Source organism: Oryctolagus cuniculus, chromosome 2, assembly GCF_964237555.1.
Source record: "Oryctolagus cuniculus chromosome 2, mOryCun1.1, whole genome shotgun sequence".
NCBI classification, from domain to species: domain Eukaryota; kingdom Metazoa; phylum Chordata; class Mammalia; order Lagomorpha; family Leporidae; genus Oryctolagus; species Oryctolagus cuniculus.
The window spans coordinates 24,800,284-24,872,372 of NC_091433.1; the positions used below are offsets into that span (position 1 = coordinate 24,800,284).

The following is a 72,089-nucleotide window of genomic DNA, read 5'->3' on the forward strand; positions in this document are numbered from 1 at the left end:
AGGCTCTCCCAACAAAGAAAAGCCCATGACCAGATGGATTCACTGCTGAATTCTACCAGACATTTAAAGAAGAACTGACTCCAATTCTTCTCAAACTATTCAGAACAATCGAAAAAGAGGGAATCCTCCCAAATTCTTTCTATGAAGCAGCATCACCTTAATTCCTAAGCCAGAAAAAGATGCAGCATTAAAAGTAAATTACAGACCAATATCCCTGATGAACATAGATGGAAAAATCCTCAATAAAATTCTGGTAAATGAATGCAACAACACATCAGAAAGATCATCCACCCAGACCAAGTGGGATTTATCCCTGGTATGCAGGGATGGTTTAATGTGCGTAAAACAATCAATGTGATACACCACATTAACAGACTGCAGAAGAAAAACCATATGATTATCTCAGTAGATGCAAAGAAAGCATTTGATAACATACAACACCCTTTCATGATGAAAGCTCTAAGCAAACTGGGTATGGAAGAAACATTCCTCAATACAATCAAAGCAATCTATGAAAAACCCACAGCCAACATCCTATTGAATGGGGAAAAGTTGGAAGCATTTCCACTGAGATCTGGTACCAGACAGGGATTCCCACTCTCACTACCACTATTCAATATAGTTCTGGAAGTTTTAGGCAGAGTTATTAGGCAAGAAAAAGAAATTAAAGGGATACAAATTGGGAAGGAAGAACTCAAATTATCCACTTTGCAGATGATCTGATTCTTTATTTAGGGGATCCAAAGAACTCTACTAAAAGATTATTGGAACTCATAGAAGAGTTTGGCAAAGTAGTAGGATATAAAATCAATGCACAAAAATCAACAGCCTCTGTATACACAGGCAATACCACAGCTGAGAAAGAACTGCTAAGATCAATCCCATTCACAATAGCCACAAAAACAATCAAATACCTTGGAATAAACTTAACCAAGAATGTTAAAGATCTCTACAATGAGAATTACAAACTATTAAAGAAAGAAATAGAAAAGGATACAAAAAAATGGAAAAATCTTCCATGCTCATGGATTGGAAGAATCAATATCATCAAAATGTCCATTCTCCCAAAAGCAATTTACAGATTCAATGTGATACCAATCGAAACACCAAAGACATTCTTCTTATATCTGGAAAAAATGATGCTGAAATTCATATGGAGAAACAAGAGAGCTTGAATAGCTAAAGCAATCTTGTACAACTAAAACAAAGCCAGAGGCATCCCAATACCAGATTTCAGGGCATACTACAGGGTAGTTGTAATCAAAACAGCATGGTACTGGTACAGAAACAGATGGATAAACCAATGGAACAGAATTGAAACACCAGAAATCAATTCAAACATCTACAGCCAACTCATATTTGATCAAGGATCCAAAACCAATCCCTGGAATAAGGACAGTCTATTCAATAAATGGTGCTGGGAAAATTGGATTTCCACGTGCAGAATCATGAAGCAAGACCCCTACCTTTCACCTTACACAAAAATCCACTCAACATGGATTTAAGACTTAATTCTATGACCTGACACCATCAAATTATTAGAGAACATTGGAGAAACCCTGCAAGATATAGGCACAAGCAAAGATTTCTTGGAAAAGACCCCGGAAGCACAGGCAGTCAAAGCCAAAATTAACATTTGGGATTGCATCAAATTGAGAATTTCTGTACTGCAAAAGAAACAGTCAGGAAAGTGAAGAGGCACCTGACAGAATGGGAAAAAATATTTGCAAACTAGCCGGCGCCGTGGCTCAATAGGCTAATCCTCCACCTTGCGGCGCCGGCACACCGGGTTCTAGTCCCGGTCGGGGCGCCGGATTCTGTCCCGGTTGCCCCTCTTCCAGGCCAGCTCTGTGCTGTGGCCAGGGAAGGCAGTGGAGGATGGCCCAAGTGCTTGGGCCCTGCACCCTATGGGAGGCCAGGAAAAGCACCTGGATCCTGGCTCCTGCCATCGGATCAGCGCGGTGCGCCGGCTGCAGCGGTGGCCATTGGAGGGTGAACCAACGGCAAAGGAAGACCTTTCTGTCTCTGTCTCTCTCTCTCACTGTCCACTCTGCCTATCAAAAATAAAAAAAAAAAATTTGCAAACTATGCAACAGATAAAGGGTTAGTAACCAGAATCTACAAAGTGATCAAGAAACACCACAAGATCAAAACAAACAACCCACTTAAGAGATGGGCCAAGGACCTCAATAAACATTTTTCAAAAGAGGAAATCCAAAGGGCCAACAGACACATGAAAAAATGTTCAGGATCATTAGCAATCAGGGAAATGCAAATTAAAACCACAATGAAGTTTCACATCACCTCAGTTAGAATGGCTCACATCCAGAAATCTACTAACAACAGATGCTGGAGGAAATGGGACATGTGGGGAAAAAGGGACACTAATCCACCGTTGGTGGGAATGCAAACTGGTCAAGCCACTATGGAAGTCAGTCTGGAGATTCCTCAGAAACCTGAATATAACCCTACCATACAATCCAGCCATCCTACTCCTTGGAATTTACCCAAAGGAATTTAAATTGGGAAACAAAAGAGCTGTCTGCACATTAATGTTTATTGCAGCTCAATTCACAATAGCTAAGACCTGGAACCAACCCAAATGCCCATCAACAGTAGACTGGATAAAGAAATTATGGGACATGTACTCTATAGAATACTATACAGCAATCAAAAACAAAGAAATCCTGTCATTTGCAACAAAATGGAGGAATCTAGAAAACATCATGTTGAGTGAATTAAGCCAGTCTCAAAGGGACAAATATCATATGTTCTCCCTGATCGGTGACAACTAACCAACCACAAAAAAAGGAAACCTATTGAAGTGAAATAGGACACTATGAGAAACAGTCACTTGATCAGCCCTTGTCCTGATTGTTGATGTACAATTTAATACTTTATCCCTTTTAGTATTTTTTTTGTTCTAGTTAATACTATTGGTTGAACTCTGTAATTAACACACAATTATTCTTAGGTGTTTAAATTTAACTGAAAAGTGATCCCTGTTAAATATAAGAGTAGGAATAAGAGAGGGAGGAGATGTACAATTTGGGACATGCTCAATCGGACTTGCCCCAAATGGTGGAGTTAAAAATGTGCCAGGGGATTCCAATACAATCCCATCAAGGTGGCATGTACCAATGCCATCTCCCTAGTCCAAGTGATCAATTTCAGTTCACAATTGACCACACTGATAGGTTTAAAAGTCAAAGGGATCACACAAACAAGACTAATGTCTGCTTATACTAACTGATAGAATAAAAAAGTGAGAGAACGATCCAACATGGGAAGAGGGATACACAGCAGACTCATAGAACGGCGGATGTCCTAAACAGCACTCTGGCCTCAGACTCAACCCTTAAGGCATTTGGATCTGGCTGAAGAGCCCATGAGAGTATTTTAGCCATGGAAAGCCAAGACACTCTGGCAAAAAAAAAAAAAAAAAAAAAAAAAAAAAAAAAAAAAAAAAAAAAAAAAAAAAAAAAACACCTAAATGAAAGATCTCTGTGAGTGAGATCCCAGTAGAAAGAATGCGCCATCTAGGAAGGAGGTACCTTTCTCTGAAGGGAGGAGAGAACTTCCACTTTGACTATGACCTTGTCTAAATAAGATCGAAGTCAGCGAACTCAAGAGGCTTCCATAGCCTTGGCAACTCTTGACTAGAGCCTAGGGAGATTTCTGAAGCCATAAACAGGAGTGTCAAATTGTTAAGTCAACAACAGGAATCACTGTGTACTTACTTCTCACATGAGATCTCTATCCTTAATTTGTTGTCCATTGTGAATTAATGCTATAACTAGTACTGAAATAGTATTTTACACTTTATGTTCTGTGTGGGTGCAAACTGATAAATCTTTACTTAATATATACTAAATCGATCTTCTGTATATAAAGAAAATTGAAAATGAATCTTGATGTGAATGGAATGGGAGAGGGAGCAGGAGAAGGGAGGGGTACAGGTGGGAGGGAAGTTATGGGGGGAAGTCATTGTAATCCATAAACTGTACTTTGGAAATTGTATTTATTAAATAAAAGTTTAAAAAATATTTTTTACTGTTCTTATATCAATATGGTTTCAGGAGAGAACTGACAAATAGGAATGGAAAAGAAAATTGGAATGTACTTTAGGACTTTACTATAAAGCATTAAGACTCACAAAATATTTTGAAAAGTTGGAACACATAAGCTTATGAAAACTAATGGAGCAAACAAAAAATACCACCAAACACAAATAATGGGAAAGTGTCCTGACCATTAGCCCAGCTACAATGTATAATTTTATTGAAAGAGGTGTGCCAATAGAAAGACAGGCACTTAAAAAGGAAGTTATGGCAGGTGTTTAGGCATAATATAACTATCAGTTTTGCTCAAGATTTACACAGAAAAGGTATATTTAGCCCAATTGGAGGACAGTAATAAAGGTTTACTAATAGATGATTGGATATGATCCAAGAGAGCAATAATTAACAGTGCATCCCTAACAGCCAGTCACAATGCAAACAATGTTGTTTACCACATCTAGGTGTGAAGGAACCTAAATTGAGTAGTTATATGAGGTGCAATGGCTTCCAATGGAAACAGTGAACCCCAGCAAACTAACGCTGTCTTCCCACCCTGTGATCTCCTGAATGGAACTCTCATCTGCTGAACCCAGCAGATGCTAACATGAAATGGAGCCTGCCAACAAAGTGCACAGTACATGTTCTGGAAGTAGGGCAGGATAGAAATTAGACAGTAGATCAAAATAGGAATAGAAAAGTTCTAATAGACATTCTTAAGCAAGGTGTATTTGAGATACAGGGACTAGGAAATATCCAGGAAGGAAGGGGACACCTGCTAATGTTGATCTTCTCTCCTCAGAATGAGAATAACTCAACATTGTGAGTTTCTCTTGGGAAAATCAGGTGCCTTAAAAACAAAATATCCAAATATTTCTGAGTAAAAACTTCTGTCATGCCATTTTGCCTAACATCAGATAGTAGAACCACTGATTGACGCTGTAGGAGCTTGAGTGTGATTGGGAGTGTGATATGATAGCTTTGACACTTCCTGTGACTTGCTTCTCCACATCTCTGAAAGCAGAGTCTAAACTTACTAAACTGGATCTTATCCTATTATTTAAAAGATTGTATCAGAGGTTTATAACTGACTTGGAAAATAATTTGGCATTAAAAAAGGAAAGCAAAACACTTGATAGAGACAGCAAGGAGAAAAATTCCCTTCACTTTGTAAACAGTTTAAGACAAGGTCTCTACTTGCATTATTAGCACACACCCATTTACATAAAGAGTGAATAACTTGAAAGTAAATGGTGTTTTAATTAAGAGTCTATGGTTCTATGGATTAAGGAAAGTGAAAGTCTAGAGATACCAGCAGTCTTTCAGGGACAGACAGAAATGTCATTCTGTTTAAAGTTTATTGCTATTGAACTGGAAGCACATTTCTTTTATTACAACTAAATAAATCCAACACTTGAACTTCTATTAATTAAGTTCATATTTAAAAAGAGATAATCAGGGCTGTCTCTGTGGCATTGAAGGTGAAGACACCCCCTGTGGTGCCTGTGTCCTATTTGAGCACTGGTTAGAATCCTGGCTGCTCCACTTCTGAACAAGCTCCCTGCTAATGCACCTGAGAAAGCCAGGAGAGGATGGCTCAAGTGCTTGGGCCCCTGTAACCACATGGGAGACCCAGAAGAAGTTCCTGGTTCCTAGCTTCAGTCTGGCCCAGCTCTGTCCGTTGTGGCTATTTGGGGAGTGAATCAGTGGATGAAAGAGCTCGATTTCTCTCTCTCTCTCTCTCTCTCTCTCTCTCTCAACTTGGTCTTTCAAACAAAATAAGCAAATCTTTTAAAAATTCTACTTTCATTTTATTTGAAAGATAGAGAGAGAGAGAGAGAGAGAGAGAGAGAGAGAGAGAGAGAGATGGAGAGAACTTCTAGTCACTTATTTGCTCTCCCTAAAACATCCAGGGGTGGACTAGACTGAAGCCAGGAATGCAGAACTCAGTCCAGATCTGTCACTTTTTTGCAGGAACACACCCTCCTTCTTTTTTTTCTTTAATTTTTGAAAAGACATACTTTCTTTTTTTAAGATTTATTTTATTTATTTGACAGGCAGAGTTACAAGTACTTGAGCCATCATATGTGGTCTTCCAGGATGTGCACCAGGAGGAAGCTGCATCAGAAGCAGAGTAGCCAAGTATCTAACCAGGAATTCTGTTATGGGATTCATGCATCTCAAACAGTGACTTAACCGGTCGAAAAATTAGCTGCCCTAAGTGTTTCATTTGGTTAAGGAACTAATCTCTCAAGGTATCAAAAGATAGTTCATATAGTGGTTAGGGGAAGGAACCTGGAGCCTAATGGAGCAGGAAACAAACCCATGTGTTTCATTTACCAGTGGGTTAACTCAAACAGATCATCTAGTCTCCCTCAGTCTTCCATATCCAAAAATAAAGGAAATAATAAGGATTGAATTAAATAATACATAGCTACTGCTTATTAGAGGGCTTAAAATGGATAACTCAAGAAGCATTTGCTAAATGTTGCTGAAAATTGTGATATTAAATACATGTTAGTGTATTTTTACTGCATTTTCATTGTGTGAAATCTCTAGCTTCTTATTAGAAAATGTTGATGTTAATGTTTGCATGAGTAAATTATGCCTTTTCTTCCTTCCTGTCTATGAAATACAAATGCATTATACCTAACCACCTGTTTCTCTTGTTTGTTTGTGAGCTCTAAATTTGCATTTGAATTAGTTCGTCTTCAAAAAATTATATAAAGATATATCTTACATACCATACCATCCATTCAATTTATACATAGTCTGATGATATTTTGTAAAGTTTTATTTATCCATTTGTTTGAAAGGCAAACAGAGAGAGAGGGATGAAAGGATGCAGGGGGAAGAGAGAGAGAGAGAGAGAGAGAGAGAGAGAGAGAGAGAATGAAAGACAGGCAGAGGGAGAGGGAGAGAGATTGATTTCCATTCTGTTGTTCATTCTCCAAATGCCTACAACAGTGGAGGCTAGACCAGGCCAAATTCAAGAGCTAGAAATTCCATCTGGATCTCCCAGTGAGTGAGAGAAACCTAAGTGCTTGGAGTACCATCTCTACCTTCTAGGACCATTAGTATGAAACTGGGTCAGAAGCAGAGACAGGATTTGGTCCCTGACACTATGATGTGAAATGTGAGAATTTTAAGCAACTCCCACCCTTACCCTTGATAACTCAGACTTTGCAATCACGCAGCTAGGATCATCCAATGTAATAGAGCCATCATTCCAATAAGTGCCCTTGCACCCATTTGCAGTCAATCCCCTCCAATCCCTAGCCCCTGTAAAGAATTAATCTGGTTTTCATAGTTTTTCAATAAAGTTCATATACATGGAATTATACAAAATATCATATCATGTTTCTGATTTCTTTTACTTGACATGATTTTTCTGAAACTCTTTTATGCTTTTGTGTGTACAATGTTTATTTATTTATATAATTGAGTAATATTTATTTTCTTAAATGTTATTATCATGGATTTTATGTATTTTGTAGATACATTTCTAAGAAGATAACCATACTTCCTTCCTTCGCTCGCTCCTTATCTTAATAACCCTCCTTCCTTTTTTTCCTTTAATTTTTGAAAAGACATATTTTCTTTTTTTAAAGATTTATTTTATTTAATTGACAGGCAGAGTTACAGAGAAAGGTAGAAAGAGAGAGAACAGTCTTCCATCCGCTGGTTCACTCCCCAAATGGCAGCAACAGCCGGAGCTGCACCGATCTGAAGCCAGGAACAGGGAGCTTCTTCTGGGTCTCCCACTTGGGTGCAGGTGCCTAAGGACTTAGGCCATCTTCCATTGCTTTCCCAGGCCACAGCAGAGAGCTGGATTGGAAGAGGAGCAGCCAGGACTAGAACCGGTGCCCACATGGGATGCCAGCACTTCAGGTCAGGGCTTTAACCTGCTGCACCACATTACACTCATATTTGCAAATGTTGTTTTTATATGTACATGGATACTATTTGTATATAAGGATACCATTGTGCTTTATAGTGTATCATATACAATCTTACTAAACTAATTTATTTTTTCTAGGAGATTTTCTTGAAAATTTCTAGCTAGGCAAGTAGGTCATTTACAAACCAGAATATTTGCTTCTTATTTTCTGATCTTATATTAATTTTATTTCCATTCTTTGCCTCATGGCACTAGTTAAAACTTTTAGCAACATATTTTTTTTATTACTATCTTGAATAGAAGTGGTGAGAGTGGACATTCTTGTTTCCAAATTTAGGAATAAGAGTTGGTCTTTATCATCTAATATTAATCTATCTGTAGGTATTCCATTGATTTTAATCAATTTGAGGAAATATCCATCAAATTATGTATTTCAGTGCGTTTTGATAATAAGTAGATATTGGCTTTTGTAAAACTTTTCATATGGAATGATTGATGCAATTTTGTGGAAATGGTGGATTATACACTTTTATTGATTTTATCAACTGTATTTCTGTCTTCTGTTTCTTTTATTTCTGCTGTTTCTTTACTATTTCTTTCCCTCTGTTTAGCAATAAGTTTGTTCAAATTTCTTGAGGTATAATGTTATTTACTTAAAATCTTTATTTTTAATGGAAAAATGTAATCATAAATTTAAAGTTTATTACTGCAAATTTCCTTCTTAAAACTGCTTTCATTTCATCGCATAAATTTTGGTATTTGTGGTTTCATTTCTATTGATTTTGACAGATTTTCTAATTTTCCTTTTATTTTTCTTTGACTTATGATAAGATATTTTACTTTACGTGTTTATGCATTTTTTAAAAATTTTTGAACATATTTATTGTATTATTTAATTATCAAAAATATTCACCATAAATATTCATTTGAGTCATGGTCTATCATTTTTCTTTAGGGTGGACTTTCTATTTTTTCATGCGTTGCACTCTTGAAAATTGGGAAGTTTAGTGACTTTATTTTAAGAATATTGAATTGAATTCTAATATATTTTGCTACAGTTATTGATTAGTTTCCTTTTATTGTTTCAATAACTTCCCTGGAGTCAAAATCCATGTTCTCTGAGGATTGAAGTCGTTTTTTTCTCCTATTTTTATTTTTTTGTATTATGTGATGGGGTTTTGGTCTTGTGTGTGCATCATTTTGTGGTCAACTAATGCTTTGGATAGTGATTGAATGCAGACTTGTTAACGCTGTAGGTTTCCAATCTCTGTTCAGCAAACTGAGAGTCTATGGGACACATTTCTAATTGCAGCCTGTAGTCATTTTCCACATTTTTCAGTTTTTCACAGTGTATTCTCATATTCTCCTATTGCACATTTGTATTAATATTTATAACATTATATGTGGAGCCTATTTTCTGGTTTTTTTAACTGTGAAATATACCTGTTATATTTCTAGTTGTTTTCCTGCTCTTCATGATCTGGTCTACTCATAAAGTGCTTATTTTCTCTGCTCTTCCTGAATTAAGATTGCCACATTTTGTGTGCCATATTCCATCCAAATTAAATCCATCTATAGAGCTGGCAAAGCTGCTGATTTTGTGACTGGCCTGAACTCAGAAGAATTGTTTTTGGCTGACCACGCCAAGAGGTGTATGAGGAGAAGGCAAACTCGTAACAATTTTACTCAGTGCTATTGCTGTGTTTCAACAGTAAATGCTTCTCACTTCATCTGACTTTGATTAATTCACCAATCAATACACCAAAATTAATAAATCTGGCAATTTCACCCACTTTGATAATTGTTTCAGAGAGGAATTGTTTTTACTAACCCTGGTTATGATTTCCATAGTAAAGTATCTTTTACGTTATTATTGTTGCTGTTTTTTTTTATCTTTAGATGGCTTTCATATGCTGTGAAGAATCTTCAATATCCATTATTTACTAATTAGCCTTTCTGATATTTCTCTGATCTAGCAATGCCTAATCATTTGTTTTTAACACATGGATTTTGCTGTTCACCATAGCAATAAAGATATATGTCTAAAGCAAGGCAGTAGTTTAGTGCAGGAATTAAGTTGCTGCTTAAGATATCAAAGTGCCTATGGTTCAGTCTCCACTCTGCTTCTGATGCCAGCTTCCTGCTAATGTGCACACTGTGAGGCAGCAAATGATGACTCAAGTACTCGCATCCCTGATATGCACATAGAACTAGATAGAGATCCTGGCTCCTGGCTCCAACCTGGTCCAGCAACAGCTGTTGTAGACATGTGGGGACTCATCCAGCTGATGGAAGATCTCTCTTTGTCTATTTCTCTTTCTGTCTGCCTCTGTCTCTCTGTATTTCTCTGTAATTTTCAAAAAAAATTAAATAATAATAAAATGCATAAAGCAATGGAAATTTAGTGTTTTATTATTTTTAAAAATTTTTATGTTTAATTTTTAAAAATAATTGTACCTATTTATGGAATATAATGTGATATTTCCATATACACAGGCAGAAATGGCAGGAGATGGGCTGATCCAAAGACAGGAGCCAGGAGCTTCTTCCAGGTCTCCCACATGGGTACAAGGGCCCAAGTGCTTTGGCCATCTTCTGCTTTCCCAGGCCATAGCAGAGAGCTGGATTGGAAGAGGAGCAGCTGAAACTAGAACCAGTGCACATATGGGATACGGGCACCACAGGTGAAGGAGTAACCTACTGTGCCACAGAGCTGGCCCTCTTCTTTGTGTTTACATGTAAGTTTCTTCTTTTTTTCTTTTGTAAAAAATATTTATTTATTTATTTGAATGGCAAACTTACCAAAAGGCAGAGACAGAGGCAGAGGGGTAGAGAGAAAGAGAAAGAGAGTGAGAGCAAGAGAGAGAGAGACGTCTTCCATCTGCTGACTCACTCCCCAACTGGCCACAATGGATGGAGCAGTGCTGATCTGGAGCCAGGAGCCAGAAGCTTTCTCCGGCTTTCCCACGCAGGTGCAGGGGCCTAAGGACTTTTGCCATCCTCCACTACTTCCCCAGGCCATAGCAGAGAGCTGGATCAGATGTGGAGCAGCTGGGTCTCGAACCAGTGTCCACATGGGATACCAGCACTGCAGGTAGCAGCTCTGCCCCCTATGCCACAGTGCTAGCCCCTACATGTAAATTTCTATACCCTGCTGTAGATTAGATATATTCACTTGCACTTTGCCAAATATAACATATAAGAAAAATTTTTTGAGAAAGCAAAAGAAAGAATAAAGGAAGAAATCAGATGAGAGAAATAGAGAAGTGGCATCAAGAATGTTAAAGAGATAGATGTGAATCAGTCAATGCTATGGCAGTCAACAGCCTGTATGATGGCACTAGACGCAAAGAGGAAAGAGGGCATAAAAGGAAGATTCAATGTTTGTAACACATGTGGAACATATTATTCAGGTTACTGAAAGCTGCTGTTGGCAACATTGTTTTGGTCACAAATTTATTCTATCTTGAACTTACTATGATCAAAATTTACATTAAGTAATTTGAATTTTCCACACTTCATGACTTTAAACCTAAAAACCAAAAAATAAATTATGATGAGTGTTATTACATAACCTTTTCCTTCATTTTTTATTTGATTCTGCTATTTTCTAGGGATAAAGTGATAAAATAATATTGATCTTTATTATGGAAGCATCTCTTTCTAAAAAAGTTTAAGAACACATAAAAGTACGGAGAATAATGCAAAAATAATAATAAAAAAACCTCAATGAAGCCATTACATGATTTTAACCACCTTAGCTCTGAGTAAATCTTATTTGAAACTGTACTTCAATCCACTTCTTCCCCTTTCCAACATTAGATTAAGGTAGAGCCAAGAAATACTGCTTTTCTTTCATGACTATTTAAGTGGCTGTCTTAATGACTTGTAAAAATCACTGCTTTATTAAATCTAAAGAAAAATCATTTTCTTGACCTCATCCAATTTAGTGTTCTATTTTTGTGAAAACTTTATCAAGTCTTCTTTGAAAGTAATTCACAAAACCACCCTTATCTTACAGCTCTGAAGGTGAAGTGGATGCTTTCCAGGAACATATGATCATCTCTATCTGTTGGTTCCACAGGTGCAAATTCAACCAACCCCGGCAGAAAATATTTGATGGGAAAACTGTATCTAGACATGTATAGACTTTTCCCCCTCACTATTCCCTAAACAGCGCAATATAGCTATTTACCAAGTTACATTGTGTTAGCTGTTATGCATAAAATGCTTTTCAGAAGGTTGTGCATAAGTTACATGTATGCATAAACATTTTTATATTTTTAAAAACATTAACATTTTACAGAGGTAACTTGAGTATGCTGGATTTTGAAAACAGGGTGTATAGGGTTGGTACAAATTTCCAGTGGATACTGAGTGAGAATTGTATGTGTTTTATCAGTTTTTTTAAAGATGTGTTTATTTACTTGAAAGTTGGAGTTAGAGAGGAAGAGGGAGGCGAATTGGGAGAGACAGAGAGAGAGAAAGAGAGAGAGAGAGAGAGAGAGAGAGATCTTTCATCTGTTGGTTCACTCCCCAGAGGGCCCCACCAGCCAGGGCTGGGTAAAGCTGAAGCCAGGAGCCAGGAGTTTCTTCTAGGTCTTCCATGTCAGTAGGAAGGGACCAAGCATTTGGACCATCTCTCAATGCTTTCCCCAGGCCATTAACAGGGAGTTGGATCACAAGTGAAGCAGCCAGGAACATGAACTGGGGCCCACATGAGATGCCAGCTTTGCAGGAGGTGACTCCATCTGCTACATCACAGTACCTGACCTTGGACTGTATTCTTGTTGATGCTAAATTCAAATGTCCATTAAAGTTTCTACTATCACTTGTTCAACTTACATTCTAGAGTCATATGTTCTTCATTCAACAACAAAAAAATCAAATTTCATAAATGTTTAACAAAGTATTTTGCTTTAATATCCATACTCTACCAAACTCTGTAAGTGGTGATCTGACCTGGTATGTTTACTAACTTATTTTATTTTGTATATTAAGCAATGATTTTTATGCTTGTCATGCACTGTGAATTGCTTACACTCCTTTGGTTGCCTTGTGCTTTGCCAAATACTCCATTTAACCAATGAGCCAAAGTGCATTGTAACTGATGAACTGCAAGTGTGTTCAATATATTTCTGATAAAAGCTGAGTCAGCAGGAACAATATACTGGAGTGCAAAAATTAAAATGACATAATGCTGAGTACAATTCCTTCCAAGTTAACACGCTGGATAGCAAAGTTACTCCATGAAACTATATTTATTTACTAGAATTAATAAATTAGACATTTTAGTCTAATTTAGTCTAATACAAAGATTATTTGATAACAAAAATTAATCTGTGAATTTTAATTTTCTGTAGTCTTTCTGTGTAGAACTATTTATAATGGAGAAAGTATGTGTGTATTAGTGCACATGTCCATTTGTCTGTATATTCTTATTTGCATAATTTTTATAACTAATTAAATTATATAAGGTTAATTATATTTTTCATCTCCATAATTTTAACCAGGCTATGCAATAGGAAGTGTAAGTCCTCTTTTTTTAAATAATATGTCCTGTCCACATTGAGTTATGAATAATCTAGGTTTGCTATACATTTATATAATATATGTAAATAATGTACTTATATAAATATATTTATAATATGTATAAATATATATGCATATATATTTATACTTTAAGCTCTGGAGAACTAAAGAATAAAATGAATTAAAGTATTAGAGAAAAACATGTCAATGTTTGAAATTAAATCCTTTTAGGCAATGAGGTTTCTAGCCAGTAGAGTGAAAGAGCAGATTGCTAATTCTAAAATTAATGTAAAACATGAGATAATATTTGAGAAACAAGATTATTTTGTTGGTTCAGAGAATATGGTTAACAACTCTGGGGATGAGATTTGGTGCAACGATTCAGTCACTGCTTAGGATGTCAGCATCCCCTGTGGGAATATCTGGGTTTCAGTTCCACCTCAACTTCCTGGTAATCTATACCCTGGGAGGCAGCCGGTGATGGATCAGGAATTTCAATTTCTGCCACCTGTATGGGAGAATTGGTTGAATTTCCGGCTCCTACTTTCAGCCTGGCCCAGCCTCTGCTGTTGAGGGCATTTATAGGGTAAGTCAGTAGATGGAAGAGCTCATCTCTCCCTTTTCCTCTCCCTCACCAACTTCCCTTTCCCTCTTTGTTTCTCTGCTTTTCAAATAAATTAAATCTTCATTAAAAATATACCCAAATGAACAATACATAGGTTCTAAATTGTCTGAGAAATTAAAGTAGCTCACACCTGTACATTGTTCTTTTTCCTTTAATTTTATTACTATGCTTTTGTGTTCAATATTTTTCATACCAAATTTTTTTTTCAAATTCCAGATATATCCTTATGTAAGTAATGAGACCAAATATAAGTTTCTTGTACTATTTTGTTAACATGATGCATAGTTTTTATCTGTAATGGAGACAATGACCATTATTGCAAATAATGGAATCTGCATGCAACAAATTCTACTTCCTTTCACTCCATTTTAAAAATATAATAAAATTAAAGGAAACCTGTAAATAATCTTATAATTATAGTGCCCTTATAATGTATCAAACAAACAACAATTTTTTTTTTCTAAGAGTGAAGGGTGGTGCTATATATCCTTGGCAAAGAGATTTAAACTGTAACTGCTCAAGGACAAATAGTATCTGCAATTATTATCTTTACTCAACAAGTTTCTTGTGAATTTTTATATACAGCCATTAATGCTTTTCTTCAGGAATTTAGTGTATCTAACACCGCAGTTTTGGTCTGCCATTGATGAACCAAACCGGGAATAATTCAGACTCACAACCAGGTACTCTTTGAACAAATGTTTATGAAGATTTGCTATTTATTGAATTTTGATGTGCAAACTGTTTTCTTCAAATCATAAACCCTTTTCATTCCTGCAGATGTCTGAGAATTCCGACAGGTGGTATAACTAAATAAGAAAGGAGGTAACTAGAGACATTCAAGGTTGCCCTATTCATATAATGGGAAATAGCATCTGTCTCCTTAGACTCAAGGTCTCCTGTTCCCTTGTTCTGCAATATAGTTCATTGTCTCCTTTAAAATGAAGAAGCTGGTTCTTATCTAGCTAGCATTTGTTTGCTTCTTTAAAACACAATCTCTTCCAGGAGCTTCACTACTGAAACTTAGAGTCCATAAGAAACTGTAATTCCAAGAATTCCTGATTAATATTAATGAGAGCAATTTGTACATCAAACAAATTCAGATAATCTACCATGGTTCCCTTGTTATTTTCATGTTTAGATAGAAAAGGACCAGAGAATATTCTCTTTGTTTTGTGTATTTTGTATTCAGGATATATAAATGCCTCAAATTGTGGTACATACTCAACTTGTCTATGTATTTCTGAGAGATAGAAAATGTTTTTTAAAGTTATATTGAACCAGAAACACCAAACATACTCAATAATTTTAAAATGCATTTATTGATTAAACACTCAATTATTATGCCCAAAATTCATTGCCTTTGTGACACTGTACTTCCCATGACTGGAGTTGAGAAGTTCCTAGACCCATAGATTATTAGCATAACAGTGCTTTGTGAGCACAGTTTTGATTCTTAAGTAAGCTATTTGACAACTTAATGCAATCTGAAAGGGTAAAAGCTTATCCCAGTAGGTTCTCTGGTGCTAAACTGGTGCTTTTGCCAGTGTCTATGAACCTTACTTTACCTCAGGAATATACTTCTCTGAACTCCTGACAACCTGAATGCCAAAAGCTGGTGCTCTGCATTTCATCCTTATCTGCAGGTTCTTCTAAAACGTTCAGCATCTGATGCAAGCACGTGTTTATCTTCAAAATCTTGTGCAATCAAGAGGTCTAACCCATTGCAAAGCAGTGATTTTATGCAATACTCCCTGCTTATTTGCAAGGAATATGTTTCAAGGTCTACCATAGATGCCTTTAACAGCAAACACACATACACACACATATACAAACACACCAGGTTTTTCCTGGACATATAAGCCTTTGATAAAGTCAAATGCTTAGATTAGCTTCAGTAAGAGATTAAAGTAACTAATAAAAAGAAAGAATATAATAACATTCTATAATAAAATTGCCACTGTCACTACTATTCCATTTTATGGTAATTAAGTAAAATTAGTATTACTTTGATACAATCACCTCAATACTGTGATAGTCAACTTAATAGCTAACATTTTTCTAAGTGACTAATGAGCAGATAGTATGTAGTGTGGATATGCTGGCCAATAGCATAATTCACCTCCCAGTTGGGATGTAGCAAGATGTTAAGTGTTATCATTGTACCACAAAGAATTGCATGCAACCATATATTGTTCATTTCTTAAAGTTTCCATTTAAAATTATTGAGCTATGTTTGACTGTGGTCAACTTAAATCATGGAAAACAAACCATGAATAGTGGATACAACTGTGTTCTTTTTTGGGAAGTTTGTATATATGCAAAAGCTAATTATCTTTTGGGAAAATCATTATTTACACCTTTAGTTGACCAGATTACTACACACTTACCCTATTAAGAAGAATTAATGTGTGGCCTTGCAGTTCCCACTGCTTGGGAGCCTACATCCCATACTGGAGTGCTGAGCTGAAGTCCTAACTCTGCTTGATTTCATCTGCCTATTAATGGGCAGCCTGGGAGGCAGCAGGTGATGGCTTAAGTAGTTGAGTCCCTGACAATCATATGGGAAATCTGCATTGGATTCATGATTCCTGGCTTCAGTCTAGCCTAGGCCCTCATTGCAAAAATGAAACAGTGCACCAACAGATGGGAACTCTCTGCCTATTCCTGCCTCCAAAATAAATTAGTTATATTTAAAAATAAAAAAATAGTTTAGTTTACTGCTTAGACCTTTAGTGAAATGTGAAGATTCACTCTCAATAAGAAAAACTTTCTAAAAGTTTTCTTGGTGTTAAATAACATGATACATGCATTTTAATTTTCTATCATTATTTGTTTCAAACAGGAGTGAGTGATGGAAAGCTATTTTATGCAACTGAAAATAGACCTCTGGATGTGTATGTAATTGGAGAAGACTTTGTTGTAACTTTATAAGGAGATTTTTATACATCCCTCCCTTGTTGTTGAATACTTTATTGCAAAACTTTATGTAATCTTTTCTACAAGTCTATGTATTTAAATAATGCACAAAAGATTCATCATGATAAACATGTTGCACAGGTACTCTCAAAATTAGTGTATGAATGTGTTTGTGTATTTGAGAGTCTCTAAAAAAAGAATTGATTGGTTGAAAGAAGCAGAGCAAGTATGCACAATATTAGATCCTGTTACTGACTTAGGCACTATCACTCTCAGATGTGTTTTCATACTCCTTTGGCTTCAGCTAAACTAAAATTCTGTTTTGCAGAAGAGGAAGATGAATAGAATAAACACCTTTTAATATAAAGCAGCATAATGGTGGCATAGGAGTAAGGACATAGGGCTTGGTGATAGAAGGTCATGGATTGAATCCAAGCTCAGCAACTACATTTTCCCCTTAGGCAAGTGTTTTCAACTGTATCAATTTTTCAACTCTTTTGTGAGAGATGTTCAAGGTGTTCTCCATCACTGCACATCACCCTGCACCTGATTCTGTGCCTCTAGATGTTGATATTTATGAAATAAGCCAATCAATAAGCTTGGACTTCTGACTTTAAGTTGGGTTTAGTGAATAGGATGCAACATCAAGAAGGTAATGGAAGGGAGTTTGTTGATCATCCCCTTCTCTCTGTGCCAGCCTGAAAATTAATAATATGGACTTCTTCTCAAGGTTCCATCCTCTACTGCTATAGATCTTACCGGGTGCTGGAAGCTTTCCCTCTGCTGGTGGTGACAATGACCTAGATTCCTTACTATCTTTTGTAATCAATCCCATGCCCTTTCAAATGGATCCCATTGATAAGCAATCGTCATCGTTTGAGCATGTGGTTATGTCACAGGCCCAAATGCATATAGAGAAAATATAAAATACTAGCAACATACAGCTGTTGTATGGATTAATCACTACATGGGAGAAAGTAGGGAGGTGTATTAAATGCCAAATCAATAGCATTTGAAGTTACCTGGGTCCTGTGCATCAGTGTCTGTATGTGAAGTGCCTGCCTGGCCATTCCTGTGCAACAATTATAAGCAGAGTCTTCCTGAACATGCCTCTTGCTTCTACCAGGCTCCTGGATTTTCTGAAGACCTACAGCTACCCTAAGCAACTGGTAGTAAGCTACATGAAAGACAGCTCATCCATACCTCAGTGTTAGAATGGGTCTTCCTCCAATTACTCAGTTTTTAAAGTCACTCTGACTAAAATTTGTCAAGTGAGTGACTATTATTACAAGTCTGCCAAAAAGGTGACAGTTGCACTGTTGTTAGAGAAAGAAGGATTGACATTGCCCATGAGATGACAATGTTTCAATTGTTGGATAACAAAGGTGACAAGAACCCGAAAGTGGCTGTGAATTCTTGACATTTCCCTACAGGCAAAGAGAATTCATATTACATGCTGCAAAAGTGGTAGTCAAGTCAAAGAGACGATGCTTACAGGGGTTCTATTCATTTTAGACACTTGAGGAGGAAAAAGTGCCAAGTATCACATATTTAATTTTAAACATTAGAATAAGAGGTAGCATACCACTCTTACATGGATCTGTCTATAGTTTGGTACAAAAAATGGAAAGATCACAAAAGAACCATGTTAGAAACATCATTTTCAGACATATCTTAATTCACTCCCCTAGACCTATCAGGTAAGGCTCATTAAGTGATACACACATTTTCTCTCTCTCTCTCTCTCTCCACCCCACCCCCAAAACTCTGGTCATACTGCCATCCTGCATGAAAGGGACAAGAGAATTAAATCATATGCATATCTTTTCATAACTACTGTGCCACTGCTTGACTTTCTTAGGATTCAACTTATTTATCTATAAAATGAAGAATTTTACTAAAGTCACCCAAACAAAGTCCTTAAAGCCTACAGGTTGTTACAAGGTAACAATGAGTCTAACTAAAGTATGACAAAGGTTCTCTTTTATCTGAAATTATATAACAATGTAAAAGATTATGAAATTGCAACTAGTAAATTAGAAAATTATCTTTAATAAGATTGAATAGTTCCAATAGTGACTCATGTAAAACAGCACTATAGGAAACATATTTATGATAATTACATATATGTGATTTATAAAATTATATATATGTTTATAACTTGCATTTAAGTATTATAAACATATAACCTATAATTTATGTATTATATAAGTCTATCATATCTATATCTACATATATATATATATATATATTTGGAGAGAGACATTGGCCAATGCCATAATCAATGATGAAATACTAACATCGTTACTCCTAAAATTAGGTTTGCTGTTTCAGTATTATTATAGACACTTTGCCATCATGATAAATATGAAATATAAATACAGTGAAGTGGTTTTTTTGAAGATCTATTTACTTACTTGAAAGGCAGAATTATATATAGGGTTGGAAAGATGGAGAGAGATCTTTCATCCACTGATTCACTCCCCAGATGGATGCAAATTCCAGGACTTGTAAAGCTGAGGCAAGAAGCCAAACATTTCATCCAGTTCTCCCACTTGGCTGCAAAGGCTCTTGGGCCATCCTCTGCTATTTCCCCATGCACCTTAGTAGAGAGCTGGATGGGAAGTGGACTTCCCAGGACACAAGCTATCACCTATATGTGATTCTGGCCTCACAAGTATTGGCTTAAGCCTCTACACCACAATGCTGACTCTATGCATTTTTAATTAAGAGGTCACAAATTCTATTACTTTATGGTGTTTTATTCTAAATATCAATTAAGTAACACTAAAGGATAGAGAACAAGCCAAAAAATAAAATGAAAATATATTTACAAGTAAATATTTTTTTCAATATCACAGTGAATTTAAAGACATGCATATTTTGTTGAATACTAGAGAATCCCTGTACAAGCAGATCAGTGAAACAATTTATATAGCCAAGACAGAGCACTTAATTTTTTTTAAAGATTTATTTATTTTACTTGAAAGTCAGAGTTACACAGAGAGAGAAGGAGAGGCAAAGAGAGAGAAAGAGAGAGGTCTTCCATTTGATGGTTCACTCCCCAATTGGCCACAATGGCTGGAGCTGCACCAATCCGAAGCCAGAAGCCAGGAGCTTCCTCCGAGTCTTCCCATGTGAGTACAGGGGCCCAAGTACTTGGGCCATTTTATACTGCTTTCCCAGGCCATAGCTGGATCGGAAGTGGAGCAGCCAGGTATCGAACAGGCGCCCATATGGAATGCTGGCACTGCAGGCGGCAGCCTTACCTGCTATGCCACAGTGCTGGCCCCAGCACATAATGTTAAAACAGACAGTCCACTATTTTGGTTGAAAAATTAATGGGGACAAAATAATAATATTTCTTCCATTTTAGACTGAGTAGATGGTTGTGAGTCTTATATAAAATAGGAGAAGTCCCTAATTTTGAAAATAATATATTATCTATGTAGATTTTTCAAACCACAGAAACAAATGATAAGCTATAAAAATTACTTATTATTATAATTCCTTCAGTTATTTCCAGAATCTGTACAAAATAATGGCTCTTCATCCATTCACTGATTCCTTCCACAGATGTCTCACAAACTCAGTCGAAGCCTGAGAAGCATTCACAGGTACACAACAATAAAATTAAAAAAAGACGCTCAACGTAGATTGTTTGAAAAAGAACAGCCAAAAATAGGTAATTTTTTTCTATCAAATTAAAAAAATTAAGAAAAACATGCAAGATGTTTTAATTGTGTATGATATTAAGAAATGGTAAGTATAAATTATTATATCTTAGGATCTCTGTAGAAAAAAGTAAAACATGAACTTTTTGATAATTTTTGAAAATTTATAAAAATTATTTAAGACAATCAGCAGAATTTTTAAGTTAGATAAAAATTATCATTATAACAATATTTACTTCAAAATGCAAAAGCTCCTATTCTTCTATTCATGCAATTCATCTTTTACAAAATTCATTTATTTATTTGAAAGGGATATGGAAGAGACAGAGAAAGGTCTCCTATCTCTTGCATCTGCTGGCTAACTCCCCAGATGGCCAGACTGAGCAAGGCCAAAGCCTGGCACCAGGGCCTTCTTTCAGGTCTCCCACATGGGTGCAAGGACCCAAGGACTTGGGCCATCCTGTGCTGCTTTTCCAGGCCCATTAACAGAGAGCTGGATTGGAAGTGGAGCAGCTGGGGCTAGAACTGGTGACCATTTGGGATGCCGTGTTGCAAATGACTTCTTTACCAGCTATACCACAACTTCAGCCCTGCAATTCATCTTCTATTAACCACTTACATGGGATAATCAGTTAAACATAAATTTCCTGGTGGACATGTATGCATATTCTTTGAAGTTGAATTTCTGTATTTTAGCTTATGTTTTAAAATATAAAACCATGTCTTCTTACAAAATGATTTTAAGGCATTTTCTATTTCAATATAATGCTATGAGATTTCACCTTGATCCAATGCCAGCCAAAACTTGGCATTATTGGGCTGCAATGCTTAGCCTACCTAGTGAATATAAAATTGTATCATTTTGTGCTGTTAATATGCATTAACAAGAGCTCCCTAATACTAATAATAGTGTTAACAAGAGTTCTCATGTGTTAGTTTATTAACAGATTTCATCTATTTCATTTAGATACATGTGCTTTACCTGTAGATTGTTTTGCCCATGTTTATACAGCTATTTTAACCTACTGAGTACTCTGAGTATGTGTGTATTTAAGAATATTAATTATTTGATTAATTAATTTTTTAAAGATTTTATTTATTTATTTGAGAGGTAGAGTTACAGTGAGAGGGAGAGGTAGAGAGAAAAATCTTCCATCCACTTGTTCACGCCCAACAGCTGAAGCTGAGCCAATTCGAAGCCAGGAGCCAGGAGCTTCTTCTCGGACTCCCATGTGGATGCAGGGGCCCAAGTGCCCAACTTCCACTGCTTTCCCAGGCCATAACAGAGATCTGGACCAGAAGAGGAACAGCTGGGACTCGAACTGGTGCCCATCTGGGATGCCAGCACTGGTGGCAGAGGATTAACCTACTGTGCCACTGCACTGGCCCCCCACTTAATTAATCTGAAAGGAGGTGAGGGAGAGGAAAAAAGAGAGAGAAGGAAGGGGAGGGAGGAAGGAAGAGAGAGAGAGAGGGGGAGAGAGAGAGAGAGAGAGAGAGAGAGAGAGAGAGAGACTCCCATTCTCTGGTTTGCTGCCCAAGCAACAGCCAGGACTGGGCCAGGCCAAAGCCAGCAGCCAGGAAGTCTGTGCAGACCTCTCACAAAGGTGGTAGGGACTCAAGTACTCGGGCTGTCATCTGCTGCCTTCTAGGCACATTGCAAGGAAGCTGCATAGGAAACAAAGGAAAGACTTGATCCCAAGTCTCTGATGTGGGATGCAGTCTTCCCAGTGAAGGCTTAACCAGCTGAATCGTAACACTCGTCCCATCTAAGTGTATTTTGTAAAATAATTCCTTTTCAATAATCTTGTTCTGGTTGGTGCTTTGTCTTTTATGTTTTCTCTACAATTTCTTTATAGAGTGTTTTTTGTACTTTAGTTTACCCAGCCTACCAGTCCCTCAATTTTTTTGAGAGTTTATTGTTTTGTTTTGTTTTGTTTTCCCTTGGAAGGCAACTAAAGCATCAAGGTGATTGACACTGGCTTCAAATTTACTTTTGCATTTAAATCTTTAGCCCATCTGGAATTGATATTTTGTATATTAAGTGTAGTGAGCATGCAACTGCCAACTGACATCCCAGATGGGAACTTACCCAAGACTGTTTATGTGCACACCACTGCTTCCCTAGTGAAATGTGATGCTTTTTAGGCCATATATCAAGTTTGTGTGCGTGTCTCTCTTCTAATCTGATACTTCTGTTTCTGTGGTCAATATAGTTTATCTTTGGATTCTTGCCACATGGATTTAAGTGTTTTAGTTTTATAAATGTCTTAAAAGCTTTGAAAAAATTCCTCTTTTAGGGTTGATTTTGTTATTATTATTTCCTTTACCCAAGGATGAAATTTAGAATTATACTGTTAATTTCTTCAAAATGCCTATCAAGATTTTTATTAAAATTTTATTAGGTCTTTGAATGCATTTTTGGAGAAAAAATACCTTTACTAATGTTTTAAGATTTTTCAAAATTATGAATACTCTCAACAATGTTTTAAAGTTTCTTCACAATTGTCTTGTATATTTTTGCCTCATTTAAAATTGTTTTTTTGCTTTTTAAAATATTACTTTTTAAAACATATTTCTGAAAAAGAGAAAAGCAAAAAAAAAGAGATTTATTTATTTATCTAAAAATCTGAGTTACAGGAGAGGGAAAAAGAGAGAAGGAGATCTTCTACTGCTGGTTCACTCCCCAAGTGGCCACAATGGCCAGGGCTGAGCCAGGCTGATGCCTGGAGCCAGGAGCTTTATCCAGATCTCCCATACAGATGGCCCAAGTATTTCAGCCATATGCTGCTGGTTTCTCACACCATTAACAGGAGCTGGATTGGAAGTGAAGCGGCTGGGACACCAACCAGCACCCATATGTGATGCTGGCATTGGAGGCAGCAGCTACACCTGCTGTGCCACAACACTGGACCCCAAATTTTATTTATTCTAATAATCAAATGAAAGTATTTTGTATTTGCATTTTCTTTTCAGCAACAGGTTCTCTGAGGCATAATTTTAATTCATTCTTTCTTATCATAAAATTTGTCTCTTTTAGAATAGGGTATTGCAAGTTCTTTGTCCTGTAGCTATTCATAAAGACAATGCTTAAAAGACACCAGTATGGACAAGGTTGATTATGTTTTTTGTATGGATTTCCACGATCTGGTTAAAGAAATTTCCTGCTATTCTAATTGCTGAAGATTTTATTCTAATATCATAAATGTTGGTAGACTATCAGAAAGAGCTTTTGCCCATTCCTTAGCATGTTTATTTTAATCTTGTTATATATTGTGCAATGGCTTCTATTGATTTTATAATATTTAGTCAGGAAAGTCATTAGACTACTGATTAAGAAACTGGTTAATTTGTGGGGTTCCATATCACAGTGCCTGAGTAGAATCCTGGCTTTAGTTCCTGACACTAACTTTCTGGTAATGCCTACTTTTGGAGTCAACAGTGATGGCTCTAGGGTTTCCCTCATGCATGTGGGAAACCTGAACTGGGTTTCCAGCTCTTGCTTTGGCCCTGATTCTGCCTTGACTATTGTGGACATTTGGAGAGTGAACCAGTCTTCTACTTCCTTCTAGATTTTCTGTTGCTATTTTTCTAACATTTTAAATGTTATTTTTTCTCGTGTAGGGTTTTCAATTAAAGCTTTTTCTTTAGATTTCAGATTAAATGTCCCTAAAGTAAATTTCAACCCTTCAAATAGTAGGCTTTAACTCTTTCCTAAACCAAGTCTCCTTATTATATATTCACACATATACCACTTAAATGATATCAAAGTATTCATTTCACACTTTTTTTAAATGTATAAGTTTCCTTGATACATACGGGGACTTTATATGAAACACTTTTTGTATAGAGCTTGTGTCAATTTCAGGGAAAGTATTTAAAAAATAATCATTATTACTATATATCTTACAAGGGATGTATCTAAATATTTCACAATATTCTACAGCAACTAGGTATATTTGCAATGAAAATAGTGTCCCTATGAGGAGTTTAGTGTTCATTTAAGAAGAGGAAGAGCTACCAAAGCTTTCTCTCTCTACCATGCAAGAATACAAGTGGTAGACTACACTCTATGAGGCAGGAAGAGGGAATTATGCAGAAAACAAACATACAGACACCTACATCCTGCCATTCTCAGACTCTAGAACTGCAAGAAAAAAAAATGCCCTTTATACCATCAGTCTAGGGTATTTTGTTATAGCACCCAAGCTGATTAAAATACAAAGCATCTTTAAATGGAAGCCATTTTACCATCATCAATGCCAGATTTGATTAATAAAGTCCAGTCATGGTTCATTGCACAGTTACAATAACATTGAAAAGAAAACGGTACCTGAGCACTGTAAGAAATTCTGTGTGTAATAAGACTGTGTATATCCAAGCAAATGTATATATTTATATGGAGTGTTACTGTAATTTTTGTAATGGCGTGAGACAAGTTTGCCTTGCTCTGGAAGATAAATATTTCCTCCTTTAGAGTAGCTGCACTGAGACAGCTTTCTGCCTGGAGAATTTACCAGGGGTGGTCCCCAAAACATAACAGACTTCAGCCACTTGTTTTCAGAGGCTTCTGTTTTGTTAGAGAAGCAATTTTCCATCTAGAGTGCAGTCGTTGTTACATCGTCACAAAGATGGTCCCTGTCCACCATCTTTACAGAACACGGTGTTGGTACTGACTGTGGTAAGCATTTTGCTCAGCCGAAGCTGTAGTCTTGTGAGGGTATAGATAATTATGACTTGTCTGCTTATCAATTTTCCCAGTGCTGGTGATATGTATCAGTGACTATTTTGACCAACACATACAAGAACATTTATTAACCATGGATTAATATGTGGTAGTATAGCTTCATTTAAAGTATAATACATTTATGCACATGGATGCACATATGTACTTGTATTGGGAAGGTTATTTATTGAAATGCTAAAACTGGTTATTTTCTCTGATTTTTGTTATATTTTCCAAATGGTCCAGAGTAAAAACATATTGTTACATCCACAATAAAAAATAAACAACTATCATATTTGTTTCTGCAAATTATACTGTTAACAGAGGTCTCAATTAATTATTCTACTCTCTAAAATTCTCTTCGTGACTGATCTGACTCTGGCCATTTCAAATGTCCTGCTAATGGGAGGATATTTATCATAATCCTTACATATCCTAATGGATATTTTTACTGGTGTCAGGACCCGCTAGTCCAGAACCTGAAAACATTTAGCACTCCAGGGCATCACTCAGGGGGAGGAAGCCATTTTTCTTTCAAAAACACAAGTGTTTATTGACATATATTTTCTACTACTTTCCAGAGGTCAGGCAATGCCTGTCCAGATCTTCATCAGTGAGTCACATTTCATCACGATAAGTACATGAAAGCAATACAGTTTAAAGTGTCTTCATAATTTATTATGTTTCCATCATCATAATGCTACTGATATTCAGTTGATGAAATAGGAGAGGTAAAAAGGTTTATAATGCTTAATTGACAATGCTGCTCTGTGACCACCTCTACCATATCACAAGTTGCAACCATCTAAGAAGGTCATGTATCTAAAATAGGTCCCTGATATACTCCTGACAAACTTCAACATTTTAAAATTACATGAAATTGATGCAATGCATACAGAAAATATATTTACCAAAAACATTCTCCATGTATTCACTTGCTACCAAACATAGTCCCTACAGTGAAGAATTGGTTCATGTTAAAGCTGAGATCATTGTTAAACTTGTCCTGAAGTTCTATTATCATAGAATTGATTAAAATTTACTTGCAATTTTATTTAAACAAATCCCTCCCCCAAGTAATAACTATATCATAATCAGCATTGTGCTATAGCAAGTAAAGCCACAACCTGTGATACCAGCATTCTAGCTGTTCCACTTCTGATCCAGCGCCTGCTAATGGCCTGGGAAAAATACCAGATGATGGCCCAAATATTTAGACACTTGCCATCCATGTGGGAGTCCTGGATAAAGACCCAAGATCCTGGCTTTGGCCTCCCAAGCACTGGCCATTACAGCCATCTAGAGAGTGAACCAGTGTGTTTGTGTGTGTGTGTGTGTGTGTGTATCCCTCTCTATATTTAACTTTGATTTAAATATATTAATCTAAAAAATAATCTTTATTCTTCAGGAAGAATGAAAAATATACTGCTGAAAAAAGAAAATGCATGTTCTGCATTTATTAACACAAAAAAATCTAATCTATTAACTATTAAATTAACACTTAATTTTAGTGAATGGTAGGCAATGGGCATCTGTGATTTAACTTGGATGAATCATTTAGTCTTTTGACTTTTTTTGTTCCTAAAGAGAGCCAATCAACCTTGATTATGGAAAAGAAAACTGAATAGCATATTTGCTTGATCCAAATGTAATGATTTTAGCAATCTTTTGTTGTTGTTACTGTCTATTTATTTATTGAAAGTCAGAGTTACAGAGAGAGAGAGAAGGAGAGACAAAGAGAGAGAAGAGACAGAGAGATCTTTCACTCCTGGTTCACTCCCTGAATGGCCCCAGTCACTGGGGCTGGGCCAATCCCAAATCAGGAACCAGGAGCTTCTTCTGGGTCTCTCACATGGCTGCAAGGGCTCTAGCACTTGGGTCATCTTCTGCTGTTTTCTTAGGTGCACTAGCAGGAAGCTGGATCAGAAGTAGAGCAGCCAGAATTTGAACTTGCTCCCACATAGGATCCTGGTGGCGCAGGCAATGGCTTTACCCACTATGCTACAGTTCTGACCCTGATTTCAACAATCTGATAACAGTATTTACAACAGATTTTCTTCTTTATCTCATTTCAACAATCTGATAACAGTATTTACAGCAGATTTTCTTTTTTATCTCATTTTAATGCTTACAACATTGTGTTCCCTGAACTCTACCCAATGTATTCCAATTAAAATTTCCTAGTGTTTCTTTGGTTTCCAATTTAATACATGAATTTACCAGTAGATAAATGTTTCTACTGAGAATAATAAAGCCCAATGACAGCTTTTATAACTGAATTATTAAGATGATTTTTCTAATCAATTTAATAAGCAATTATTGATTGTCCCTAATTTTCAAAGTAAGAGAACTTCAACTACAGCTCTTCCATATACACTTAGTATATATAAATAAGTACAAATGAAAAATCTACTCATTAAACCTGCTTTTATTTTTTTGTTTCAGCATTTTTCCTTACTTTGATACATTATTGAAAAAAATAAAATGAGAATAACTGGTTATCTCCTTAAACCAAGAAATGTGTCATCTAGATTTGTATAACACATGCCTAAAACTGTAAGCCATCTAACACTTGCTCAAATTATTTTAATTGCTGACTAAGAATAGTTTCAAATCCTTCAGTTTATAAAAATTATTATAAACTCTATGAACCTTTTTGATGTATAAAATTTAAAAGTGACAGAAATATAATGTGAAAAACTGGCATGGTTGGTGTTTGCCACAAATTTGAAGAACAATTTTTGCTGTCAATCTTGTTCTAAATTTCAAAAATCGTGGCTTTGATATCATTTGATTTTCAATTCTCAACTAAACATGTTCTTTCTCAAGTAACAGTTGGAGATTTAAAAGTATAAGTCATAGTATACTCTTTTAACAGTTGCAAAGAAGATAAATCAAATCCATTTATTTTATAAAATCTACTGGGCAATGTATAATATTTGATATGGACTCATTTAACATTTGGTTTGTAACTATTTTATTTTCATTTTGAAGAATTCAGAAGAACTGAGAACTCCATATTATAGACCTTGAGTCTTAGGTCAAGGATAACAAAATATAAAATTGTATTTAAATATACTGGATAATATGAATGACTGTCATTCCTAATTCCCTCTTCATGACCGCTCAGGTAGTAAATATGACAGAAAGAAAAGCAAGTAAAAACTATTGGAACAAGTTTGGAAATTAAGAAAAGGAACGAAACTGAGAATTGGTATTTTCACAGTTTAAACAAATTGTCTGCTATCAAAATTTAAGGATTCTAATTTAAAAACAATTACTATAAAAAGAACATATTTGATGCATTCCATATATACAGGTCCAGGAAGACAACTATATTTTCTTGACTTTTAGGATCATTTATTCTAGATCTAAGGAAAATATCATTGGTATTTTGATTGGGATAACATTGACTCTGTAAATTGCTCTGGGTAATATGGGCATTCTCCCAATCCACAAACATGGGCGATTCTTCCATTTTTTGTGTCATCTTTTATTTCTTTCTTTAATTTTCATTATATAGATCTTTCACTTCCTTGTTTAAATCTATTCAAAGTATTTAAATTTCTTTTTTAGCTATTGTGAATGGCAGGATTGTTAAAAGTTCTTTCTCAGCCATGGCATTGTCTGTGTATACAAAGGCTTTTGATTTTTGTGTGATTTTATATCTTGCAACTTTACCAAACTCTCTTATGAAATCCAACAGTTTCTAAGTGGAGTCTTTTGGTTTCCCTGTATACAGAATCATGTACTTGTCAAACAGGCATATTTTGACTCCCTCATTTCCAATTTGAATCCCTTTGATTTCTTTTTCTTTCCTAATGATTTTGGTTAAAACTTTCAGTTCTATATTGAATAAAATGGTGAGAGTGGGCATCCTTGTTTAATTCTGGATCTTAGTGGAAATACTTTAAACATTTTCCCCCATTCAACACAATGTTGGTTGTGTGTTTGTCATAGTTTCCTTGATTGTGTTGAGGAATGTTCCTTCTATACCCAATTTACTTAAGGTATGAATCATGAAAGGATGTAGTTTTATCAAATACTCTTTCTCCATCTACTGAGATATAATCATATGATTTTTATTCTAATTTGTTAATGTGATGTATCATACCTACTGATTTGCATACGTTGAACCATCCCTGCATACCAGAGATAAATTCCATTTGATCCAGTTAAATGGTCTTCTTATATATTGTTGTATTCTATTAGCTAGTATTTTGCTGAAGTTTTTTGGTCTGTTTAGGATTTATAGTTTGTTGTTGTTTTTTATTTGTTTTTGTTTTTGTTTTTTTGACAGGCAGAGTGGACAGTGAGAGAGAGAGACAGAGAGAAAGGTCTTCCTTTTGCCGTTGGTTCACCCTCCAATGGCCGCCACGGCAGGCGCACCACGCTGATCCAAATCCAGGAGCCAGGTGTTTCTCCTGGTCTCCCATGGGATGCAGGGCCCAAGCACTTGGGCCATCCTCCACTGCACTCCCAGGCCATAGCAGAGAGCTGGCCTGGAAGGGGGGCAACTGGGACAGAATCCAGTGCCCTGACCGGGGCTAGAACCTGGTGTGCCGGTGCCGCTAGGTGGAGGATTAGCCTATTGAGCCGCGGCGCTGGCCTTATAGGTCTTCATGACTCAAGTAGATTGTATGTATCCATTTCTTCTAGATTTTCCAATGTGTTTTCATATAGCTATATGTTGTAATTCCTCCAATTTTTCTAAATGCAGGATTAATGTAACTAACACTCATAGTAACTGTGACACAACACAAATTTTATAGTTCTGGTGAAGTTGATGCATCTCATAACAATTTGTGAATTCTGATGAGTATTCAGGAATACATTGACTCCACAAAATTCTCTGAAAGTATTCGTAAAAATAGAGACTATAGTATTTAATATGAAAACGGGCATTATTCTTATATTGAAACATTTTTATCAAATTCCCAGAGTTTCTGTGTTATTCTTCTTTTATTTTTAAAACTGGTCTCACTTATCTAGGTTTAGGGATCATTTCTGGTGTGGTTCATACGGAACGAAGTTGTCACATGGTAGAGGACGGCTCAGACCAGCACTGGGGGTATATACAGAGGGAGCTTCTTATCCCTTTCCTTATATGTCTGGAGCCTCTGGTTAGCATAAGAATGTTGAGGCATAAACCTGATTGGGGAGCTGAGAGGTTATGAATAAATAATCTCTTGTGTTATGAGCTGCATTGTGTCCTCTCATTAGTTATGTTTAAATCTTCATTCCCAGTATATTAGAGTGTGACTATGTTTGGAAGTTGGACTTTTAAAGGAGTGATGAGGGTAAAATGAGGTAATGTGGATGGAGCTTAATCCAATATGACTGCTGTTTTCAGAATATCAAAATACAAACAGCACAAAGGAAAAGACTGTGAGAACAATAAACCTGATTACTTAAAACCTGGGCTCTGGGCCTCCAGAACTGTTAAGAACTAATTCTTGGTGTTTAAGCCACCCAGTCTGTGGTATTTTGTTTCATTATCCCTAACAAACTAACACACCTGGTAACAGAGACCAATCTTTTCCTGTAAACTGGAAACAACTGGTGCTTAAGCCGTGAAGTGATCTCTGATAACAAACAGATCAAGATTGCTGATTTTTGTATTTTGATCATCTATCATCTTTTCTCTGGGCACAAATAATTCACTATAAGTTAACATGTCAATCTACCTTGGAATCGATCTAGAACTGATTGCTGGATCTGTGGGTGTCTGTCCATTGTTTTTCCTTTGATGGAAGATACCACGAATGTATACACCCCTGTAATTTTTTTGTTCTAGCTTCTTTTCAGGAGCTAGCAAAAACAGGACTACTTTATATTGCACATAGAGTGCCACTAGTTCTCATCTAAATATTATTTTTCAGTAACCTGTTATAGAAATGAACCCTTTTATTATATTATTTTCATAACACCCATCCCTCTTATGAGCCTTGTCTGGACATTGAGAGTGAAGATAATACTTAACAATTGATACCATTTTTTTTTCTGCTTTTGCCATATGAAATACAATATTCTAATCACATTAGCTCCTTTCATTTTATGAGTTATTTTTATAGAACTTTTCTTATAAAGAAACTGAGACACAGAAGATATGTAATTGTTCAATACCAAAGAAATTGTGGAGCTAAAATACAAAATGTGTGTCTATCTGATTTCAAATTCAGTCTTTCAACAGGTGTATTACATGGTTTCTAAACAGCACTAGAGAATCAGTTCAGCCCAAACTTCTGGGTAGAATGAAAAAGAGGGATGTATTGTAATTTTCTTTGCTTTAGAAACCATTCTTCTTTTCATTCAACCTGAGTTGAGAGACAGTTTAAAACCGTTTGTTCTCATGAACACAATTAGTTTAATATATATTCTCCTACTAGTACTTTTTGTAAGTGATCTCCTGTATCTGTATTCATGCTTTCATTTATTTCTTACTCCACTTAGTCTGTCATTTCAACATGCCAATATAATTGTATCAAATTTTGATTCTAAAATCCAAATTACATCCTATCCTTCTTAAATCTGTATTCTAAATTTTTGGTGAGGCTGATTTGATTTCATTCAAATGTTTGATAGACTTGTGGACTAGTACAGAGTGTTAGGTTCATGTCCTTATAGGTAAATGAATACTCTTTAAAAAAAGATCTATTTTAATTATTTGAATGAAAGAGTGACAAAGAGAAGGGGAGAGACAGAGAAAGATATCTTCCATCTGCTATGTCTCTCGTCAAATGATGTAAGCCATGTCGAGCCAAGTCAAGGCTAGGAGCGCAGAGCTCCTTCAAGCTCTGTCATGGGATCCAGGTGATTGGGCCATCTTCCACTACTTTCCCAGGCAAATTAACAGGGAATTTGATCATAAGCAGAGTAGGCAGGACTTGAACCGGAGCTCCTATAAAGTGATGCCGCATTGCAAGTGACAGCTTACCTCATTACACTATAATGCTGGCCTCTAAATGGACATTCTTGATTATATATGTACCCAGTTATAAATCTATTATACTGTACCATTATTTGTCATATCATACTTCTCAAGATTCATTGAGAGACATAATTAAATATTTTTTTGAATTATATTGTTGAAAACAAAATTTTACTTGCATAATATTGAATAATGTATCTTCATAGCATCAAATAAAAAGAAATTAATAATATTTATAAAGAAAGACAGAGGCTGAATGTTTGGCATAGTGTGTAAGATGCCACTTGGAGCACCTGAATCCCATATCTTAGTTCTTGAATTTGAGCTCAGGTTCTGATTTCTGCTAATGTGAACCCTGGCAAGCAGTGAGTGATCGCTCAAGTACTTCTGTCTATGTTAAAGTCCTGTCTATGTGGAAGTCCTGTCTATGTGGAAGTCCTAGGTGGAATTTGAGGCTCCTGGGTTCATTCTGACCTAGAGATATTTACTGCTGCAGGCTTTGGGAGAGCTAATTTCTCTCTCTTTCTCTCCCCTGCTTTCAAAAAATAAATACATCAGTATTATTAGACATTATCTTTATAAATTACAGGAGGCAATAGGTAATGTCTTTTGTCAAAAAACAGTTATTCATTTATTTGAAAGAAAGAAGGGGGGGAGAGAGAGAGAGAGAGAGAGAGAGAGAGAGAGAGAGAGAGTTGGAAGAGAGAGAGTTGTATCCATTAGTTTTCTTCCCAAATGGTTTCAATAGTCAGATGTGGGCCAGGTAGGAGCCAGGAATTCCTACATAGATACCAGTAGTCCAAGTACCTGGACCATTGTCTGCTGCCTTGCCAGCAGGAAGCTGAATGGGAAGCAGCACAACTGAGACTCAAACTGGCTTCCAGTATGGGATCCCAGCATCACAAGTAGTGATTCAACTTACTTTGCCAAAAAATCAGCCCCGGCAATACTTTCCAAAAAACTCAGTAGAAATAAGACCCAAGAATCTGTCACAGCAGAGATATTTTTTCCACTTCTAGTAGCTTGACTATTACTGAATAATAATAAGCAGCTTTATGTAATTCATATTATTGTTAAGGATATTAAATGAAAGTGGTTTTCAAACCAATATGAACATATACTCATCAGACCAACTGCCCAATATTGTGGTTACAAAAGCTTCTTTATGTTTCCACTGTTTTTATAGCTCTTCAGTGTTTCTAGGCTTTCTGAGTGCTTTCATTAATTGCCAAGTTTGCAATAACTTATGTGTGTATATCTTCCAAATCAATAGGAATAGTATATATTTAGAAACTCTTCAATAAAATTTGTAATACAGAAGACATTATCTTCACCTTTCCTACCCAAGAAAATATTAGTGATCTAGCAATTATGTTATTCAAGTTAGAAAACTGAGATTCTTAATAGACTCCTTCCTATTCTACAATCTAAAATCTAATAAATCACCATGTCCCCAACTCTACTTTGGTAACCACAACAGAAAAAGAAATAGCCAACTTGTTTCCAGGATCCTGAATCGTTACACAGATATCAGAGTTGCCTTTTCAAATACAAGTGTGATTGTGTTATTTAATATTGTTAACCCTGTCAATAGATTTCTGTCAACCATATGGCTGTGTCATACTGTCAACTTAGCACACAATTTCTTTGAAATTTGTTTCAGTTTTGAATTATTCTAGCCTACTCTTATGTTAAAGTCACTTAAATGTAAGAATTTCAAAAGAACTGTTCTTAACAAGCATTTGAATCTTTTGTGTTAGGAGAATAGTCTCTTATTTACTGGATACTTTACATTTATTTTATTATTTAAATCTTGTTTTCAAACATTTTACTTACAAGTGAAAAAAGTGTGCCATGAAGTTTTCACTACTTAGGTGATCCAAAAGTTTAAAGCTGAACTTTCAGACTCCAAATCACCCTAAAATAGTCCCACAATCCCCTAAATATTTTCTAGTTCCATTTCCACAATGTTTGATATTCCCATAATAAGTCTTATTGTTTTTCAGATAATATTCTTGATACCATTGTTTCCTTCTGTGGAATCACTACCATGCACAACCTCCATCAGGTCTACCCTTGCTACCTTACTGTCATGAAGCCTCTGATTATCATCAAAAACCCCATGCTGAGATTTTCATCATGTAGCAAGCCTTTACCAAACATTTTCCCACATGCTCTCATTTATTCATTGTGAGCCACATAATCTGCTACAATGGAAACTCTAATATGGCAACGTGATTATCCACTTATGTATATATCTTTTACATTAGATAATAAATACTGTGTGGACAGAATTTATGATTGCTTTCCCATCAGAACCAATAAGCTAAACAATATCCAACATCTAGGCAAGATTCAATAATCTGTAGAGTTGATTAGCATGCATGATACTTAATAAATGACAATATGAGTACTTTGAACAGTTTGGGAAAAATGGAATTGAAATGTAGGTTTATCTTAGTCGAAAATGGGCAAATCATAGTGCATTTCCATCATCTTTTTGAAGGAGCCTCATAAATATTGTTAATAGATGGATCAGTATTAATATTAAAAGTTTATATATTGTGAGTCAACAGTCCCAAAAATACCCAAGGAATATTCCAAAGAAAAATATAAAAGTCACTGGTTAATAAAATCTATGGTATGATTTTTTTTTTCTCCCTTAGAAGCCATCATACTTGTCTATCTGTAGGCAATTGATACATTAACAATTTCTTTGAAGGAGCATTTCAGTTGCTTAGGTTCTGTGGATCTAATACAAAATTTAGAGTCAGAGTAAAAGATAAGTTACAGGAAAGCAGGGCTACATGTTCAAATAACGCTTGTAAGAAGCAATCAAAATACACAATATAAAAGAGATGGTTAGTCTTTTAGCTACAAATGTTCACATGCAGAATGATCACTTTACTTTGAGTAGAGCAGTATAACTGGCTTTTTTCACTAGTTTAAGGCATAAGAGTAGTCATTTTATTTTAATTCAATGATACAATGTAATACTCCTATAGCCTTATTGTCAAGATAGCTGGTACATGTCTTTTAATAACTTCTTTCAAATTGTCCAAGATTCTCTGCAGCTTGGCAGTATATTAATGTACTCAAAAAGTATTTGTTGAGGGGTCAGTGTTGTGACATAGTGGGTAAAAGCTGCTGCCTGCGGCGCTGGCATCCCATATGGGCATTGGTTGAGTCCTGGCTGCTCCACTTGCAATGCAGCTCTCCACTATGGCCTGGGAAAGCAGTACAAGATGACCCAATTCCTGGTGTCTCTGTAGCTGCGTGAGAGACCCAGAACCTGGCTCCAGGTTCCTGGATTTGAATCAGTGCAGCTCCAGCTGTTGTGGCCATCTGGGGAGTGAACCAGTGAATGAAAGATCTCTCTCTCTTTCTTTCTCTCTCTCTCTGTCTCTAACTCTTTCTAACTCTGCCTTTCAAATATATAAATAATTTTTTAAAAAGTATATGTTGAGTTGTTGCCTTATGTTAGGCATGCGCAGGACATCTGGGATACATTAGTGAATAAAATAGTCCATATGGTTCCCATATTCTTGTAATGGGAGGTAGACAATAAAGAATTAACATAATGAAAATGTAAATGTTATGATAGGTTAGAAGGTAAGAAGTGGTATGGTAAAAAAGAAAAGCATGAAGCAGAGTAAGGTTTACTGGAATTGTGGACATATGGTACAGTGCTGGAGAAAGTAGCAAATTTCATCACTAAAGAGGGTGATCAGAGAACATCCTTAAGAGAAGATATACCTCTACAGACTTGAGAAAACTGATATAGCTGGCAAGAAGATATCCAGTAAGACTAATCTAGGGACTGAAATGAGTTTTAAATGTCTAAGACAGGTGCATAACTGATCTCTCAAATTAACTTAAAGGAAGCCAGTGCACATGATCATATTGAGCAACAAGGTATGGAGTACAAGGAAGGGAGCTCAAACAGGAGAAAGAAGCCTACATCTTTGTAAGGAGGGACAGCAGGGGACCTTTGTCTTACCACCTCATACTTTTGGATTTACATATTTAACACAATGCTGAAATAAAATGTTAAAAAATAATTAATTTGGAAAATAAAAAAAAGTCAAAAAATACAAAAAGAAACATAAAGCCATTCGTGATTTCAAAAATTGCATGAAAATAAATTTGTATTATAGCACCATTTTTCCATGTAAAAAATGAAATATTGAATCTAACTTAAATTTTGAAGAGTAGTTGGCAGTTCCCTGAGTTTAGACTGTAGTGCTATTTAGAGATAAAAGAGGGAAAAGATGTTGACACCATGGACCAGAGTGGGAGAGTGTGCAAGAGTGGCATGGTTAAAAGTGACTTGATGCTAGCTGCATTTTAAGTACAACCAATAAAACTTCTTTCTTTTTTAAGATTTATTTATTTTATTTGAAATGCAGAGTTACAGAGAAGCAGAGACAGAGAGAGAGAGGTCTTCCATTTGCTGGTTCACTCCCCAATTGGCCGCAACAGCCGGCGCTGAGCTGATCTGAAGCCAGGAACCAGGAGCTTCCTCTGAGTCTCCCACACAAGTGCAGGGGCTCAAGGACTTGGGCAATCCTCCACTGCTTTCCCAGGCCACAAGAGAGAGCTGGATTGGAAGTGGAGCAGTTAGAACTTGAACCAGTGGCCATATTGGATGCTGACACTGCAGGTGGCAGCCTCACCCACTATGCCACAGGCTGGCCCCAAGACTTCTTGATAGATCAGGCATTGAGCTTGAAAGAGCATTAAAAGCTGACTTCTAGGAATTTGAACTAAGCAAACCTAAGCAAATAAAAGGATGGGATTCATGATTACTAAGGTGAGTAAAGCAATGAGTAAAACCTGGGGAAAAGAAATATCAGGCATTCGGTTTGGGATGTATTGACTGGCATATTTGCTAAATATCCTGTAGGCACTTTAGTCTATGAGTTCAGAAAGTTCAGCAAGTGGAGAGCATTGGAGGCCATTGCTGCTTGCCAGCAAATGAGAAGAAAAGAGACTGCCACCCTCGGGCCTCTCATTTTCTCATTGCTATCTGTTCACACTTGAATACTGTCTTTGTAAGTATATGAACAATGTAAAGATCTCCTTTTAAGCTTTCTGCAAACACAGATTTCTGTGGGAGGCCAGCTTTCTCCAAACACATGATGTGATGCTGGAAAACAGACACTGTGTAGACTTACATTTTCATGAGTAAGAATTGTTACCCAACTGATTTCTGTCAAAAAGATGGAAGATTTACCACAAGGTGATTTGATTTTTTTCCTAAGGAAGTAATCTATGGTAGGAAATGTAAGCGGTCTTTCTAGATTTTCTATCTGCAATAAACATCAACCTGGTAAAGGTAAGTCACACACATATATATGAATGTACGCAGTTGTTAATGTGAGTATATTTATAAAGGCTTAAATAAATGTATGTATGTGCAAATACATATCCCTGTTTATATTTGGACAAATATCTTCACATACAATACTTAAAAATAAGTGTTAGAGTATGTATGTATACTCACCTCCTAAAATGAGTGATCTGAGTAATTTTCTCACTTCCTTATTCTGAAAATGAATTTAAATATAAAAGTATTACAATAAATAAGGACTCTGGAATGGTTAACGCAAGCAAGCTTTGATATTTCAGGTTGTCAAAATATTTTACAATATATCTACTATTGTTTCATTTTTCTAAAGATCAGAAAAAAATAATTTTTGAAACATCATAAAGAAACTGCTGTGATTTACTTGTGATTTCATAACTACATACAGTCTTCCCCTATTAAAGAAAATGAGAATAGTCTATAATGTTAAAGAAATACTTAGAAAATAAATGTGATTATGTAGACAGTTGATTCCATCTGTCTTTACTATTCCAAGTATTGTAGAAAAATCATATTGAGGTCTGAAGTAGTTTTGGCATAGTTTGATGATTATATATTATAAAATTAATATTATTTTAAAGTACTGTAAGTGGTGATGCCGTGGTTTTGTTCGTGAATCTGACTTAGAAGTGGTACCATCTCAGCAACCCACTGCCAACTGCCAGCCATTACGTACTGGAGGAGAAGTCACAACCTGCAAAGAATTAGAGAGAGTGAGCTCAGCTGAATGAAATCCATCTGTCTCCATTGCTGTGTCATTCATTAGCTTTATAGAATTTTTTAAAAATTGAATTTAATTTGAGGTAAATAAGAAAGAAAGGATACTTATTGAATAGATGTGATTTGTCTGGAATTTCTTGGAGGCATGAGAATTTCCTAATCCCCACTTTTTCTTTTTGCCTACTTCAGACAGACCCATGGAATCCTTTTCTTACATTAAGATAGAGTTCTAAGAGAACTTTGGCCAAGATGTTGTAAATTATGGATAATTTATTCTGATTTTAATAAAACCATAATGTAAAGGCTAAAATGAAAAGAATATCAGGAAAAAAGAGTGATCCTAGTATATTTTGGAAAAAATAAGAATTCAAAAGTTGCTGATGAATAAATGGTCTGTTAAGCAGTGTGTGGGAGCAACAGAGAAAAGTTTTCAGAAAACCACCTGTGAGTTCCCTATGTGTTTTATTTTGATGAGGAATTTGCTAATAACTGAAAAAGGAAAGTGCTTAAATCATTTTTTAAAAAGAAGCTAAAATTCTACAACTTACATCCCTAAGATACTCAGTAATTTATCAGAGTTGGTGTCCTTTCATTGAAAGGTATAATAATCTCTCTAAAGGAAGAGGGAGAAATAGAATTTCGTACTGGTGACACTTGAGTTGATATTTAATCTGTCTAGAAGAGGCTAGGCTTAAACTGGGAAGAAAATATCAGTGAATTTTCTTGAAGTAATAAAAATACAGGAGGACCATAAAATTATTTTCTAATAAAATTATATTAAACTCCCCCTAATTGAACAGAATTTTACTAAGACCTTAGGGTTTTTCAGTGGTTAGATTGTATTTGGCATAGGATTTGGAAAAATAACTTGAATGTAAATATGCTGCAAGTGTTGAATGTACACCTAGAAATACTTTCTCTGTCAATGCCAAATGCCTGTTGTAAATGAGCTTTAAATGTTACATTCCTCCTTTGCTCAATAAAATTGCTTTATAAAACTCATGATTTTTCTCCCCCAGGACAACAAATTGCCCTGAATATTAAGAGTCATTTTCTTGTTATCACAGGTGTCAATATTTTTCTGCATTTTGTTTATAATTTTATTTTTTTAAATAAAAACATTATAAAAATAAAAAAGAATTATTTGACTTTATGATATATCTGTAAAATCTATGCTTAGATAAAACAAGTTGATTGTAATTAGGTAGATTTATTATTTCACTTTATTACACATTTATAAGTATTTGCATTTTATTTAAACCTCAAAAAGTGCTTAGATCTCCTTTATAAAATGAGAAAAAATAATCATCTTTGGTCAAGAAAAGTCAATAGGTTAGAAAAAAGCTTATCAAGTAAGTTAGCAAATAGTGACAAAGTTAAAGACTTTCAGGATGACATTTACTTTTTAAATATAGGGAGTTGATTTTTACAGGTTAATTAATGAAAATTTAAAAAAATTTAGGATGAAATGTATTGATCTTTATTTTTAAGGCTTATTTATTTGTTTGTGTATTCATTTATGAAAGACAGAATGACAGAGAGGAAGAGATAGATAGAAGTCTTCCACCTGCTGGTTCACTCACCAAATGACCACAATTGCCAGGGCTTGGACAAGTCAAAGCTAGGAGCCAATAACACCCTATTCTCTCACATTGGTGGCAGGGACCCAAGCAATTCAGTGTCTCTTCCTCTGCCTTCCCAGACCCATTGGCAAGAAGCAAACTACTGGATTTTTTTTTTTTTTTTTACCATTGTGTCATTTGCAACAAAATAGGTGAGACTGGAAAATACGCTTAGTGAAATAAGCCAGTACCAAAGGTCAAATATCATATGTTCTCCCTGACCTGTGATAACTAAAAGGTAATCTATGGAACTGAAATTGATACTTTAAGAAGCAATGACTTTGAACAGGCCTTTGTCTTGACTGTTGGGGAACAGTTTTTTGTTTGTTTTCCCATACTATTTGTTGAACTCTTTACTTAACATAGAGTTAATCATATGTGTGTAAGATTAATTGAAAATAGATCTTAGTAAGAAAATAAGAATGGGGATAGGAGAAGGAGCAGGAAGAGGGGTGAGAGAGTGGGTGGGAGGGAGGGTACGGTAGAAAAATCATCATGTTTCTAAAGTTGTAATTATGCAATGTATGAAGTTTATGTTCCTTAAATAAAAGTTTTCTGGGGGAAGAAAAAAAGCAGAGCAGCCAGGACTCTAATTGATACCCAACATGGGATGCTGGCATCACAACCACTGGCTATACCTGCTAAGCCACAATGCTGGCTTCTGTGTGGATCTTCACAAAATTCAAAGAATTTTGGCAAATACACTTACTCATTCAGCTAACATCCCAATCAGGACATAATACATTTCTTTCTACCCAAAGCACTTATACGTCTCTGGCCCCTAAAGATCAATTGCTTCTGATTACCAGTCAAAATGGATTAATTTTGCTTGTTTTGAGTTCATTTGAATATATTTATACTGTATGTACAGCATTTTCATTTTGAATTAAATCAGCATGATGCTCTTGAGAATCTTCATTATCTTATATTTAATTAGGATTATATGGTTAATTAGTATTGTTAATAGTAATATTAATTACTGTTACTTGACATTGGTAATTAGTATTCTTATGTTAATTTTATGAGTAAATTGTAATTCGTTTATCATTTGTTCTTCATAGGAACATCTGAGTTATTTCACAGCTTTGACAACTGTCTAGACCTGTCATGAACATTCACAGGCATCTTTTGGGACATATTTTAAGACTAACATTTAGTAAATATCTAGAAGCTGAACTGCTGGGGTGTATACTGAGTATTTGCTTAACTTATAAGAAATTGCTACAGAATTCACACTCTTCCCGGAAGTATATGAGAATCCCATTTGTTTTCAGTCTTGCCAACACTTAGTATTTTCACTCTTTAAATTTTTTTTAACTCTTTAGTCTTCAAGGTAGTGGATATTCTAGTGAATGTGGAAAGGCATTGCCACTATAGTTTTCATTTGCATTTTCCTGAGGGATAAAGACATTAACATTGACCACCTTTTATCTCCTTATTTAACATTCATACATCTTTTTTATAAGGATTTCCATTTCTAAATCTACCTTCCTGGCACTCATTGACTTGCTGCCTTTTCTTTCCCAAAATCAGTATCAACACCAGTGTCGCTCCCCCTCTTCGTGGAGGAGCAACACTGAACCCTGCGCTGTTCTTTCGTCCGCTCGGCCCTCCCCGGGTTTGCTGCTGGTTCTTCCCGGGTTGGCTACTATCCCTTCCACCTCCGTGGAAGGGCAGTTCCCCCTGACCGCATTCCCCACTTCCGCAGGGGAGCGGCACTCCGCCGGCCGGCTCTCTGGGGGGCTGCACGGGTTCCCTTAGATGTTCCCCATAGATGTTTCTGGTGCATGCCATCTCTCTCCTCCTTTATAGTCCTCCTCCGCCAATCCCAACTCGGCTACCCACACGCCGAGTACGCTGCTCTCCAATCAGGAGCAAGTCCTACAGTTAATTGGTTGAACTGGAGGCAGCTGTGCGGAAGCTGTTTACTTCTCTCCCAGCGCCATATTGTGGGAGAGCAGATGCATAGAATAAGTCTTAATTCCAGTAACAGTCTAGTCCGGTTTGCTCCCCACAACCAGAATGTCATATTTCAATCATCACAATGCTTTCTTCTTCTGTGTCAAAATTCGTTCCCTTCTCTCTTCTACCAGCCCTTCTTGTTACTGCAAATGCCTTTGTGGGTAATTCAGGACATCTCAACACAAGGTCCTCAAGTTTGCCACATCTGCAAAATTTCCTGTGCCATATAAACTAACACTCTTAGGTCATAAGAAGTAGTATGTCGTTAGCTTTGGGGGATATTGTTCAACCGACTGTATGATCTCACTCAAATAATGAAAAAAATCTCCTTAAAAGGACCTGACGTGATCAATACTCTAGTTTCTCTGACCTAATCATCGAGCATTCTGCAATGGTGTCACCATCCCCTGAGATCGATGGGTTACTGGATGTTCCTGCTGCATGCAAACTGTGTTCCTCCCTTAAGCCTTGTGCATCTGTCACTTCCTCTCACATGAATGCGCTTCCCTAGACAATAACCAACTTCACTCCCACTCCCTTGCTTTCTTTTCCCCATGTTGCATTATCAGTAACTTCCCATGCCAATAATGTAGCAAATTAACCCTTCCCTCATTTCCTTTATTTTCCCAACTAGGTTTTACTTTCCCAACATAGCATCACTTCCCAACAGAATATATTTTGTCTTCCTCCCCACCCAATAACAGGCTATAAGCTCCATGATAATAGAAATAACACTTTACTTATATTTTTTCTCCTATGCCCAAAAGAGAGTTCACTGATTTGGTCAATAAATTTAAGTCCACAGATTCTGGAATCGCATTTTGTACTCCTCTTTTAAAAAGGTAAATGTGGATATTATGAATAAATGTAGCTGAAATGACAGATATAATTAGCTTATTCTGAGTAAAAGGAAGTCCAAAAATAGTGATAAATAGTTGACTCTACTCATTCCTAAATTGCACAAAATATATAGCTTATCATTTATCTCTAGGAAGAGTAACAAAACATGAAGAAATATTATGTTTATGTCATTAATTTTCCCAACTATTAACTCATGAAATAGAACTTCTCGTGAAAAATACCACACAGGCCTGAATAACATTTATTTTTGTTGCCATCTTACTTCAGTAATACCATATATCTCATAATAAAATCTAACAATACAATAAGCAAATGTTAAAGGAAATAACCTTATAATTCATATTTAAATTCAGATAACTCAAATTTGGGCTAAAGTTTTGTCATTTATTTACTATTTGACCTTTTCTGTAAGTACTCTAAGAAAATGTTTTTAAACTCTTAGCCCATTTCCTTACCTGAAAAATGGTAATAATATACTTATGTAATTGCTCAGGAGATACAAGTTAAATCTATGTTTTGATGATTTATAAATTATAAATTTCAACACTAATGCTGTTATTTATGAAATGATAGACATTTCAGTTTATAAAGTTTCTCATGTGCTTATCAAATTTACTTGTTCAAAAATTCATATTTTTTAAAGACTAATTTCATAGACCTGTAGATGCATTAGTGGAGAGAAAGAGATATTGTAGTATAGAAAATTTGGTTGGAAAATTCTCTCAACTGACACACAAGTGATGATAAACGATATTATTTGTTTTAACTGTTATTTATTTGCATTTAATATTATTTAATTCCCCAACTTAACCAATTTTGTACAAATAATTGAAAGTTATAGATGTTAATTTGATTGCTCAAAGAAACAAGGAGAATGATAAATTATACAAAAAATAGCTATTTCAAAATTTTGGCCTCTATATCTTTTTTTTCAGTATTAATGTCTAACTGAAAAAGATAGACGGTTTTAGGTTATTACATGTTTTCCCATAGGTTATACAGAAAGACAACACAACAGTTATACTAATTATATCTCTATTGAGTATTATAGAATATTAACTTCTTCGACTCCTGTCTTTCCTCCCAATTTCCCAACTCATTCTCTGTGCAAGTCTATGTCTTTGTGTTTATGCACGTATGCCAGTGTGGAAGGACTTGTGCCTCTCTGTGTGTACATTTGAAAGAAAGTGTTGTGCAAGCCTGACTAGTGAAAATACTCAAACAACCAAATATAAGATTAAGTAATGCTGAGAAGTCAGATGAGATTGGGGTTGAGGCAATTGGAATAACTTGATGTTTATTTCATTATCTTTTTTTTTTTTTTTTTTTTTTTTTTGACAGGCAGAGTTGACAGTGAGAGAGAGAGACAGAGAGAAAGGTCTTCCTTTACCGTTGGTTCACCCTCCAATGGCCGCTGCAGCCTGTGCACCATGCTGATCCGAAGCCAGGAGCCAGGTGCTTCTCCTGGTCTCCATGCAGATGCAGGGCCCAAGCACCTGGGCCATCCTCCACTGCACTCCTGGGCCTCAGCAGAGAGCTGGACTGGAAGAGGAGCAACCGGGACAGAATCCAGTGCCCCAATCGGGACTACAACCCAGAGTACCAGCGCCGCAGGCAGAGGATTAGCCTATCTTAAGTGAAATAATCCAACCTTAGAAAAATGAACTATCAAAAGTTCACTCTTATTTGTGGAAGTTAACATATGGAAAATGTATAAAAGTCATGTGGATGCCATATCATTGGTATTTAGTTATAAATATTGCTTCAGCAAACCATGCCATGTAAATGGCATTGTATTCTTCTTTTCCCCACGTTACGTCCATTGTCATGAATTCCTCACTCTGTATCACCAAAAACTTACCTCAAAACATGGAAATGGGACAAATACCATAGAACACATTGAGGGATGTATGTCTGGTCTTGGGTTCCTGTCTCCTTCAAACGCCCTTTAGTTATTGCATTTTTTTTTAGGCTTTGTAGGACTTCATTCAGTCTCTGAGTTGGTAATTGCTAGGTGGCCTAGTTTGTGTAAGTATAATGCATTGATCTTTCTCCACGTTCTTTTGGGATTTTATTGTTTATAAACTTATTTTTGTATTGAGAGAAAAACATCCAAAGTATCTTTGACAGAAGGGTCGGCACCAGTCAAAAGGGTGTGAAACGTAAGTTTGGTGGGGCCCTTCTTCTTGAAGTGAAGATATTAAACCATCATTACTTTTGTTTTCCCTTTCCATTATTCTATTTTTGATCTTTTATCCTTAAAACATGCCTCTCACACTACCCTCTTCTCTGTGCCTCCATTCATAAAAGGATGCCTACACACCCACATATGCAGTTTAATTCTTGGTGTCTCTCACATTCTAAAGGATTCATTGAAAAATCCTGAAGAAAATAGGAAACTTGTTCCCAACCTCTTGAGTCAAGAGAATTTCTTGATATGATTAATAGCAAAAAATTAAGACACTGAAGTATTTGGACGAATCAAACCTATTTAATTTGTATCTTGAGGAAAAGAAACCAAAGACCCTCTGGGTAGAAAATGAGATTTGGAGACCAAGAAGAGGCCTATGACTGTATATCCAAGTCATTCAGGAACTTTTATGCAGATTTGAGAAACTTCCATCAAAATGGCCACAAGACTGATAGGACACAGAAGAATGTAACTTTATGCTTCCTTCTAGAAACCAAAGCTTTCTGTGGAATCTTAAATTTGTGGTTGGGGGAGAGGAGGGAGGAAAGCTTGTATCTGTTCTGCTGACCCCTTCCCATCATTCCTGAACTTCAGGGGACTAATCTCCCTTGGGCTTTGGTGACTCCATTGCTGGGGTGTGTTTGTTTGAAGGTTGATTTTTGCTCTACTGGGACTTTCCCATTCTCTAATCCCTTTGCAATGCATATGCTGACTATTTCCATCCTTTCTCCTTTCCTTGGGAAAATGCAAGGAATAAATCAAGACTTATTGGTAATGAAGGCAAAGAAAAAATAGCAGGTTTGTATGTCTATAAGGTCTACATTTGAAATGCATGTGGACAAATATTTTAAAATTATAAAGGACAAAAGATTGATTTTTGAGTGAAATACAAAAAAGTATTTTATTTATTATTTTTTGGAATAACGTATTTTTAGTTTACATTATAGTCAAAGGCCTATTGGCTTTTTAGTCCAGCCACTAACACTAAAGAAAAAAAAATAAAATATAAATATCAAAGAGACACTGCTAATGGCTCATTGAATAGAATTTTTTTGAGATGTGATGTTAGGAAAAACTGGAGATTTAAGCCTCTGTGAAATTCATCTGCAGGGTGCTTTAACATTCTAAGTTTCCTTGAGAGACATAACTTGCAAGGTATAGAGAAGGTGTGCATATATTGCTGTAAAATTTTGCTATTTTTTTAGATCTTTGTCTCAAGTTTTTGTCTTAAATAATTTTGAAATTACAAGGAAAACATAAAATATATTAAATAAGCTTAATATGCATACTAAATATATCATTGTACACCAAAAATATGTCTAAGATTTAAAACCCTCTAACTAGGATGACTACAGAAACCATATGGCCTGGTTTACTGGGTGAGTTCCAATTTGTATCTGTGGTCTTGGCTTAGTTATTAATAATATCCTTTTTCACTCTCAAAAATGTCATTGTTTGGATGATAAATTATAGACATACTGCCCATAAGTCATTAAATGAAATGTTCTCAACTTCTCTTTTCTGTCCTTTTTATTTTGGATTTATTTCAGAAACAAAATATCTTTTCTTTGTTTCTCTTTTGTCAGGTTATTATTCCAGAAATATTAAAAGATACTTATGTAAGAATATTACTGTTGATGGGACTGGCTCTGTGGCACAGCCTGTTAAGGCATTTCTTGTAAGAGTGGCACACCATATCAGAGTGTCAGTTCCAGCCCTGGCTGCTCTATTTCTGATCCTGTTCCCTGATAACGCACACCCACATGGCAAAATCAAAAATGGTATTCCTGACTCCTGGATTCTCCCTGGATCAGCGTCAGCTGTTGTATCATTTGGAGAGTGAATCCATGGATGCAAAATTCTCTCTCTCTCCCTCTCTTCTTACCCCTCTCTCCATCACTCTTCTTTTCAAATAAATGAATAAATCTTTTAGAAAATTAATATTTCAGTTAAAACATACTTATCCAGCTTTTTCCCCCCTTGAGTTACTGGCATAGTCCAATCTTTAAATTTCAATTTAGAAATAATTAAATACTGAATTAAGGATTACAATACTGTATAAAAATGTAGCTTAAACAAGCTTGATTCATTGCAAAATTAATAAACATATTTATATTTAGCATTTTGTATACATGAGGAGAGAGAGAAAAATACAAATATACCTATTTAGATATTCTTTAGAAAGCTAGAAAATATGATTGTGCATACTCCCCATCTAAAAACATTTCTTTCTTCATATTAAGAGGCTCTTTGGAATAAACATCAAAGCACAGCTTGAAATGGTCCAATTGTAAGAAAAAGAGTGGCAAACTTCTACTACTACACACAACTGTGAATAAGCTTCCAGACAGCTGAAATGTGTCATTCAAAAGGATTGTGTCTCATTTATCCATTGTTTATAGTGATTGAAATACATTGCTCTCACCCAGCTCCTTGGCAAGTGTTTCAATTAAGTGGGCACAAAATTTATTCCAGTGCAGTGTTCTATTATTCTGCTCTGCAGTATATAATTGCCTTTGACTTTGGACTTGTAGAGACCTTCTGTTGTCAGAAGAATAAAATAACACATCTCTTTTAAGGTAATAACCATAACTTTTCTCAGTGGAAATTCTTGTTTGGTAAAAAGCCACTGGTGCTGGAAGCACAAGGCATTTATTTCCATCACTGTATTAAAAAATAATGGTAAATGTTAAAAAATGGGCAAAAGACCCAAGTAAACATTTCTCTCAAAAGAAGGCATACAAATGGCCAACAGGTATATACAAAAGCCCCACATCAGTAGTCATCAGCAAAACGCAAATCAAAATCACAACGCAATTTCATCTACTCAATCAGAATAGTTTGTGTCAAAAGGGCAAAAGAGAACATTTGTCTGCAAGGATGTGGAGAAAATGGAACATTTACATATTGTTGGTGGGAAGGTAAATTAGTAGTCATTGTGTAAAACAGTGTGGGGGTCCCTAAAATATAAAAGTATAACTATTGTACGACAGCAGTCCAAACCCTGGCTATCCAATCATCCCTCCACATGCTCAGGGAATTCCCACACTACCTCCTCTGTGCCACAAGCAATAAAGTCTGTGGATGCTGAGGCTTCTTATATAAAATGCATGTGTTAGTGTATATTCTACACACATGCTACTGTATACTTCCTTATTTCTAAAATACTTATAACACCTAATGCACTTTAAATGCTATTTATACTAAATTGATTAGGGAATAATAAGAAAAAAGACTATGTCAGTACAGAGGCATTTGTTTTTTGCTGAATGTTTTTTTTTTCAAAGTATATATAATACACTTTATATTACACATGTATTTTATCACATACTCAGGAATGCTGAGGTGCTTAATCCAGCCAATAAATTGGAAAAAAAATTTTATGCTTCTCAATGGACAAGATTCTGAAGGTGGATCTTGAACTCTGGGATCAATCAGTTCTCCAGGAAAAGCCACATAATCGGTCAGTCTGGCTAGCTGCTGCTCGTTAGGAATCAGAGGCACTGGGGCGGGCTCTGATAAGGGAATAAATCTGTTAAAGGAAACATCTGGGGCTCCTGCAACTGGCTTCCTGGGCAACACCATCCTCGTGGTGGAGTCAGCTTGCCGTCCTTGCTCCAAGATACCTTTCACGGCCTCTTCCACAGGAAGCCCCACGAAGGCGGCGAAGTCGTCTGCGATTATCGAGGTGTACGCCTGAGAGACCAGGGCGAAGGCTTGTCTCCTTGTTGCGTCTCTCAGCGCCTCCATGATGGGCTGCACCGTCTCGGACCACTGGTGAGCGCTGATGGTCGTGTAGATCCCGGGGAAGTCCCTCTGCCAGATCCTCTGTCCCACCGACCAGATCCCCCCCCGAGCTCAGAGTTCGCGGACTTTATGGCAGGCGGTATTCTCTTCCAAAGGTATCCTGCGTTATTCATGTCGTTATGCAGCAAATACAAAGCCAGCAGCTGGCCGTACACCGGGGGCGTCGCAATTCCTCCAGGAGCCTCGAGCTCCTGGTTCTCGCACTGATCCAGTAGCTTTTTGAAGCTGAAGGCGCTTTCTGCCATCACCGCCACTGGCATATTCCCGCCGGGTCTCGCCGCCGCACCTTCCAGCCAGGCAAACCCCGCACTGTCCCTTGGGCGTCGCACCCCGATGACCTACTGAATGTTTTTAACTCATGACAGGTTCAATATGAAAAGGCAGAATCCATGGATATGAAAGGTCTATTATATGTACAAAGGAAATAATACGAGTGTGCTAAAGAGATATCTGTATGCCCATGTTTATTGCCACACTATTCACAACGGTCAGAATATGGCATCAACCTTCGTACCCATAATCAGATGAATGGACAGAAAAGTGATATATGTACCCAATGGAATGCTGCTCATCCATAAAAAGGCTGCAACACTGTCATTTATTTGCAACAACATGGACAGATCTAGTGATCTTTACTGTTTTCTTTATTTTAAGTGAAATAAGGCAAGAACAGAAAGAAAGGTATTGCATGATCTCACTCATATGTCGAATCTAGAAAAGTTGTTCTCATGCAGATTGAAACTAAAATAGTGATTACTGGAGACGGGAAGAATGGTTGAGGGAGAGATGGAAAAGGCTGGTCAGCAGACACAAAGTTACAGTTAGCTGGGAAAAGCAGAATGATTACACTACTAGCAATGATTTAAATACTTAAGGATGAAAACTAGAAAAGAGAATTTTAAATGTTCTCAGCACAAAGAAATGAGAAATATTTAAGGGGATGGATGAGCTAATTATCCTGATTTGATTATCCAATGAGCAAAGTCACATTGTAGAAAATATCACATTGTACTCCATCAATATATATAAACATTAGATGTCAATCAAAAGTAATTTTTATAAAAATGGGAAATATAAATAGGTGTGTGTCGCTCCCCCTCTTCGTGGAGGAACGACACAGGACCCTGCGCTGTTCTTTTCGTCTGCTCGGCCCTCCCCGGGTTTGCTGCTGGTTCTTCCCGGGTTGGCTACTATCCCTTCCACCTCCGTGGAAGGGCGGTTCCCCCTGGCCACATTCCCCACTTCCGCAGGGGAGCGGCACACCGCCGGCCGGCTCTCTGGGGGGCTGCACAGGTGTTCCTTCAGATAGATGTTCCCCTTAGATGTTCCTGGTGCATGCCGTCTCTCTCCTCCTTTATAGTCCTCCTCCGCCAATCCCAACTCGGCTGCCCACACGCCGAGTACGCTGCTCTCCTCCAATCAGTAGCAAGTCCTACAGTTTATTGGTTGAACTGGAGGCAGCTGTGCAGAAGCTGTTTACTTCTCTCCCAGCGCCATATTGTGGGAGAGCAGATGCATAGAATAAGTCTTAATTCCAGTAACTCAGTCCAGTCCGAATTGCTCCCCACAGGTGTGAAATTTGCATGTACCATATTATTCTGTGTAACACAAGTAGCAAAATTAAATGGAGATGGCACCATTAAGATATTTTTGTCATAGAAATGATGTTCATACATTGGAGATTAATCCAGCTATACTGAAGATTGTACAGTACTGATATATCCCATTTGCCATCAAGTGCAAAGAAATTGGAGCTATGTGGGCTTCATATTTCACTGTAACATAAATATTTTGATATATTCTGCTAGCCCAGAAGCTTTTAAAATTATGTTATAAGTTCATTTCCATAATAGTTTTTCAGTGCTTCCTTAACAATTCTTAAATTTTAAGCCTTTTTTCCTTTGTTTTAAAAATTTACTTATTTATTATTTGAAAAGCAGCTTGGGCGGTGGCAGGGGGGTGGGCAGGAAGAGATAAGGTTAAGAGAGACAGACGGTGGGGGGGGGAGAGAGAGAGAGACAGAGAGGAGAGAGTGAGAGAATGAATCACCACCCATTGCTTTACTCCTCAAATACCAGCAAAAGCTGGGACTGGGCCAAACCAAGGACAGGCCATGAGAACTCAATCCAGTTCTCCCATATGGGCGATAGGCACTGAACTCCTTGAGCCATCACTGTTGCTTCCCAGATATGCATTAGCAGGGAGCTAGAATTGGGAGAAGAACCAGGACTTATTCGTGTACCCTCTAACACAGGGGTTAAACCACTGCCTTAAACTCTACACCAAGTGCCCACCCCATTAGCATTTTATTTTAATAAGACCAGGAACTTCAAATGTCGGAGTTGTATTTAGTCAATTTAAAATATTCTGTTTTTTTTTTTTTTTTTTTGAAAATAAATCACAAATAAACAGACACACACTGATAAGCGCACTGACACAAGAAAATGGAGGAAAAGTGGTGTGATTTTATATGCATAAAAGATATCTTATGGAATGGGCTAGCAAAAGAATCTCTGATACAGCGATCAGTAAACCTAGGTTCACAGCCCCACATTTAGTGCAGCTGTTAAGAGGTTCTACCTCTAGCTCTGCTTCCTAACTCCAGGTTCCTGCTGGTGCAGAAGCTGGGAGTCAACAGTAATGGCTTGCGGAATTGGAATCCTGTCTCTAACTGGGATACATAGATTCAGTCCCAGTATCTTGGCTTCCTTCCTGACCCAAAATTGGCTGCTGCAGGATTTTGGAGCATGAGCTAATAGTGGACAAGAGAGCTCTCTGTCTCTGTCTCTGTCTCTGCCTTTTTTTTTTTTTTTTTTTTTTTTTGGCTTTTCTTTATTTTCTTTTCAGTTCTTTTCCTCCCTTTATCTTTCTCCTTCTTCTTCCTCTTTTTTTTTAAAGGCAGAGTTACAGAAAGTTGAGAAGAGATAAAGATCTTTCATCCACTGCTCCACTCCCTAAATGGCTTCAAAGGTCAGGGCTGGGCCAGGCAGAATCCAGGATCCAGAAGCTTCATTAGGACCTCCTATGTGAGTGCAGGAGACCAAGGACCTGGGCCATCTCCCACTGCTTTCCCAGGCACAGCAGCAAGAAACTGGATGGACAGTGGAGAAGCCAGGACAAGAAAGGACACCCATGTGGGATGCCGACATCACAGGCTGTGGCTCAAACTGCTAGGCCACAACGCTGGCTCCCTGTCTTAAAAGTAAATAAGAAACAAACAAATAAAATTGAAAAGTTAAGTCCTTTTCTCATCCTTGTCAACTGGTTAGCTGCACATCCATAACCAAAGCAGCTCTTTTTCTGAACCTTATTTTCTCCTCATTGAAATAAATAAGCAAATAAGCTTGCTTGTAAACATCTGAGGTTTCTCCAAAACACATTTATTTTACTTCTAACTTTAGTGTAAATTTGAAGACCATTACAACAGTGTTTTAAAAAGTTGCAGAAAGTGGAATTAAAGGATATGCTTGTGGGGCTGGCATTGTGGCACAGTATGTTAAGGTTCCACCTGTTATACCAGCATCCCACATGTGTACCACTTGAGACCTGGCTGCTCCACTTCTGATCCAGCTGCCAGCTTTATGCACCTGGGATGGCAGAAGAAAATATCCCAAGTGCTTGGGCCCCTGCACCCATATTGGAGACCCAGAAGACTCCAGGCGTGAGACAGAGAGTAGTGGGAGGTAAAAGCAAAATTTGTTAGGGAAGGGACATCTGTAAGATCAGATGGGCACCTCTCCAGACAGGAACTGGGAGAGAGTGCCCAGTTGCTTGGACTTGGGGAGGGAGGAGTAGCAAGGTTATATGGTTGAGTGGAGAGATTACAGCTGGCCAGGCAGGCGAGCGGCTCAGCAGAGAGGCAGAGGGCTGAGCAAGCAGTACGGTTGAGGCTGGGGGTTTTTAAGGAGATGGATCTTGCTTTTTATTTTATTTTATTTTTATATATATATATTTTTTAGTTTTTTTAAAAACTTTTATTTAATGAATATAAATTTCCAAAGTACAGCCCATGGAGTACAATGGCTTCCCCCCTATAACGTCCCTCCAACCCGCAACCCTCCCCTTTCCCACTCCCTCTCCCCTTCCATTCACATCAAGATTCATTTTCGATTCTCTTTATATACAGAAGATCAGTTTAGCATACATTAAGTAAAGATTTCAACAGTTTGCTCCCACACAGAAACACAAAGTGAAAAATACTGTTTGAGTACTAGTTATAGCATTAAATCTCAATGTACAGCACACTTAGGACAAAGATCCTACATGAGGAGTAAGTGCACAGTGACTCCTGTTGTTGACTTAAAAAATTGACACTCTTGTTTATGGCATCAGTAATCACCCGAGGCTCTTGTCATGAGCTGCCAAGGCTATGGAAGCCCCCTGAGTTCACTGACTCTGATAATTTTTAGACAAGGCAATGGTCAAAGTGGAAGTTCTCTCCTCCCTTCAGAGAAAGGTACCTCCTTCTTTGATGACCCATTCTTTCCACTGAGATCTCACTCGTGGAGATCTTTCATTTAGTTTTTTTTTTTTTTTTTTTTTTTTTCTCCAGAGTGTTTTGGCTTTCCATGCCCGAAATACTCTCATGGGCTTTTCAGCAGGATCCACATGCCTTAAGGGCTGATTCTGAGGCCAGAGTGCTGTTTAGGACATCTGCCATTCTATGTCTTGCTTCCCCACCCCTGCTTCTCTTGGAACAAAGGGCTTTTTGGATGTAAATAGAAAAACTTCTATCTGAATTTTCCCTTGAAGGTCTGAAACAAAGGACTTTATGGATGCAAATGTTAAGAAGCTCCTCCCTGAGTTTTCTCTTGAAGGTCTGAAACAAAGGACTTTATGGATGCAAATGTTATCAGATAGGAGGAAGGGTGAGCAGGATGCCCTAGAGAATTGGGATCCAGAGCAGTGTGTTTGAAATGCAGATACTGGGCTGTACCTGGGAGATTGTGGAAGATTTGTCAGGCAGAAGAGGTGGGGACCCCCTACCTGGCAGGTTATCAGGTAGAAGGGGGCAGGGCAAGATGCGAATACCGGGCTGCCCCTGAAACATTATCAGGATGGCTTTGAGATGCAGATGCATATGTTGGCCATTGTTACACACACATAAGCTCATATCTGACTTCCTACCTAACATCATGATTGTTCATGTTAGTAAATTGGGAACCTACGGACTTTTGTTGACAATCTAAATGAGGCCTTCCAGGTAAGACAGCAAGGCCTTGTAACATGGCAAAGGTAGATCAACAAGAAGTCTCTGAACATGGTTCTTACTTAAAAAGTTAATCTTCAACACTATATTGCCACTGGCATTTGCTAGAATTTTCTAAAGTAGTAATTATTTATGATGAAGAATTTATTTTATAGATTCATTTTTTGTGCATCATTGTCGACTGAATATGTTTGTCAATGACCTCTATACTAAATGTATGTTCCTCCTTAACTTATACATTTTATTATGAATGTATCCATTGTGTCAGTCATACATAGAGATTGAATCAAATACTAATTTTCATATTTACTAAAAAAAAGTCTGTGGGCAAATGATTTGGCCAAAATTGCAAAGCACAATTCAGAGTCAAGATTACAACTCCCAACTTTTAATAATGTCCTGTGTGCTTCTGGTCATATGCTGAGCTCATGGACTAAACATCTTCCTCCCTTCCTCCCTCCCTCCCCTTTTCTTTCTTTTCTTTCTTTCTTTCTTTCTTTCTTTCTTTCTTTCTTTCTTTCTTTCTTTCTTTCCTTCCTTCCTTCCTTCCTTCCTTCCTTCCTTCCTTCCTTCCTTCCTCCCTCCCTCCCTCCCTCCCTTCCTCCCTCCTTCCTTCCTCCCTCCCTTCCTCCTTCCTTCCTTCCTTCCTTCCTTCCTTCCTTCCTTCCTTCCTTCCTTCCTTCCTTTCTCTCTCTCTCTTTCTTTCTTTCCTTCTTTCTTCTTATTTCTGTTTATTCTTTTATTTTGTTTAATTATCTACTTTGCATATTCTAAGTAGCTTTTTGGAGATATGAAAGTTGTGATAAACTTCCAATGTGACTAGAATTTCCTGTTCTTCCCCACATCTTCACCTTTGGAATGTGACCCTATACTCTTCCCATTACGAGGCAAAAAGTGTTTCTCCAGCTTTTTAATCTAGGCCAGCCTTGTGATTTTCATTGGCCAAGAGAATGTGCAGAAAGGAATGGCATGCTGTTTCCTCAGACTCAAAAAGATTTATGTGATTCTGCTAAAAATCTTGGAATTCTGATAAGCACCTTTGAGGACAAATTTGGGTGAGCATACAGGGGTGAGAGCCCTCCTGAAGTAGAAATGTGGCATCCTAGCATAGGCCAAGTCAGACTAGCAGTATCTGTGGCTCTCAACCCAATGAAAATAGAGATATATCCAGCTGCCTACCTTCCTGTCACGCTAAATTGTGACTCCCTCTAAAGTATTAGTCGTTTTACATAACTAAGTACTGAGGTAGTATGTTATGTACCTAATACTAACTGGTTCAGCTTCATTGGGACAGGCCATTTGATTGGAAAACTTCAGAGGTAAATTTGTACACATGATTTTTCTTGTTCATGTTTTTCTTGTGATGTTTCTTGTTTCTACTTTTGACTGGTGTGCAATAAAAAGTAGTCAAATAATATGCCAAAGGCAAACTCTTTATGTAGTGAAAATAATAAAATAATTGAAATTGCTACAGAAGCATTTTATCTGTAGAGATTTTGCACTTAGTGATATCATTACATCATTTTAGTATCATGATGGCACTTTTATCAGTGAATGGTCTAGTGTGATTCTATATCTGATGAATATACTTATAAGATTCCAGTTTACAGGAGGGAAAGAGAGAAAAAGCAGATTACTGGAAGAGCATTCCTGTCATTCAAGAGAGTAATGGGTCAATACTCATCAATACCAGGAAGACTTGCCAAGAATTTTGAATATTTTAAGGGGGTTTTTGCAATTCCTCTATAAATTCCTATCACACAAATCTATACTATTTTCTGCAGGAACTGTGGTAAGTTCCCACAATGCTCTCAAACGTCAATTTGGTATTGGAAACTGCTGTTTCACAGCAGAAATTGAAAGCGACCATCATAGCCATGTTGAGAAAAGTAATAATTTGCAAATCAGGGGAAGCTTAGGCTTTAACATCAACAACAATGAAAAAAAAACCCTAACTTTTTCACGAGGTTTTCAATCAGATATCATTATCAAGGAGAAAAGAGTATAAGTTGCAATAGAATTCAACACTCTTCTCACAGAGCACAGATTTCATGTTTTCACAAAACTGATACAGTCATTATTCTATCAAATAAACATTCAGTGAGTAATTATACAGTTCAAGAAACTACCTCAAGCTATTTTCCCGGGTGTGAAATTTCCTTCTTTGAAATCTCAGAAATATTTGCTTTGTTTTAAGTTTGTGTCAGCAAGTTCCTAACTTTGGCTCTGGTAAAACCTGATAAATCAGTTGGATTGTATTTTATTCTTTTTGTGACATTAGAGGCATTACTGTTATTACCATGTTTCTGATGTTACCTTCTAAGAAATATTGGAGCCTCCAAAATAATTTTCTATAAATGACATCCAGTGAGGGTCTGTAGCCTAATTTTGGGGTTACAAACGGGACTACCTTATTTCTAAAGAATCACATATGCCTCATTAATTTCTGTGATATTCTGTCCATTAATTTATGCTACAATAATAAACACCTTAGGAAAAAATGAAAATGAGTAAATGAATATGTTTATAAATACAATTAGTTCTGAATTCATCAAAAATTCCAATATTATGTAATTTAGGTTCTATAAAGCATTACTGGGGTGACATAAATATTTTTCAATGATTCTTTTGGAGAAAAGACATTAGTGTTTATTTGCAAAGCAAAACTATTATGTTATAAAGAGGTGGAATATTTTAAAAAACACAAATATGTTTCACTGAATATTTCAAAATAATTGTTATGAAGGTATAAAATAATATCATCCATTGTTAAAGTAAATTAATTCATGTACTGAGTCAAATTTTATTTACAAATATATAGAACAATTTGGTACATTGCTCGTACTAAAAAGGCTTATCAGACCTTATTCTTTTTCTTGAATGGTATCCTTAGCATCTTAGTTCACTCTCATTTTTAACTTTGAGTCATCTTGTAGAAAATACTTTCTTCTTTTAAAATCAGTTATGAATCCTCTACCATGTTAACTCTCACTCAGAATGAAATATGTATATGCACATGCACAAGTGAAATGATATACATCATCATCTTTTTTCTTTCTTTTTTTTTCTTTTTTTTTTTTTTTTTTTTGACAGGCAGAGTGGACAGTGAGAGAGAGAGACAGAGAGAAAGGTCTTCCTTTGCCGTTGGTTCACCCTCCAATGGCCACCGCAGCTAGCACACTGTGCTGATCCAATGGCAGGAGCCAGGTGCTTTTCCTGGTCTCCCATGGGGTGCAGGGCCCAAGGACATGGGCCATCCTCCACTGCCCTTCCAGGCCACAGCAGAGAGCTGGCCTGGAAGAGGGGCAACTGGTACAGAATCCAGCGCCCCAACCAGGACTAGAACCCTGTGTGCCAGCGCCGCTAGGCGGAGGATTAGCCTAATGAGCTGCAGCGCCGGCCACATCATCATCTTTTAACAGTTGGTTTTGTTTCACTCGTAACACCCGAATTGAGTTTGGTGTATCAGGGTATCTATTCTCCTTATCTTAGATGTTTTTGGTTATTGAATGGATATTCAAAGACTGTGATGAATATTTCAAAATAACTTGAAAAGAACTAACAGATAATAAAAAGTAAAAAAGAACGTATGACTGCATTGACTAAAAATTCATTTTTCAATAGTCACAATTAACTTATGTGTTGAAAGAGCAGAAGAGGAAATGGCAATGAAAGACAGAAGCACACTTAGTGCAAAGGAGAAAGACAATAGCTGCTTCATCCTCCTATCATGTTCAGGGGTCAGGTTCTTCTTCCCATTGGGACCAACCATGAACTGTTACTGCCAGTGCCCCTGAAGACTCCCAACAAATCCCAATTTCTGTGTTCACCTGGAAATCAAAAGCTGCTAAAACTAGTGTGGAAAAAAGAGCAGAAGCTTTTATCTTGAGCCCAGCCAGGTCTTTTTCTAATAATTGGGTCATATTGTTGAATGGTGATTAATTTAAAAGAAATTGTGTTTGTGTGCATGTGGGTGTGTGCATGTACTATGAGTATATATGCAGCTGAAATGCACTCACAAGTGAAAAATTGATGTGATGTTTGTCTATATAAATTATCTATAACAGTACTCCCTTATTTCAATGTTAGACATTTACCATTGATTGTATTTCCAAATACTAAACAATTTTGACAATGATATCTATGGTACAATGTTGAAATGAGTCAATAATTTTCAGAGAAAAAAAAAGATTGTTAGCAAAACAAGCCAATTAAACCTAAGGTTATTTCCTACTGCTTTCAACTTTTGAAAAATGCTAACACTGCCAACCAGGCCTTCTCGTAAAATTGGAAACAGACTGGTTATAGATATATAAGTCAGTGATACTGTGTCAGCACTTTCTAAATCTGTATTGGTGCTTTCAGTCCAAGTATAATCAAGGCCAACCCCATACCAGCCAACACATCTCGGAAACGTTGTACAAAAAACTTATGGGTATATCGATAATGATTTCCCCTTTACAGTACAAAGAATCTCTTAGGAAGCAAAATGTACAGCTGCCTCAGTGAAACTATACAGGATTCTCCATACAATGTTTGCATTAAAATGTGATTTTATATTGAAAATACAGCTGAAAAGGAGCGGCCACGTAGTTGTATAATTCATTTATTTATTTTTGTAGTCAGACACAAAAAAGATATCTATCAAGTTCCTGCTCAGTATATTTTCAAAAGCGAATCATACCACTAAAGCTTTCTAATCTGGTAGACAAAATGTTGCAAATACATAAAAAATCGTAGTTCTTTTTAGAAAGTCCGAAATTACATAAGAGAGATGCAATCAAGAGTTATGTTGGGCGAGGTTATATTGTGGTAATCCAACATTTACTATTTTGGTAATACTAAACTAAAAAGGCTGTTACACCCTTGTATTGCCTGCTGGAGATTCTATTCGTTTTATTTCAACTTAAGGGTCCAGTGACAGAACAGTCATTCTTAGCACTATCACCTGCCAGAGTAGAAGAAAAGGAAAATCTAAATATGTAACTTGTATGAAGTGATCTGACAATAAAAATACTTAGGTCTCTTCAGTGGAGATTGTGTCTAAATAGTCACACGGACTTTCCCAACCATAATAAAAACAAAAGCAGGGTCTGTTTCGTGGTTCAGCAGATAAAATCATCCCATTTGGGTGCTGATTCATGCCCTTGCTCCTCCACTTGCAATCCAGCTCCATGCTAACGGCCCTAGAAAAGCAGTGGAAGATGGCCCAAGTGTTTGAGCCCCTGCTACCCACATAGGAGACCTGCCCAACCCTTGTTGCAGCCATCTGGGGAGCAAATCAGCATATGGAATTTCTCTGTCTCTACATTTCTCTCTGTAACTCACTTTCAAATAAATAAATAAATCTTAAAAAAAAAAAGAAAAAGAACAGAAATAGACAAGAGCAGAAAGTTCAGGCTTGAGTGGCCTCGGAATAACATAGGTTCTGTAACTTAAGAAGAATAACTATGCTAACTACAATGGTTGCATTTACTCTTATCTCCAAAAAACAACAAATATCCGGGCGTGTTGATTTAGAGGCAACATTTTTCCAGACCGAAGGCACATCATGAATCAAAACACAAGGGTGAGTATGCTGGCATGCTGTATAACTGTATACAGAGAACTTCTAGGAGTGTCACTCAATCTGATTCATGTTTGATGTCAAAGGAAAACAGCACTGGATACCTGTTAAAGTCAGCAAGACAGATTTTATTCAGACAACTGCAACATAGAGGAGAGACTCCAATGTAAACTGAACTGAATTAATACTAAGACAAAAGTGACCAAGAGTTTTGAAGGGAAAAGAAAGAGGATATAGAAAGAAGACATGGGGGAGTGAGAAGGAAAACAATGAAGGATTGGGGCTATAGGGAAAAGTAAAGTTACAGAAATGGGAAAGTGGATAATTACTAAAAATAGTTTGGCAATGTGGACTGGAACAAGGCATATTTTGTGATTTGGCAGCATAAGCATTGCATATCTTGAGAAATATCTAAATATTAGGGCTGCAGACACACTGTTTAAGTGAAATCTATGTATTGAAACTATGGACATGGCTTAGTGTGGCCAGGTTAAGGCTTGGTCAAGTGTCTTAGCACAGTGTACAAGAAAGGGATTTGAGCCATGAGGATATTCGTAGTTAACACTGACAAGAACTAAAATACTACAAAATTGTGAATCAGTTCAGAAAGTACTATGTCTAGTTACCATATCTAGAGTTTTACAATTTGGGGATAGAGGAGTGATATGATTGGGTTTGGGAATTAGAAAGATTGACTTGGAGAAAATAGTATGAGAAATGGGGCCAGGAAGATGGCAAATTTGGATGTTATTGAGAAATTTTTGAGAGGTATTATCAGAGGATAAATGGAAATATTATATAATAGATATGAATGTGACTTGGATCTCAAAAGATAGGAGTAAATCCAAGAGACTTAAGTTTTTGGAGCCTGATGGCTTCCAAAAATGGCTGTGATATGAGAAATAAGAGTATTGGAGTATGGGTCAACACATTCATTCAAAATTTTCTGCTATCCCTGGTTTGCTCATGATAGGAGCCACCACTGAGAACCATTACCTTCAAACCTTCAGACACTATTACCAATTGTGCCTTCTCTTTGGCTTTACCTCCTACCACAGAGATGGGTAGGATTACAGCTTTGGGTGGGTGATCCTGTCCCTTACAATCTGTTAACTCTGATTCTTCCTTTTGTGTTTCAAGCTTTGTAGCTATGGTGGTTTCTGATGATAGATAGGTAATCAGCAAAATTTCTCCTTGTCTCTTGTTGGCTTCTCACAATTCACTTCATTTAATCCCTTCAGTTTGAAAGGGCAGTGGTTTTTGTTTTCCTGGTTGGACTCTGAACTATAAAATCTCTAAATATGAATTAAAAGGAGTTGCAGACCTTAGCAGCAATTCATAATCAGTCTGTGTGTGTATATCTGTGTGTGTATGAGAGAGAAAGAGAGAGAGAGACAGAGACAGAGACAGAGAGAGAAGAGAGAGAAAGGAGAGGGAAAGAGAAAAAGAGGGAAAGGGAGAGAGAGGGGGAGAGTGAGAGGGGGAAAGAAAGGGAGAAGGGTAGGGGTCGGTGGTGAAGAGTGAGGTAGATTGAGTGAGTACATATCTCATATCTATTTTTTAATCTGTGGACAGCTTTGGATCTCTTCTAAGTTGTGTGCTATATATTTTGAGAGTTAGCCATTTGCGCACACACACACACAGTCACAAATGTATACAACGAGTTTCACTGACCCCCACTAATAATTCATAACTTAGAAGATTTAAACATATTAAAAAATAAGTTGACATTTATTGATTACACTCATATGTATGCTATATTACAAAATTACTGTGTTTATTTATACTTATTATAAAGCTGGAGGAATTTCATATTACCACTGTGCAACCTTGGGAACACAAAATGTTAGAAAATAGAGGAAAATAAGAGATAAAACAATCCAACTTAATTTTCCACATTTTCTTAACTGCTGAGTGACTAAGCTATTGGCAGGGACAGAGCTGGTGTCAGGATCTTCAATTTCTAGAACATCTATCCTTGTCAAAATGTGGAAGTTTACCTTTTCATGTTTTAGGAATATAAGAGTATAAAGCATACTCTATCATTCTGGCATGTTTGGTAGGTATGTAGAAGGACGTGGAGAGATCCTTGACATTTTGCAAATTCTTGGGTAGAGATAATGTGCACACCTGTAACACAAAGGCATCTCATGCTCGCTAGAGTGGAAGAACACTCACTCTTGGGTCTATTACAGCACCTCCTCAGATACTGCTTTCTTTCTACTCTGTCATAAAATGAGTGAAGGAACAACTAGCTCTGTATACTGAGATGTGATTGGTTCACCATAGAGAAGAAAAGAATTGTACAAAAAGAATATATCTTGTCACATCTTTCTTATGCACAAAGGGTGAAAGTAAGAATATTTCACCCAGTTACTTGTCATAAATTTTGTTCAATTTTTTATCTTTGTTATTCTCTTACACTGTTTAAATCCATTAGGCATTGTACTGAGTTCAACAGCACTGTATGAAAGTTGAGATATTTGTGCTGTATTCTAGATGGCTTGAGTAGCTTAATCATTCTAGGTTAAGCTAATGCTGTTACTACAGGTTTGTGCTTCTTTTTTACCTCATCTCCTTGGTGAACTCTAACTCATTTAGTAAAATCAATCTTAACACTCAAATGCAGAGAGAATCCTTGACCTTTCATCCTGTTCCCCTCCTCTAAAAGCCTCTTGAAACGTTGTGCAACTCTGTCCTAATCAGGAAACAGCTTTTTAGTCATCACTTTCTTGTTCATTTTCCTTATAAAGATGGGAGCTAATGTTAGTTCAGGGCTAAGTTGTATTCATTGTATTGTGTTTTTCCCAAAGTGGACCTCAGTAAGTGCATGTCAAGTCACTTTATAGAAGAATACAATGGTAAAATGAAAAGCTTTGAGTACAAGACCAGGGCACTCTGTCCTAGCTCTTCAGTTTTATAATTACTGAATTTAACCTACTGTTAACTTTGATAAGGTCCACTTATACTGATCTTTTTTTCTTCCTTCTATTTAGGATCCATCTCTATTTTCCATTAAACACAATGTTTATTATGGATAATAAGCCTATTTCTGAAATACCTTAAATGTATTTCAAAAATTTTACTCCAAAATGCACCCCAAAATTGTTAACAGTCGCAAAGTATCCATCTGCTCAGGGTATTACTAAATACTCAGCCTTAGATGGGATATGCTTAAAGCAAAGCTTTATTGTGACAACTAAAGGGGATAGTGGGAAGATAGAGCTTTGATGAAAATGCCTCTCTGTGGCACAATTTTCCAGATCTTTTATATCATAGGCTAGGGGAGTCCCTAGAATATAGAAAATGGAGAACAGAAGGGTCCTCCTATTGGAACAGTATAAATCTCCACACACTGTATGCTTACAATTCTGATTCAGACTTCTTTCAGCTGCCCTCACTGACTGGTATCTGGCCCTTTCAGCACCTAATGTTGCAAGATGAGCTGTCCTTGAACATCATCTGAGAAACAAACTCTGGTGAGTGAGCTGTTTCAGATCCTCTGTCTCTGTTCCTGTGCCCACTGTTAGCCTAAATTCCACACTCATGCTTATAAATATTATACTTTATTGTCATGTTTCTAATCTTTATTGCTATAATGGCTACAATGAAAAATTTAGAAAGTAGCTTTATGAGTAGGAGGAAGAATTCTTCTCCACCAGATAAAGTTTGCTTTTTAATTTCAAGCTAATTCCACAGTAGGTTTTTTTAAAGATTCATTTATCATTTTCTTCTTCAAGGTTTCAATTCTCAATGCTAACACTTAATAATAAGTCACCTTTTTGGTTACATATGCAAGTTTGTCTTGCACCAACTTATAACTTCTGATTTCAATAAAATTCTATCTCTGACCAGTATTACATGTGTTTATGTGGTTCCTTTGTGACCTTTCCTCCTCCTCCTTTTTCCCCCTTCTTTTCCTCCCCCTCTCTCTTCTCTTCCTCCTCCTCTTCTTTGTCCTCCTCTTCTTTCTTTTTCTTTTTTATTACCCCCTTTCCCATCTCCACCTCCCCCTCTCCCTCCCTTACCCTCTGTCTCCCTCTCTCTCATCCTCCTCCTCCCTCTCCCAGTCCAATTCCCTTTTAGGAAGATTTCCTACATGAAGATACAAATTCTAACATACATATATTTTATATTCAGTTTATAGATTATATAGTCAATGTTAATATTTTGAAATCTATGAGACTTTGAATAATTTGTAACTCTTGTACCACAGTCAGGATATTAATAGGATGGTTCTTTGCCATGTATATACAGAATAAACTTAAGACAAAATCAATTGACTTTTACTTCAGGAGTAAGAGGGCATAATTAAAGATGGCTAAGGGCATCAATTCATACATTATTATTTTTGTTAGAATAAAACAGATTTCAGTTAGCTTTATATAGTCAATGAAAACAGAAGTCCAGTGGAACCAGAATATTTTACTGTCCCTATGAGCATTGTTTATGGAGCATTTCACCCACAATCTTGGTTAACACTAAGACAAAAAGTTTAACAGAGAGTGTTCTGCTCATCCATGAACTTAGCCAGCACTTATTTTTTTTTTATATTGGAACTCAGTCTTTATTTTTTGAAGTTTGTTTTTTTCTTTGTTTATTTTAAAGTCAGAATGGGGGGCAGAGAGAGACAGAGAAAGAAAGACAGCTCTTCTACTCACTGGTTCACTTCCCAAACGGCAGTAACAGTGGCTGGGCCAGGTTGAAGCCAGGAGGTAGGAACTCCATCCAGGTCTTTTACGTGGCTTCCAGGTCATAAGTACTCAAGTCACCACCACTGCTACCCAGATGCATTTTCAGGGAGCCGGATCCTATGTAGGCTATCCAGGACCTAAACAGGAATTCTATGGGCTGAGTGAATCCCAGGTGGCTGCATACTTCACTGCAATGCCCTTTTAGAAATGCGATTGTTAACATGCATTCTGAGTCCCATGATATTCTAGATATCTGGGACTAAGGGCAAAATGTACTATCTTATAACAGCTTATGCAACAAAACTTTAGCTCATAATTGTCTTCTGTTCATTCATAGAGATACGAGCAAGCTATTAACCTTTATTCAGATTGATTTACTCTGAACACTAATCAACATCATCTTAACCCTGAAATTGAGCCTATGATATCAACATCCAAAAATCAAGGACCCAAATGTCATTGGGTAATCCACAGATTTAGACACATCCAATGTATTAGCAATTAGTGCCATCACCATGCTTTATAGGAAACGAGAAGGCTTTGGGAACTAGATTTTCATCATTTGCATTGCATAGCCTCATTGCATAGCCTATTGTAAATTATGGTGTCTGAACAATACATAAGCCATTGTTTCAAGTACTTAAGGCATATGAAAGAACAGGTATTCCTTACTTCAATATCTGAACAACTGTTTGCCAGCAATTGTAACTTCAGAGAATGTTTCTCTCTTTGAGGTTTTGATCTGTATATGACAATTGCATACTTGGCATTCTTATGATCAAATCCTTATGAAAAGCACAGTCAACTCTAAATAAATGCTTATCCATACAAATCACTATTCCCAAAATCAAGAACCACTCCATTGTTGCTTTTCATGCTTACATAATCTAGTTAACACGCAGAGAAGCTTAGAAAACTTTCTGTGAAGAATGATTTGATTTTTCTTTTCCATTGATGATAATTCAAGAAATTATCATGAATGAGTGTTGCTGAGTAAAAGTATTTATCACATTACATTCATACAACTGATATCTTCATTGCTTGCTTTTATCACCAAGTTCTAAAAGCGTAACTAAAGGCAAGTAAACTCACAGGTATAGTATTATTTATGTATTTCCATAAAACAGAGCGCACACACACACACATACACACACAAAACAGAGCTCACATAGATCTGCAGCCTCATAAATGATTATTTTTAAATAAAAGGCTTTCAAAATTAGATCTGGTGTTACAATAACTATAGCAGAGAGATTCATTTGTGTTTGCCAGCTACTGGTCTATAACAAGCCACTCCAAACTTAGCAGGTATATGAGAGTAAGCATTTATTCTTTCTCATTTATTTTTGAGATAGCAAAGTCTTAATTCAGCTGTGCAGAACTCTTCTGTCTTTGTTTAGCTTTAGTCAGGGATTCGGTTGGATGTGTAATCCAAGTGCTCATTATTTTCTCTGAGTCAAATGCTAAGTCTGTCCTCCTGGCTGAGACAGAGTATGAAGAGAAAATCAATTGCATAAGCATATTTCAAGCCTCTGTACTATATCTGTTGATGTCCAGTTAGCCAAAGAAATTTATAGTTTCAGGCACTAAGATGAAGAAAGAAAATATATTTGTATATCCCTTTCATAAAAATAAGTAGAATGTCAAAACACATTTTGTAAAGAAAACTTATGTATTTATTCGGAAGGGGAGAGAGAGAGAAAGAGAGAAAGAAAGAGAGAGAGAGAGAGATCTTTCATTTGGTAGTTTTACCCCCAAATGCCTCCAATAGCCACAGTTAGACCAGGTCAAAGCCAGAAGCCAGGAATCCCATCTAGGTCTCTAATATGGATGGCTGGAACTCCAGATCTTGGGCTATTCATATGCTGTATTCCATGTAAATTATCAGACACCTGAATGGGAAGTGCCAAGTAGCCAGGACTTCAAAAAGTACATGAAAAACATGAAAAAAATAATCCATGAAGTTAAATAATTTTGCACCAATATAAACCAGTCTTTGAACCCATTTTTCTATGAACTTTTAATCTGATGTGAATACAATTCACATTCATTGAAAACAGTAACACAAATGACTCATGTTCCATGGACATTTCCCAGTGTATTATCTCTCCTGGAAGGCGTGCATTAGCTATTAGATATTTAATTAGATTTGCATCAATGCTATAAACATAATATGAAAATTCTCTTTGATTTGTGTTGTCATTCTAGGTTCATTAATCAACTGAGAGGTATGAATAATCATGGCAAGGGATTGAGATTTGAGCATTGAGATTTTTTTAAATGAATCTGATAACATCAAATGAATATAGAGCCTAATTTATAGAATGTGAAATCCTATTAACTTACCCCATGTGAATCAGTGCCCAGAGGACTATCTTTGATGAGGGTGATATAACTCATTTTGAGGACTTTAGGAAAGTAAATTTCATATTTTAATCAAAGGTCACATCATGAATCTACTTTATTCCTTACATAGTAGTAAGAGACAGAATCTGTTATGCACATTCATCAAGAATGAGAGGGGTCTGTAACAGCAAGGAGTTTAGTTTTAAGAACTGTGGGTGCAAACTGTTGAAATCTTTACTTAATATATGTTAAACTGATCTTCTGTATATAGGGAGAATTGAAAATGAATCTTGATGTCAATGGAAGGAGAGAGGGAGCGGGAAAGGGGAGGGTTGAGGGTGGGAGGGAAGTTATGGGGGGAAAGCCATTGTACTCCATGGGCTGTACTTTGGAAATTTATATTCATTAAATAAAAGTTAAAACAATAAAATAAATAGAAACCAACTTCAAAAAAAAAAGATAATTGAAAATGAATCTTGATGTGAATGGAATGGGAGAGGGAGATGGGAGGGGTGCAGGTGGGAGGGAAGTTATTGGAGGGGAAAGCCATTGTAATTCATAAACTGTACTTTGGAAATTATATTTACTAAATAAAAGTTTAAAAAAAAAGAACTGTGAAAAATTCTATAACTTTTATTCACTTTCTCAGGACCCATGTTTGAGTCTTGGTTTCTTCAGCATCCATTAGAGGGTTTATCTTAGATTTCTTCAAAACATATTTTCATAAATACAGCCACAGATTCGGTCGGAATGTCTTTTCCAAAGTGCCCGTACATTTTTGTTTGAAATGAATTTCCGGTTTTTCAGTTTGCTTCAGTGTTGATTAGGCTTGTCAGACTTTTTTTTTTTCCTGAGTGGATTTTGAATATACTACAGAAAATATTGGTATAATTTTGAATCACAGAAATATTTATTCACTAAATATTTATTCACTATATGCACTACAGGCTTTGGCCTGAGTATTCAGCTCTAATACAAAAAATTAATAATAACAAATAAAACAGGTACATGGAAACTTCAATAAGTTGTCCAGTTGTTTTATTTAAAATCTATGTAATTTACCGTATTTTGTCTTGGTAACATTTTTTTTTGGGTTATGTGAGGAGATTAAGAAAGATAATGCCTCACCAGTTTGTCTGAACTAAAACACTTACTTAGAATCCATAGCCTATAGGTATTCTGTTTACTGACCTAAAAGTAATTTCTGTGACTTATAGAAAGCTGAAATAAAGCAGAAATATTTACTTTTTGAAGGTTATATTAGAGATTGCAGGAAACACAAGGAGTGTTACAGGTGGATTCTAATTTTGTTCCTGCTCTCTTTGGATCCATGTTCATTTTTCTTTCCAAGCACAAAACTGCCTGTCTCCAGGCCTTTTACATACACAGAGACAGCAGCTTTCAAAATCTTCTACCTATTTGGGCAGCTAGAAGTGCCTAGTTTGAAAACACCTAGAAACTGACTTATCTTAAGTCCTCCAACTCTCTTTTATAAGACTATATTGCAGGAAATATTCACAATTTTGAAAAGTTTTATTCCTATAACAAATCCTGTATTCATAAAACTTATAGTTGCTCTAGTCTTTTTATTCAATATAACTAAAACATGATTTTAATGAGGTCGCATTGCTATTAAATGTTAAGTTTCAAGTGTTAAATATGTTTCTTATTATTGGCTAACATTCAGAGAAAGGGGAAGAGGATTTCTTTTACAAATCTTGGAAATGTGTTCATTAAATATGCATTGTAGGGCAGAAACAAAGTTTTCAAGAGAGATGAAAAAGTGAAAAAGAGAGAAATTAGCAGAAGATAATGATTCATAGTTGTGTGTAGGTTCATGTGGACCAAACGGCTGGTATCTCAGAAAATGCTGACACATATAAAGGCCACTCAAAGCACCATGCTTCTACCATTCTCTCCTTTGTAAACTGGAAGGCAATAATGTTCACCAAAGAGACTAATGAGTCAAATTAGTTAATCATTCCAGGAATATGGCACTCACTAACATTAGTCTTTAACATAATTTCTGTTATCATCATCATTATCATCATCATCATCTTTAGTAATATTCTCCATATCACTAGCCCTTGGCAACTTGTATTGCCAATGCTGACAAAATTTGACAGCTTTTATAATATGTGTAGAACAATAGAATATAAGAGCTAGGAGGGATATTAGATATTATGTAATGCAGTCCTGACCTTACATTACTAAACTAACAGGTGCCTCATTATGTTAAGAGACTAACCCAGAACCAAATTGCCTTACAGAACCATTTGGCACCAGACACCAAAGTCCAGTGTTCTTCTCACATTAAGAAAATTGCAGTTTCTGTGAATCCCAGACTAAAGAACTAAAATGCAACTACCCAAACATCTTTCCAATATTGCTAAAACTGTAAACCTTTTTTTATGGAAAATAAATAAGAAAATCAAAATTAGTGAAAGTGTGCATAGACTCATCTATTTATAAAAGCCAATAACACATTGAAAGGAAGATAGGGGCCAGTGCTGTGGCATAGCAGGTAAAGCTGCTGCCTGCTGTGCCATCATCCCATGTGGGTGCCAGTTCGAGTCCCAGCTGCTTGACAGCTCTCTCTGCCGTGGCCTGGGAAAGCAGTAGAGGATGGCCCAAATCCTTAGGCCCTTGAACCCACATAGGAGACCCGGAGGAGGCCCCTGGCTCCTGGTTTCAGATTGGCGCAGCTCCGGCCATTGCGGCCAGATAGGGAGTGGACCAGTGAATGGAAGATCTCTCTCTCTCTCTCTCTCTCTCTGCCTTTCCTTCTCTCTGTAACTCTTTCAAATAAAATAAATAAATATTAAAAAAAGAAAGGAAGATAGTATCTCATTTTAATAATAAAAGTGTTTATTTGGGGGCCGGTGCTGTGGTGCAGTGGGTTAAAGCCCCAGCTTGCAGTGCCAGCATCTCATATGGTCCCATATGGGTGCTGATTTGAGTCCCAGCTGCTCCACTTTCAATCCAGCTTCCTGCTAATGATCCGGGGACAGCAGTTGAAGATGGCCCAACTCCTTGGGCCCCTGAACACATGGGAGAACCAGAAGAAGCACCTGGCTCCTGGCTTCAGATCAGCTCAGCTCTGGCCATTGCAGCCATTTGGGGAGTGAACCAGCGGATGGAAGATTCTTCTTTCATTCTGTCTCTATCTCTCTCTGTAACTGTGTCTTTCAAATAAATAAATAAATCTTTAACAAAAAGTGTTTATTTGTTCTCCCCTTCCCCTAAAAAAACATAAAAAAGAAATAAGCATTTATGAATATGGATAAAAAATTAAAAATTCAAAATCAAGATTCTATTAATGTGTCTATCATCATGAACTCTCTTTGTGGAAAAAATGTGTAACTTCTGGAAAAATATGAATAGAATACAAAAGACCAAGCAACAAAAGCAAATTAATTTGCTTAATAAATAAATGACATAAATGCCAAATGCCAAACCTTCATTTTAAGTCTAGAAATGTTGTTGAAAAAGACTTTCAATAATATCCCAACAAATTTCTACTAAATTTGATTTTTTCCTTTTTTAAAAAATATTTATTTATTTATTTGAGCGTCAAAGTTACAAAGATACAGTGAGAGACACAGCAAGACATTTTCCATCAGCTGGTTCACTCCTCAGATGACCACAACAACCAGGGCTGGTCCAGTGGAAGCCAGAGGGCAGGAGATTTACCTGAGTCTCCCAAAGGGATTCATGGCCTGAACTCTTGGGCCATCTTCAGCTGCTTTCCCTAGACCATTAGCAAGGAGTTGGATGGGAAGTTGAACAGCCAGGACAGGAACTGGTACTTATATGAGATTATGATCTCACTGGTGGCAGCTTTATCCACTATGCCACAACACCAGCACCATAACATTTTTGCTTTTAATGTATTACCTACAGATTAATAAAATATGTCGCTCAGGCTTCATCTAGATTTTCTCAAATTATGTAGTGCAAAATATATTTACTATATCTGTGGTGGGTTATGGAAACTATTAAAGTGTATATGGAGGTGGAGAAGGAAAAGAGGTAGGGAGTAACAGATGTACACAGGAAAAACAACTTCTGAATTGGTTGTTTTAAGCCTATCAGATCATGAAAATCCTCTTGCAAATTAATTTAAACCTGCAACATTTGATCATCAAAAAAGAAGAGAAATTTAAAATCATCATCACGTGCTCTCTTGGTTTCTTTCTGCTCTCTTGGCTCCTCTCCTCCTCTCATCTCTCTTCTCTCTCCTCTCTGTCTCTCTCTCTTACAATCTTCTTTTCTCTTTTTCCTTTGCTACCCCTTCACTCCGGTCTGTTGGGTGTTCCCCAATAAACCCATTCCCTTAAAAAAATCATCATCTTTTAATAAAATTAAAAGAACTGTTATTTAGAGTCTAAAAAATATGAAGTTGCACTACACAAGGAAACTAGATATAAAGACTTACCATCATTAACACATATTGTCACAATATAACGTACAACATCTTGTTGCAAAAAATGGGGGAGGGACAGCATGGCACATTTCCATCGTAGAGAGAACCATTTAATAAACAATTGAACTATGGATTGAGGGAGGGCTTAATATGTATCTTGAATTTTTCAATCTTCAAGTTGTGAACTAGAGGTCTACAAGGCAGTAGGTAGGAAGTTAAGTTATGAAACTAGAGAAGCTGATCAGGAAAGATTTGAGATGTAATGAAGAGATGGGGCCTTTAGGGGATGATTGCTTCATGAGGGAAGAGCAACTTGTGTCCATAGAAAAGGAGCCTATTTCCACCATGTGATGTTAGAAAGAAGACAGCTGGGGACAGCACTGTGGTGTAGTAGACTATGCCTCTGGCTGGGGTGCTGACATTCCATATGGCGCTTGTTCATGTCCTGGCAGATCTTATTCAGATCCAGCTCTCTGCTTCTGGCCTGTGAAAGCAGTGGAAGATGACCTGAGTGCTTGGGCCCCTACTCCCACATGGGATGCTTGGAAAAATCTCCTGGCTAGTGGCTTCAGATGTGGCTAGCTCTGGTCATCGCAGACATTTGGGTATTGACTCAGCAACTGGAAGACCTTTCTCTCTGTCTCTTCACCTCTCTGTCTGTAACTCTACCTCTCAAATAAATAAATAAAATCTTATAAAAGAAAGAAGACAACTATCTATAAGGAAGCAAACCCACACCAGATATCAAATTTTTCAGCATCTCGATCTTAGACTTCCTGTCTTCCAGAATCATGAGGACAAAGTTCTTGCTATCCCTACATCACCCAGCTTATGCTATTTAATTATAGTACTGAATGGGCTAAGACAAGAGCTAAGACATTTGTTTGCTTGTTTGTTTGCTTGCTTAACTTTGCCTTTGGTGAAGTTTTATTTGAAAAAATACTTTGTGGT

General features: G+C 36.7%; 1 pseudogene; it reads right to left on the reverse strand.

Moving 5' to 3' along the window:
* Positions 1 to 18,320: 18,320 nt before the first annotated feature.
* LOC138848690 (COP9 signalosome complex subunit 8 pseudogene) lies at positions 18,321 to 49,216 on the reverse strand (annotated as a pseudogene).
* Positions 49,217 to 72,089: the final 22,873 nt, after the last annotated feature.